The sequence below is a fragment of the Aythya ferina genome, assembly GCF_964211825.1.
Source record: "Aythya ferina genome assembly, chromosome: 3".
Lineage (NCBI taxonomy): Eukaryota > Metazoa > Chordata > Aves > Anseriformes > Anatidae > Aythya > Aythya ferina.
The window spans coordinates 45,239,474-45,311,562 of record NC_140298.1 but is presented as its reverse complement, the minus strand read 5'-3'; the positions used below and the strand labels follow the sequence as shown (position 1 = coordinate 45,311,562).

At 44.2% G+C, this 72,089-nt stretch overlaps 1 long non-coding RNA gene across 1 annotated transcript; it reads left to right on the top strand.

The window, feature by feature from the left end:
• The first annotated feature begins 21,139 nt into the window (after positions 1–21,139).
• LOC311434858 lies at positions 21,140–71,667 on the top strand. Its single transcript, XR_014691779.1, has 4 exons — positions 21,140–21,229; positions 21,502–21,735; positions 69,926–70,101; positions 71,562–71,667. It is a non-coding gene; the product is annotated as an uncharacterized lncRNA (long non-coding RNA).
• Positions 71,668–72,089: the final 422 nt, after the last annotated feature.

The window sequence follows — 72,089 nt, the reverse complement described above, 5'->3', positions numbered from 1 at the left end:
TCCAAAGGGCTCCTTGAAGCATCATGTCTGTTGTGAATGTTCTTCTGAGAAGTGGTTTTAATGTAGAGAAAATGTCTTTTTCAAGCGTATTTCAGGTGGTGGGAAAAAAAAAGGTGTTCTTACACTAGGGGTGTTCAGGTGTAGAAAGGTGAAATCTTAAAAGTGGCCCTTGTCTTGCGGAGAGGCAGAGCTGGTGGGTTGTGGTGGTCGACATCAGATGTGAGCTCCATCAAGGACAGGAGCTGCACCAAAGGAGCTAGTATTGTTCTTCCCCTTCGGCAACCAGAAGGAATCTGTAATATGCAAGTGCTCAGCAAGAGTAGAAATGAAGGGTTGAGTCACAATCTGGGCCCCAGGCACAAGCCCTTCATAGAAGATGTCTTTATGCACCTTGCAACAGCCTCTGATGAACCTTATAAAGGATTTAGCTCCCCTCAAGCAGTGCGGTTTCAGAACAGACCACCTGCACGGTAACTAAGAAAAACAGTTCAAAAACACAGTAGGGATTGGTGAGAGATAACAAAATCATCTGAAAATCCACACTGAAAAAAAAAATAAAAATGTTTAGGAGTGGGAAGAAAAGGTCTTCAGTTGATTCAGTGTTGTGCATCAAGTCGGAAATGCCTATGACATTTTGGAAATGCCGACAGCTTGGGGAAATGAAGAAACTTGCCATGATCTCAGAGTCCTGCTTGTCCCAGCAGGGATGGAAGCAAAGGCCCTGCAACATGGCAGGAATTGTCAATACCTGGGTCCTGCAGGGGGACTGGCCTGTGGAACAAATCTGAGTGGATTTACAGCTATTTAAAACACTTGAGGAGAGCCAAGTGTTTTTAGCTGGAGGCTTGGGTCTGCAGGAAGGACTCCTGGCTCTTCTCTGTGAATCAGCTTGCCTCGGAGCTAGCAGACCGTGCAGGTTCTCGTGGGGCCTGCCTGCAGCACAAGGAGCATGCTGTGAGCCCGCACTCAGGTGGCAGCAGGTCCAGCCAAACTGTGGTGCCACTGGTACAAGGCTTCCAGAAAGCTTTTTGATCTTGATACTCAGCAGGATGAATGATTCAAATCTCCACATTTTTTACAGGTCCACTGAGTTCCTCACCACCCAGGCCTATTCATTCCTATCTGGAGGGTAGACATTCTTAACAGCGTTCCCAAAATACCCATGGTGGGGCTGGAGAGCTGGCTCTGAGGACTCTCTAAAGACAGAGACTTCAGAGGACTTTCTGACATCCTACCACAGCTGTGCCAGCCCAAGCTAGCTCTGCAGCTCCTGCTATCATTAAAAATAAAAGTAAAAAAAATGTTTTTCCTTTGCTTCATCTTTCTGACAGATCTGTGCGTTAGACTGGGGGTGCTCCTGTTGTTGCAAGGAGCCAGAGGCAGAGCCACAGGCGCTGGTGGCACACAGCTGGCATCCAGAGCCAGTGTGTGCACAGGGAAGAGAGCCTGCAGAGCCCCTTGACAGCCTGCTGTGCTCTGGGGGAGGTTTTCTCCGTGTGGAGTCCGAGATGGGCAGTATTTTGAATGATACATAATAATGGCATTGCAGCCATCGGGGTGAATTCTTGCCTTGCTGCAAGAAAATGGTTGTGAAATCCTGCTACTAAATTTAGGGGGAAATTTCTATGTCGGCTGAGCTTCTTGGTAAGTGTGTTAGAAATGATTGCCCAAGTTGTGAGCAGAATGAGCAGTGACATTACAAAAGCCGAGTGACTGCTGTGTGCTATCTGTCCCTACCTGACCTCCTTCACATCTCTCTGAGAAACACAAAAATTTCAGGGGTGCATCTGTGCCTTCAGTGAAATGCCTCACAAATGAAACTAAGCAGAGCCCTCACTTCTGCCCTGGGCCCCTGCAACACCCTGTCACCCCCCCCTCTTTTGGGATAACTCCCAGCTAATGATACAGCTGTGTCCTGGTTCGCTGTGCAGGCAGGATGCTGCTCGACACCATGCATGGCTGGAGAAGTGCCTCCTTCCTTGGAGATCTTCAAAAGCCCCTTGGACATGGTCCTGGGCAGGTGTCCTTGCTTGAGCAGGAGGATTGGACCAGATGATCTCCAGAGGTCCCTTTCAACCTCTGCCCTTCTGTGATCCTGTAAAGTGTCCTGAGCTCCTGCTGCTGGATGCTGAAGAGACCATGGGATGTCTGAGACAGCACCGAGGCTGGGCCAGCAACAGCCTCTGCATTGCCTTATCACAGGGAGAAACCTGCAGGTACCAGTGTGATCCCTGTGAAGCTGCCCAGGGCTGGGAGATGTCCCTCACCAGGGAACAATATCCAGTGACAGACACTGCACAGAGGCCAAGAATCAGTTGGACAAAGTCACGCTTGTTATTTCCATTTGCAGGTGTGATTTGATGCAGCAGTCAAGATGTGATGGATCACACCTGTAGGCCACAGTGGCAGTTTACATTAGGATAGGATAACAGCATATTCAGACTTTTTTCAATGTGATAGTTCTGAAGCTGTTGATTTTTTCCCCCATAATAACATTTATAACACTGCAGTGACAAACAATTTCTACCCTAATTTCTAACACCGTGATTTACCTAGTAGACATTTTCTATAATACATGGATTTATAGCAGTTTTCTATGCTTCCCTTTTGGAGCACTTAGTTTTTTAATATCATTAGCCTAATATTTAGTCAGAATATAAATTTTATGATCCCAATAAAAACTAATTATGATGTGGCACTCACCTCATAAGTCAGTACGTGTCAGTCCTCCGAGGCATTACAGATGCTATCACCAGGCTTGAAGACAGTTAGACACAGTCGGATGCAGTACAGCACCAACAGAAAGATGTACAAAGCTGAACCTCACCCTTAGGTGAGAGCTATTTAATGAATGGCATCTCAGTGTTAAAGCTTTTGTATGTACTGGAAAGAGTATGCTATTCAGTCCATGTTTTTATTGTGCTTAAGAACCAATCTTAAATGGTACTGGGTAGAAATGAGGTTTTCAGTTGTTTTTCCTCTGTTGCCCGCCTCTCCTTTTCCCCTCTGTGCCTCTGTTGCCCTGCTCCCATTCCCTTCCTAGCCCTAGATGCCAGCTTCCTCCTCTGCCCAGCCAGTGACAGCTCCATACCATGCATCACTGCTTCCCAGAGGGAAAGAGACCGCCACACATGCCCATGCGGGGCTTTTCTCCAGGTTTTGTTGTGACTGTGTTATAAGACAAGGGAAGCAGTAATTGCCTTTTGGCCCAGAGGCAGAAGGCCTCAGAATTACCCTGAAAGGCCTTGAATAGGTAAACAGCAATTACAGTAGCTCTCTCCAAGGGAAAGAGTGATGTCATGGTGATTTTGAACAAATAAAAGCACTTGAAAATGATAAGAGCCCAGGCAATTTTACACTGCTGTCTTTTCAGATTTGACTATTTGTATTCTGTGCTTCAGCTCATTAAGGCTGCTTCACAGGCAGCTGACTACAGAGGTTTGTATATTCTGCCTTGCCCCTGTCACTTTGCCCATGCCTGGCTGCCTGCTCACACCCCATGGCCACCCCATTCCAGGGCACGCTGCCCTGCTGCAGATGACTGGCCAACCAACACTTCTCCCTGCTTTCCTAAACACCTTTCCATCTCCACCAGCACTGCCAGTTGTGTGCCTCCTTAATCTGTCTTCTGCTAAAACGGACATGTCAATGTGGGCCTCCTTGGTCATTCATTTCTCCACAACCCTATCGCCAGCCTTTGACCACTGCTGCCAAATTTCTTGATTGCTTATAGATTATAAAGTTGGATATAATTGTTGTGACCATCTGGTCTGATCTCTAATATAATTTAAGCCATGGGTCTATTCTGAATTATTTCCTGATGTCTTTTCTAAAAAAAGACATTCAAAAATGCCAGATCTTAGCTTGTTTTTTTTTCTGATGATGGAGCAGCAAGCAGAAAGAAGTGCTGGCTGTTTGTTGCTCCATTTGCTGCTTACTATTAAAAGTACATTCTTTACTTCTAGTCTGAATTTGTCAGCTTCAACTTCCAGCTGTTAGATCCAGTTGCATCTTTATCTGAAGAGTCCTCCTTCTCATTTCTGTTCCTCAAATAGATGCTATGATTAATTCATCTCTTAAACTTTGTTTTGTTAAAATTAACCATCTGGGCTCCCGAGTTTTTCTGCAGTGTTTTCCAGTCTCTAGCTTTCTCTGAAGTACGCTTAACTGATTCAGATAATTCCTGAACGGAGTGTACCATGGAAGGGTACCACAATGTCAACATCCAGCCCTAATTGTCATTCTCTATATTAAAAAACAATGTTCACTCTTCTGCACCACTTCAGTGGCTTGGGAAAGGTGCTCCCCCTCAGCAGGGAATATATTCTGCAGTATTTAAGAGTGATCCAGCAACACAGTGAAAGAAAACTTTTTATATTTGCCCTTGTAAGATGTAAATCACCTTGAGGACTTGAGATACATATCAATGATATATCCTGCTTCCCTTGTTGTTTCCATGCTATTACCTAAACTATAGATGAAAAGGTTTTTGATGCCTTTTTTTTTTTTTTTTAGGATTACTCAACACTTCCTCATACTGAAATCATTTTTAACTAAACTGTCATTCTGTAAATACAACCTGGGCTTTTTCTCCCTAGATTCAAGATTTTACACTTGGTAATATTTTAGTGGGTATTTTCCCCTTGCATACAGCTTATAAATGATCCAAATCAGTCTCTCATTATCAGATTTCCAGTCTTTTTACTGCCTCATAAATTTAGCAAGGGATTATTCTACATTTTCTTTTAGATCAGTAGCAATTATTTGGCATAGCATATGTACAAAATCTAAGCTTCATGGAACATCTACAAAAACAGACCTATTTATAGATGATTCCCCATTTGCAATTTTACTTCCAGATCTCCAAGTCAGCTAGTTCCTAGACCCTCTAACATCTACTGTGATGATTTTGTATCTGTCGAGTTTCTTATTCAGGATACAAAGTGGTACCAACCCAAATGTCTGTCAGAAGACTCTTTTTTAAGCCTTATTTGTTATCAGTCAATCTTGGAATTTAACTGATTTTTAAAGGATAAAATCACATTCTTTTAATATGATTGTATTTTGTCAAAATCTGTGTGAGTTTGTATTAATTGTATCTTTTTTTTTTTTTCTTTCTTTCTTTATGATAAAAAATTCTTTGTCACCTGTTTGACTATTCTGCAAGATTTCAGTTCAGTTACACAGGGCTAGTACCATGGGATCATCTCATTTAATCTCTTTTTTAATATTGCTACCTTATTGGCTTTCTGCCAGTCCCCTGGAACTTCCCTGGTGTTTCAAGATGCATTGAAAATTAACATTACTGATGCAGAGAGCCATTCATCTGCTCTTCTGAAGCTGTTGATTGCAAGGTTTCCAGGTTTTAGAAGCCTAGAGACAGTAGCTGCTCTTTAACATCATCCTTGGCTTTCTTTTCAGTAGAATATCCATGTGGGCTCTGCCTATTCCCCAGATACAGAGCAGATGCATCTGTTGACCACTTCTGACTTTTTTGCATTCCTTCTAGTGGTGGGCAAGGGCACTGGGAAAGATTTCTTAAAATCTCTGCCTGATTATCACCACTACCCTCTTTCTGAAGAGGCCAATCCACAGAAATAGGAGAATTTATGTGGCTAGAAACCTGGCGTGTACACCCTCACCCATGGTGGGGGTTATATACAGCATTCCAATGACTCTCCCAGGCAGCTTTGCTCTGACATTCAGATCATTCCAGATTGGATCAAGAAACCTCCACGAATTTTAATGCACCAATTATTTTTTTAAAGGAATTCCCAGTGGTAAATCAAAAAGATAGAGCATGAATGACAAACACTTATTTTTCTAAGGGATTTTTTTTTTGAAATTGTCTCTTTTTTGTTGAAAACTACATTGCTGACCTGTCACCGAACCTTCATTCATCTATATTGTATGTTCTGCATGTGCATACAGTACAATGGTGGCAAGTATTAAATATTCATCTCTTCTCCAAAGGAAAGATGTCTGAAAAGACTTTGCTTAAATCTTTGCTCTGTTTAAAGTTTGCACTGACACAAAATGGAAAGTGAAGTTACTATGAATATAGTATTCATCACCACTGTTGCTCTCAAATACTAATGGTGCTAAACTCCTAGAAGGAAAAAAAAATACAACTTTGTCTTTTGAGTTGTTTCTAAATCATTCTGAAGTATTGCAGCATATGTTCCCATTAGGAGCAGCATAAGTCACAGAGCAGTCTTTGCTTATGGAAAGTTCATGTCTGAATTGCTGGGCCATTTGGATTAAATTGCATTTAGCTGCTTGGCAGAGCCAATGGAGGTGCAAAGGGAGTTGCTAAAAATCTTTACTGCAGGAGGGCTTTGCTCCACAGTGTGTTTAAATTACTAGCATCCAAATTCTCACACCACTCATAGAAACAAGTCTGGTTAAAAGGAGCTGTGGATAATGGATTTAATGAACCACTACTTCAAGTGAGAATAGCTATTTGGTTGCCTAATAGCCATCATGCATTTGTTAAACTAGACCTGTGAGCTATAAGGAGTTTCTGCTGTGTGAAGGGTAGTAGGAATCAGCCATATATAGATATTACTTAGGAAAAAAAAAAATCTTTTTTTTTTTTTTTATATATATGGGTGAAGAATTTTTATTCAGCTTTTCAAAAATAATATATTCATGGTAAGACGTGCAACAGAACAGGAAATTTCCTCATCTGAGATGCAGTGGTAAAAGAGCAGATTGTAATGGAAAACCTGTGCAGGCTGACATGTATCTCTAATGACACCCTGAAGACTTGAAAGCATGTCAGGAGCATGTGTCTACACAACTATACTCTATTAATATTTGATTTTTGATTATATTTTTATATTGGAGTTGTGCATAGAAATCCCAGCTGAAACTAGTCTCCCTGCTACATGTTCAGATAGAATTGGGAAAAAATCTAACGAGGCCAGTTGACCCATGCAGATTCCAGAATGGAGGAGAGGAGAGGAGAGGAGAGGAGAGGAGAGGAGAGGAGAGGAGAGGAGAGGAGAGGAGAGGAGAGGAGAGGAGAGGAGAGGAGAGGAGAGGAGAGGAGAGGAGAGGAGAGGAGAGGAGAGGAGAGGAGAGGAGAGGAGAGGAGAGGAGAGGAGAGGAGAGGAGAGGAGAGGAGAGGAGAGGAGAGGAGAGGAGAGGAGAGGAGAGGAGAGGAGAGGAGAGGAGAGGAGAGGAGAAATCTGACCGAAAAGATTTTTTTCCCTTTTATTTAAGGATATGTTTTTTGTGTTGTGTGACAACCTAAATGTTTACCGCTGCTGCTAATCATCATAACTCTAGCCACTGTAGTTTACAGCAAGGGAAAGTGCACACCTGCCAGTCCATGAAATGGTGTGAGCTTTGCAGTGTCTGGAGTGTGCGTGGTGTTTACAGGAATGTGAAATGATGTGCTTTGGTGGCTTTACAAAAGGTCTAGACTGAAGAAAGTTGCTCACCCTGCCCTGACAGGCAGGGGGTTGGGATCAGAAAATAAATCCAAATTCATCAGAAAGGTGTTTTATAGAGAGCAAATGCTTGGGCTAGGAGTCCTCCTGTGTGGTGAGGCACTGTTTGGAGCTTGTGTCATGGAACTGGACTTGGTAGCAGCAGACCTGGCTTACAAAAAGCAGGCAGAATGTGGCAATGGAGAAAATGGAAGCATCAAGCTTGCAGACTTGGACATGGAGCAGGGCATGTGACTGGGCAGACCTCTGCCCCAGAAGTGAAATTAGTGTAGATGTTCCAGAGACAGAGTACTCCTGGTAGCACACATTTTGGGAGTGAGGGCTAGAGGCATAAGATCACTGAGCTATCTAATGATGTAGACATGTAAGATGAGAGATATAAAGATGCATGGTAAAGATGCAGACGCATCATAATGAGCAGTATCTTGGGGGCATGATGATTTCTGTGAATTAAGTTTTCATTTGCTTGCAGTGATGGTGGGGAAGTTTCACAAATAAATCATCTGCCTCAAGGCCAAGTGGTAATTTCTCAGTGTGGGAGAGCTACAGGCCTTCACTCTGTCTTGTGCTCCAACCATCAGGACCATCCTCCTTGGGTTACACTTGTTCGTGGAATGAGAGCTGCTCTCTGAGCACCCTGGTCCTCCTCCTGCACTCAGGCAGTTCCTGCCTGGCTTTCTACTGAGTATTTATGAGGACAGCATTTTCTCATATAGATAACTAATTTCAAGCACTCAATCACCAACTTACGTACTAATCTCTGGATACTCGTGTCAAAAATGTTGGCCGTTGGGCCTCATATTCTCTCTAAGAATGAAATATTATTTAATCTGTCATGCAATTGTGAGTATAAATATCTGCAAATATCCTCAATATTTGAAAATATTCAGTTTGCGACATTGCAGAACTTGCAAGGTCTGCAAATCCCCCTTAGCTTGAAGAGCTGAGATGGTTATATTACCATTTTAAATGCTGGAGCACATAGGGTAGCACAGGATCCCACAGACTGATTCAGAAGCCTCATAGCTCTGTATCTCAGACTAGCTGCAAATTAAATGTGAAGGGCTATGAACGAGAGTGGGTTAAGCCATCACGTAGTGCTGCTGTGGAGATAGCTGTTATTTATCATTGCCTCCCACTGTGAGGTTGGAATAGGCAGCCTGAATGTCACATATACGGTATTTATAATGCTGTTTTAAGGTCATCTCCATGTGCAGATGCTCTAGACAGAGTGGCTGATAAGTACAGATGTGGCTGTTGCAAGGCACTAAATAGATTTGAGATGATTACTTTGTAAAAGGCATATTTCAGCCAGGAATACTGCTGTATTCACTGTCACTGGCAACCTTCCAGCCACCAACAGCTGGCAATTAACACTTACACAAAGATGCCCAAACTTTGTCCAGCCAAAGGCTTCAGTGGCCTTTTGCCAGGAGCTTTGGGGCTGCACCTATTTTACATAAAATGGAGCAGATTGTGGCTGATTTAATCTTTCCTATGGAGCTGTGGCCCACAAAGACTTTTGCTTCTGGCATGCTTTGCTGTACCCTAATCAAACCATTGCCCCATTGTGGAGCTCAATGGGCCACATTTAGCCTCAAGGTTGTATTCTGTGTTTTTTTTCCATGAATTATGTTAACTACTGACAAAGCGCACAAAGCCTTTCAAAACGAGTGTGGAAACGCAGCAGTTAATCACATCTCTTTGTACGTGAAGAGAAGGAAGAGATGTTGCCAAGATATAATACATGTTCTGATGATATAATTTAACAGTAACTACCAACAGACTGCTAGTCATTTGTGCTGAGCATTATGAATGAGGGAAAGTTTCTGACCTGAACATTTGCAGAATCATTATAAGATAAGGAAAGAGATATTAGCCTCACATAAATCCTTCTGAAGAAGCAGCCTGGAGAGAAGATCCCAGACAATGTGAAAGGCAGATGGCAGCTTCAGGCCCCACCGCATAGAGGAAGGGAAGAGCCTCTCTCGGACTGTCCCCACTGCCGTCCCCACAGCTGCTCCAGCTTTCTCCCTGCAGCAAAAGAGCTCTGCAGCCATCAAGCGAAGAAGAGGATGAATCTGTGCAACCTGGTGCAGAAGGACAAAGAGAATATTGGGTGTACATTACCTCAGGTTTTACACTCCTGATTCTAGTGAAGTCAGCAGAGCCCAACTCACCTAGGGACTGTCCTCTCCCTCTTCTGGCATTGCTCTGTGCATGGCCTGGCAGGTGGGTGCCCAGAGTAGCAGGACTCTGTGCCACATGTTACCATCTGAGAAACAAGGGCCAAAACCCAGGGCTTTGTTTTTCTAGGTTAGCCCTTTAACCTTTGTTTCAGGAAGTCATGTTCTGGGGTCTCTGGCTTGATGTGGCTTATGCCTCGTGATCTGCGAGCTGGCTCAGCACCAGCAGGAGAAATGGAGACCGCTCACCTGCTTCCCCATGCCCTGGAGCAGCCAGGAGCTTGGTGATCTGAAGGATGGATTTACCCTCTCACACCGGGGAGAGATTTGAAACCACAGCCCCAGTTAACCGCATGGGCAGTATACTACTCTTATCCTGCATGAAATGAGATGTGGGCACTCTGCTCCTGCCATATTTTTGCAGAAAAATGGCACTCCTCCTCCTTCCCCCAGCTGTCCTGTTGGAAGAGATGCTTAACTATCTAACAAAAACGAGAATTACAGGCTGTGAATCTTGGTCTGGCAGATTGACATGCCTGCAGCCTGAAAATAGATGACTAAGCTCCTCAGAGGGGTACAATTTAAGAAGCAATCTTTTCCTTGGCGTTTCCTGTTGGCTACCCTGGAATCCTCCTGGTCATGATGCAGGCTGATGTGGGATGCCTCTGTCCCCTCTGGCTCTGCACAGGGACCTAATTCCTGAGGTATACAAACTACGCAGGGATAGGAGGTTGAACTTGGCAGCCCCAGCCTGTCTTTACAGAGTTACAAAACCTGGCACTCTGGTGCCAGAGGTATGCCCAGACTCGTAGGTATGACGTCTAGGGCAAGCTCAGTGTTCAGGCACTCTCACCTGGCTTCTGTTTGTTTTGCAGGAAGCACTGGTAGACAGTGCTGTCATCTAGCTGTGCTCCTGCATACAAGCACTGCACCAGCATTTTCTTTCCTTTTTTTTTTTTTTTTTTCTGTGCTGAATGCATATGGACACCACATTCAGCCCTAATAAATGTAAATTGGTCCATAAGGGGCAGCACACAATCTTATTTCTGTGTGCCCAACAATTGACTCCAGCCTAGTTTTACCTTTCAAGAGTGAGATCTCAAGGATAAAAGAGAGTGCTACCGAAATGTCAGCTCAATATTTGGAGAGGTCAAGGAAGCAAATAGAGCATAAGGAACTAGGAGGAAAGGAAAGAGATAAGAAATCGTAATCTCTTTTCACTCCCATGAATACATCCAAGGTTCATTTACATTTTTTAAACTGTATGCAGATCTGGCAGCCCTATCAGCCTCTAAACCCTGGCAGAACAGACAAGAGTGCAGTAAGGGAAGCTGACAAGATCCAGCGTATGAAGATACATGTACGTCTGAAGAGATGTTAAATACAAGAGGACTCTAAGCTTAGAATAAGGAAAGCTGCAGGGGAATATTACGAAAATTTGTAAAATGGTCTGAAGCACAGAAAAGGAAAATGGGCAGTGTCGTTTGTAGCACCTTGCAATACAAGAGCTAGGGGAGTTCAGGTAGAATCACCCAGTGGTAGTTCAGGTCATGTGAATGCATTGCCTGTAGATCTCAGTTCATCACTTTGTGATGTCCTTGACACGCAGAAATTCATGTCAGATCAAAAAACTGGCACAAACTCATGAAAGGTGATTCTATTTTGGATTAACAAACACAAGGATAGCACTTGTCACTCATGAAGTCATGAGGGCATGGGTCATTGGAGATGAGGAAGAAAAATCAAGGCTCTAGTTCTGCATACTTGTCCTGTTCTTGCATTCTTTCTGTAAGCAGTCCTAGGATTTGTGGCACTAGCAGAAACAGACACATAGATGAACCCCATGTATAACTTGTCTCAAATTATCTTTAGCCTTTTCAAGAAAGGCTTCAAAGCAAAAATAATAATAATAATAATAATAATAATAAATTTAAAAGCCCAGACAGCCACTTGCATCTCTTCCTGTATAATGAAAGAGATTATTCTTCAGAAGCATTCACCTTGGCTCAAATGTGTTGGCCTTGTGCATTGTCTTCTAAGAGAAATAATTCATAAAATGCTTCTACATGCAAGCATTTCACTTTGTTTTTGGTTTTGTTTTTGTTGTGTGTGTGTGTGGTTTTTTTCTTACCAGTTTGCATCCTTGCAACACTGAAACATTTACATACATCTTCCAAAGGATCCCCCAGAAACTTACCAAAGCCTCATCCCCACTGACCCCTGAGAGGCAGGGTTTTAGGATAGGGAGATGAACTGTGATATTCAAGTACTTGTTCAAGCTCATGTACAAAGCCTCTAGTAGACCAGGGGCCTCTGGATATCCTAGCAGTTAGGGCTTTGCTCTGAAGGTCAGCCCTGCCTCTTCCCAACAACCTCATGCAATCCACTGATCTTCAGCCCCCCTGTTTAAGAGTAGGTAGCCATTTATTTTATTGGAGGATGTGAACACGTGTAAGCACACTTTACTACTATCAGTTCCTCAGACAATTCCTTGCTGCAGACCAGGTGACACCTGCCTTGCTCTGAAACCAGCACAGCTCCCATAAACATTTGTAGGCCTGGGCCTTCATGCTGACATGAGGAGCACTACCTGGTAGGAGCAGACCTAGGGCCACCCTCCCTCCTTGCAAGGGATGAAGAGCTTATACCCCAGCAATAGCAGCTGCACACATTCGAACCCAACTTCCCTGCTCTCAGCAGGATGCCCCAAATGCCTCTGCAGTAGGAAGAGTCATGGGCTGTCTGTGGCCAAGGCTGATTTGACTTTCTGAGATGAAGAAAGAGCTCACACATTCAAGTAGGAGATTTTTCTCTCTTGCAAATCAGTGTGTTGGTGGAAGGAAAAGAAATATTTTAATGAATTATTCACCACCCCTCTTCCCTCTGGAATGGACTAAGGAGTGGAGATAGTCTTCCTGCTGAACAGGTTGAAAGGCATGCTGTTTTTCAGAAGGACTGAGCCACCTTTCTGCTGAACACAAGTAATTCAACACTGGGACATGCATCAAAAGGGTGGTGGGAAAAGGTGGGAGTGAAAAGCTGTGCAGATGCCTTAAAGAAAAATAACAACCAGATGATGGGAAGGGGAGGGGGGAGGAAAGGTGGGTAGAAATCCCCACAGCTTCACATGCAGTAATTATTTCATAGATAGCTTAATGAAAAAAAAACGCATCGCCTTATCCTGATGGAGGGCAAAATCCTCCTATTGTCCTCCTAGGAAAACTGCTTTGCCCAGTGCATGTCAGAGGTCCCAGGGGACAGCCATGACTGCAGGGGGACAAGCTGAGGGTGGCAGTGCGTGTGCTGTGGGTGGGACAAGAGCCACGGGGGGAACAGCACGGGAAGGAGGAGCTGGCTCAGCCACCAAGCATCCCCGCAGCTGCACGTAGGCAGGGTCCCAGCCGGCAGGCTGGGTGCTGCTTTCCACCGACCACGTAGCAGTACATCACCTTCATAATGAGAAGCAACATCTCCTGCAGGATTTTCCTGTTTGCTCCAAGGGGAAGGCATTAATTAACACGGGACACGTGCTGTCTCGTGGCAGGGCAGCTGCCACCTTCCACACAGCCAGGAGTGAGATGTTATTAGGATTTCTCAGAGTTACAGGCGATAATTTCCACAGCTGTCAGGAAAAGTATTGCAGTCACCATGAGTGTAACCCTTGTCTGGATCTCATGAGGATGGGTAAAGATGAATTAATCACTTGTCTGGGAGCACCGGTTGCCTAGGGATCAGCGGCCATGACCTGATTATTCTCGCTGTGGGCAGACAAAAGATGGTCGCAGTTAGGTTATTCAAAAAGGTCTCGTTTTCCAAAGTCAAAGAAAATTGCCAGTGAAATTAATTGGGAAGAAAGGTGTAAAGAGAGAAACAGGAGTCCTTTAAGAGAACTAATTAGCTGGCCAGAAAGCCACAGTTTCATACACTAGAGATGGGGGAGAGCTGGTTACCAGACCACCTTGGCTCATCTGCAAAGTGAAAGCGATTAGAAATAACAAAGCAATGTATCACACATGGAAAATAGATAACAAGGGTTATAAACAAGTAGGTATTTAAAGCATGTGGCAAAGGACAAAGAACCAGAAATACATTAGAAATAGACACAAGTGTAGGCTAGATTTAGACCACTTGCTATATAGAATAGGCAAAATTGTTAGTAATAATGTAAAAAAGGAAAAATGGGAAATAAACAGTCTGCAGGAAAAAAAAAAAAAAGATAATGGATACATATTACATGAAGCTGAGTCATATAACAGAGTTGTCAGGTGTTGTATCAACATTTTTTGACAGATACAGTATGAAAACTTTAGAAAGCATGAAAAAGGAGCCACAGAAAGTATTTCGAGGCTTAGCTACACGGGCTATTGGATTATAAAATATTTTCTCCTTTCACAGGCATTAAAATGATCTTTATTCTGGCAGGGAACAGTAAAACACAAACCAATGGCTGGAAGCTGAGTCCAAAGTGTGTATTTTTAACAGCAAGGGTAATTAACCACTGAGAGAACCAGAGAAAGTCAGTGCCCTTCTGGAAGGCATGTTTTGGCCACAGCAAAATTTGCCAGATAAGGGCCTGGGCAATAGTCTCAGTTGACTTTGATGCAGCTAAAAAATATTTTGAGGCTGGTGGGCTAAGGAAGCCATGCAGGTTCCTGGACACTGGACACTGAGAAAGAAAATATACCTTTAAGGGAAAAAAAGGCCCAGCTGTGATTTAGTTAAATGTAAAATGGATCAGAAAGCTGGCTTAGGAAAGGTCAGTGCCACAGCTCACGTTGTGCACTCTGTACCTCAGTGTTCCCATCAAAGGCTTGAATGTACTGATACTTTTTTGGGTGTTCCCAGCTGGTTGTATCCAGATCTTAAAAATCTGGGCTTGGTTGATACCCGTCCTTGTTCAGTACAAAATGTATGCATCCTCCCACTGCTAAACCAACTAGTCATTAACAACATTTCCTTCTTCTTGATGAGGAAACAGGGCACAGATGAACTCCAGCCTTTAAATACTTCTTGTCATCTCCAGCAAAGATGTCACAGAATTACAGAATGGTTTGAGTTGGAAGGGGCCTTAAAGATCGAGTTTCAACCCTCTTGCCATAGGCAGAGGTGCCACCCAGTAGATCAGGTTGCCCAGGGCCCCATCCAACTTTGCCTTGAACATCTCCAGGGATGGGGCATCCACAGCCTCTCTAGGCAACTTGTTCCAGTGCCTCACCACCTGCTGAGTAAGGTGTTATTCCTCCCAACATCTAATCTAAATCTCCTCACTTCTAGTTTAAAACCGTTCCCTATTTGTGTCGAATAGTGCATTATATACTTATCATGATTCATTATCAAATGAGGTTTTTATACCATAGGCCTATGACTGCTGATGGTGGTCCAGCTCATGAGCTGGGTGGTGATGTGACCCACCCGCACAGCAGCTTTACAGTGGGCAGCACTGTCAGTAACCTGTTCTACCTGAACAAGGCTTAGGCCATGGTTTTCCAACAGCCACATCAAAATTAGGAAACAATCACACCATCTATTTGCATTTTAGGTGAAGAAGAGGAGAACGAGGCAGATCTAAATGGCATTGATGTTACTGGGAGCTCTTCTAGTCAATTAAGTTGGAAGTGGATAAGGTCCTAGAACAAACAGAGAATGCAAAATAAGAAGTCCTCAGCTGAATGAAAAGGGAAACTTGATAAGGAAAGGCAGAGGGTGAAGCATATTAAGTACTCTGCAGTGTGGAAAAATAGGTTGCTGGCTTGCCAATGGGAGCATGAGATTTTTTGTTTTGTAATGGTGTTTTGTCATTTTATATCAAAGTATATTTTCAAGTGAAAAAAAAAAAATATATATATATATATATAGCAATGTACAAGTATATATAAAATAGACAGTCTGGTGCTGATGTTTATGCTTCTAAAACAGGAACCCAGCCTAGCAAGGTTATCTCACAAATGGCCCAGGAGCAGGGCTGACAAATGCCAGTGTTTGGAGTGGGATCCTGTCTGGCCAGGGTCTTGGCCACAGAACTGTGAAAGCAAGCCATCAGAGAGCATGCAGAATGGTACTATAACCTCTCCTCTCCTACTTTCTGCAATCTTTAGGAAAGGAAGATGAAAATCCATCATCAGTTTTGCATGCTTACAAAGACAGGTTTCTGCTCAGGGTGTTATTTATTACAGCCACTAGCTCTGATTTCTAAAGTAGAAAAGGTTTTAGCGCCCTGACATTGAAAGTGCTGCACAGATGATGGCACAGCAGTGGATCAAAATACGGCATAGCTTCAAAACACAAAATATCAGCATACTTTGTAGATTTTTTCTATGTTGACTTTAATTGACAGTGGTTCTGCAAACCTGTATAGTCCAATAATAACAGTTTATTCATGCCCCTGCTTTACAGATGGGATATTGACTCCCAGGAAAAGGAAGGCCATATGTACAGGAAATAATAAGCTGGTGATAATTTGCAGTCCTGTGTTCTAACTGCTGGATCATGGCTCCTACCTATGGGTGCAGTATGGTGGCTTGATGCAATCAGTGGTCCAGTAATTAGGAAGACAAACAATATACTGGAAAATGGCCACACCTTCTCTGAAGAGCTTTCTCTCAAAGGAGTCACTGAATTTAACTCACATCATCTGAAATCACTAAGCCCAGCCTGATTTCAGGCCCCTGGGTGCCTTCGTCTGCAGAGCTTTGGCAGTTACCCTCATCAGCCCTTGCAGCAGGAGTTATGGCCACGCAAGGATGTCAGCACTTGGCTTGTGATAAGGTGCAGCAAGAAAGTAAAATGAGGTGCATTTATTGGCTGATAATGGGGCTCTTGACAATACATAACTGTGGTGTGGCCAAATGAAATATGTTCTGTGAAAATGGGCTACTGTCCAGCACTTAATGTAAATGTTTTTGAAATGCTAGTAGATCTGCTCTATAAAATAACTAAGGCCTGTGCAAGGAATGCTAATCCATTCTGGCCTCCAGGAGGAAAAAAAAAAAGTAGAGATTTAACACTAGGAACATTTTATGAATGCAAGAAGGAAAAATGTTTATTTTTGCCAATATTTTTCCCTAGATTGAGAGTAGTCCATGCTGCCTCCAAAGTGTTCCTCAGACTTTCAGACTTGACTGCTTCTCAAGACAGAGTCTGTTATCCCAGGTGAATCCAACGTCTACCTTATCAAGCTGCGTCCCATTTGAAAGGGCTCAATTATTGAATAATTTTCTTGCACAGGGCTGTGAGGCCTGCAGTAACCTCAGGGCTGTTCTGTCGGAGTGACCACAGTTTTCCTGCATCCTGACAGACATGAAGAACAGTTCATGTTTAAATGACTTGCAGCAGATCCCTGAAAGAGTGGTAACTACATATTCTTCATTAAGCTAAGCCCATATGGAACCAGAGACCACAGATACAATGAACTGCAGGAAAATGGGCATTTTTGTTCTGCAGGGAGAAGGTTTTTCCCTGAGGACCAACGGTCACATTCAAGAGTGCACACAATTGTATTTCTTCTAGCCCCTTCCAAATTAAATTAGTAAATTTGAAGTCAGGTTAGACAAGGCTGCTAATACACTCAGACAGCTGCTTTCTCAGGGGTGGAACCACGATCAGTAAAAAGAAGTCAAGGGAAGTTTCATGCTTTGAATGCAAGATTTTGTTTCAAAAAGAGGAATGGAGCAATGAAAATGATTTGAAAGATTGCAATTATTCCACAAAACTGGTGTTTATAAAAATGCATGGGATCTGCAGTACTGTCAGTAATATGAGCCTTCTTTCCCCAGCTAGAACAAGCTGAGAGACATGGAGTGCTGGAATCTCTTCTGTATCTGTTACACTGGCATAACTTCATTGACTGCAGCAATTATTCCTGATTGACAACTAAGCAAATTAGAAACACGCATGGCACATCTTAGCTGCACACGAATCATTGCATTGTGCTTCCAACATAGTTGGAAGGCCCTTTTTTTTTTTGCAGCCCATGGACATTTTTGTTGTGTTGTGAATGGCTTTAGGCCATGACCTGAATTTTTGAAATCCCATACTCGTTGTCACATCTGCTGTTGCAGCATGTAATTAGCTCTATTTCATATCTGAGACATCCCATCTTATTTTGCAAGGAAGTGTTGTCTAAGGGGATTGTGGCCATTTTTTAAGCTTGTTTGACTTTCTGGGTGTGTTCTACCCCAGTAAATATCTGCAAATGGGTGCCATGGAAAGGAAGTCACAACCCTACAGATGTGAACATCGTGTACTGCAGATCTGATGAGTTGAGACATACAGCTTTTTTTTGCACTGGAGATGAGCACTTAATCATACATGCCAGGAAAACTGCAGATCCATAAACCATGTGTTCTTGTGTCCATGCAGAGAAGGCAGTGCCCTGGACAGGGATATGGCAATCCTACAAGCAGCAGCCACGGTGCCTCCACAGTGTCTCCAACACCAGCCGGTCTCAGAGGAACCCCACTGTGGAGCTGTGACAAGTGAGGCTGAGCATGAGGTGGCATCTGTCCTACCACAGGTGCAGCACCAGGTGGTGCCAAGTTCCTCTGCCATCCCCACTGCTGCCACTTCTGCCTCAACTGCTCGCTGCAGAAGGACTGGCGAGGGTGGGGAGAATGCTGCGCAGATGTGGGTGTTATGCTGCTCCTCTGAGCACTTCTGGGTGTCCTTGCCAGCCTCTGCCGCCATGCGTCTCTCAGGTTCAATCTGCTGTTGCTTTATTTGTGGAAGACCTGCTCAGACTCTAGGCTCCTTGGCCAAGGTCCGAGTTTTGCCTCTCTATGGGGTATCTTTTGTATTTCTCTTCCTGGTGAAGTCAAAGGTATTTGTTATCTTGCCATTTTCCATCCAACTCATAATTAATGGTAGGCCATAGATAGTTTGGCCAGGTCTTTGGATGTCTAAAACCTATGTTATAAAGAAAATAAATCAAATGTATTAGACTGTTCAGTGAGATCACATAAAATTACCCACACAAATTTGAAGAAATATCTTTAAACAAAAGAAAAAGTAGCTTACACATTCTTTCCTTTCCTTTCCTTTCCTTTCCTTTCCTTTCCTTTCCTTTCCTTTCCTTTCCTTTCCTTTCCTTTCCTTTCCTTTCCTTTCCTTTCCTTTCCTTTCCTTTCCTTTCCTTTCCTTTCCTTTCCTTTCCTTTCCTTTCCTTTCCTTTCCTTTCTTTTCTTTTCTAACCAAAGACATTTTGTAAGTATTGTGAATTTGGGACAAAAAGTTATTTTATTTTTGAATAGAGAATTAGGAAAAAAAAGTTGTTGCATTTCCTTCTGGTATTTTTAAATTAAACATTCTGATGCTCACATATAGTTTTAATTTCACAGCCAATCACATTTTTAAAGGATTAAGTCAAGCAATGATTAAATAGGCCAAGATGAAACTTTTGCTTCAGTTTTTCTGGTACATTCCTGGTATTGATAAAGTAATTTTTTTAATTTTACTTGACATAAAAGCCTGAACATTTTCCATGTGATGTCAGCTGAATTAATTTTCCCCTCTTCCTTTTTGCATTTTCAGTGATGAAACTGAAAAATTAAATTTGCTGATCTGTGCTGAATACGGCAGGGCATATGTTGTGCTTTTTTTAATTATTATTATTTTTTTTTACGTATGTAGTTAGCAAAAATGCAAGGATCCTTTTCTCGATTTGCATCATCCTCACCCATGCACAATCGCTGCTGGTTTCTATAAGATGCTTGTTTGGATTAGGAAAGCGGGAGCGTGCACAGCAGTACCAGTGGTGCAAATGTTGGCAGTGCTCTGGACCAGTTTCAGACTTCCTTCACAGCATGTCTGTGGAGCTACCATCTCACAAAGAGGTTTTTGTATTTTGTACCTAGAGGTGTCACTAGAATCAGTGATGCTGCACAGAAAGAAGCTAAGGTGTTTTTAAAATGACAGAGATATGTATTTTAATATGACCTATTTTTAAAAGAGTGACTAAACAATGAAAGTGGCATGCTGAGAAGTCTGGTTGTAATGGATTTCTCTCTTTTGGGAGAACTGTTTAAGGTATTTACCTCTTTAAGATCTTATGATAGGAAGTTCAGTCCAGAGAAATGTGCCAACCAGCTCCGGTTTCTAAATCAAGTCTCAGTCCGTGTGACTTTAGCTCCACAGATCTTTGTCTGAATAACAGGCCCCAACACACTGCTCTACACAAATTGAAATATATTCAAAGCTGACAGTTCCTGCTAGCTTACAGCCACAGGCTTGTCAGATTGAACTTGAAATCTGACCTGACCATACTCAAAATTCATCCCAAGTTCTCCTAACACTGCCTGATGAATTTTTGCCTGGCAGCAGGTTTTATTACAAGGGGATTTCTTGCAGTATGAGAAGCAGTTCCAAGCCATCTCAATAATAGTAATTATTTCAATGTTTCCTGGTTGCTAGATAGAACCCAGACTCTTGGAACTGTGCAAAAAAAAAAAAAAAAAAAAAAAAAAAAAAAATCAGTAATTTTATGTCAACTCAGCATGAAAATGTTTTGGATCTCTCACAGAAAGGAGCTTTGTGTTAAATATGTGTAAGAATCAATGAAACACTTTGTTCAGCCCAAAACAAAATGTTTTGTTTCATGCGGGGGAGATTTCATTCTTGCTAAACAAATGTGGGTCAGTCCTACTTAGCAAATCTTGTTTCAAACGATGACAGAACAACTGCCCTTCCTTTCTCAAATCTTATCATGGGAGGGGAAGGTGGGAGGTGTGTGTGAAACTTCAGTAAATTTGAATTCATTCGTAAATAGTTTCCTTTCATCTGAAATCATTGTGTGTGTGTGTGTGTCTTTTCTTTTCTTTTTTTTGTTTTGTTTGTTAAATGAGCATTTTTACCAAACAGTTTCAGCCAGTTCTATGTGTAGTCAATACTAGTTACAATCATTTAGCACTCTACCAGCTGCAAAGAAGGCCCGTGACTTGGTGAGCCTACATGTTTAGCCTGGGTTATTGATGGCATGTATGTGATGTGCTAGAGGGCTGCTAATTGCACCACTGATGATGTTTTCCTGCAATTTGGGTTGAAATGAATGTGTAGGTCTGCGAAGTTTGTGGTGTAAGAAGATGAAGTTCTCCTAGAGCTTCCTCATACCCGTCTCACAGGCTGTATTCCTACAGAGGCTGATAGAGGAATGGGTATCTGAGGAATGAAGGACAACTTCAGTCTTTGCTATTTTTGTTTTGCTTACAACGGACAAGACCTAATTTCAGGGGGGAAAAAAAAAATCCAACCATGAGGAGCTCTCTATGTCAAGGTCAGAAGTAAACCACCACATGATATTTTTCTGTCCAGTTTGAAAAGTATTGATGGCAATTGTAGGATGTTATTTAAACAGCTAGCTACCTTGTTAGCAGATTGTTTCAGTAAGGTACCTCCTATGTGGCAGAACTGCAGAAGAAAATATGGTTCTGCCCTCTTTTCAAGTTGAGAGGGCTTCTGAAGCTAATTTAACAGAAGCAGCTGCACCTTGGTGGGGACTCAGGACCACACCTCTTGGGGAGAGGACAAAGGGAGGCAGCTGACCAGGAGAAGGCTCAGAGCTGGTGAGCAAGTTCCCAGCAAAGCCACACACTGTAGGTACGTCCCTGCTCTCAGATACATCAGTGAGGACCTTTAGTCTCACCCCATTGCACTGAGATGGGATGAGCTATGCAGCTGATCTGAAGCAGTGCCTGTTCTTCTTCATTTTCTGATTTTGCCAACCTGTGTCTTAACAAGTTAATTTACATATAAAAATAATACTTATGCTAGGAAAAAGGAGATAAAACTCTCTCAAAGTTCTGTAGTAGACAACAATTCTACCATTTTTTCAAATGATTCATTAAGTATTGTTTTTGTGTCTTTTTAAGTATCCTGAAGGTCCCTGGGGTTGACGAGAGAAAGGGCTGAAACCAACTCCACCAGAATCCATTCTTGTCTTTCTCTAATGGCTTATAGATCGTGCAATTTCCATAAACGCTCTTTGAAGGGAAGCTATGTGGGATTTTAACAGCTTTTTGAGTTCATGTGGGTGTCACTTGCTTTGATGTACGCCAGAAACAAAACAAGAGCATGGCTGAAGGAAACAATCAATGGATTTTAAGGTGAGTGATAAGCACTGGGTTTAGGAATACACCTAGCTGGGGGTTATTGCACCCCGAAGACAGCAGTAGCACTGAGCTACCACTCTTTTGTGTCTAAGGAGAAGTCCCTTTATTGCATTTTAGTGGGCATACTAAAAATGTGTTATGCTTTTATAAGTAAGATATTTTTGCCCATTGGTGACAAGTTACTTATTACCACAAGCTTGAAAGGAGTGCTTGGGGACAGTGATTGTACTCAGATCTAACTTACAGCTGGATTTTCACAAGCCTTTTTATACAAAAGAAGTCTTGTTTGGAGTTATCTGGCTAAGAGACAGGAAAGATGCAGCAAAGTGTTTTACTGTTGCAATATTAGTGATAAAGCTGAGTTGTAACACATGTGGGAGAAGCTCTAAGGCAAAATCATATTAGGAATAATTCTTGAAGAATATTCTGTGAGGAGATAATTGGATTAAGGTTTCTCCTTTGGTCTGCTGTCTCCTAGTGAAGGATTTCAGCTCTCATTTGCAGCCTGTCCTCTTGCAGTATGTCACCAGTGTCCAAAGCCTTCCCCCAGCACCACCACTGCACCATGGTTTGTTTCTGTCTCAGTGCAAGAGATGGGTGCTGGGGACATGTTGGTCACAGCCTGGAGGTGAGCTTGTGTTTCCCACCAGCTCCAGCCTGCTTTCCTGCCCACGATGCTTTACCCACTTCTTTCAGCCCAGGTCTATCTATGTGTGTTCACATCCCTGCACACAGTGCATCTGTTACTTAAAGCTAGGCTTTTTATTTCATTTTTAATATCACACTTGTGGGCCAGGACTTTGAGGACTGTGAAGAGAAGAAAAAAAAAAAAAAAGGCAGTGCAAAACCAGCCAGTGCCTATAGTCTGCAGAGAGCTGGATGCTTCAGCTCCCTGACACAGAAGGTGAAATGTTGGGGAAAACACTATCTTGCTGAAGTTACTATTTTTGTTGAAACATATCCTCCCCTATTAGGTTTCCACGTATCAGGAACATCCAGCCCCTCTGTTTGACAGCCTCAGTACTTTCACAGTGTCCTGCAGCATTTTTGACTCTTTCAGGGGTAGGAGCCGCTGGATCAGGGAAAGTGTGTCCCTAATAGGGCAAACAGAACAAATGGCAGTGAGAGGCAGGTTATGGTTTCTAGCTGAAAGGGCAGACAGGCTAAGCTTTAAAGGTGCATGCAAGTAACCATCAAGAAAGCAATTGCTTTATTCGCAAACAGCACATTGTCAAGTCAATTGCTGTGATTACTTTCTAAATACAATTCCTTTACCAATGTAGTAAATGGAGACACCTATGCAGACTGATAAACAGAAGTGAAAAATGGTAGCTCAGATGAAATCACTGAGCCAAAGGCAGGATTTGCTACTTGTGTTGGGAGGTAAATGTACCTTAATGCTTGAGGATAAGAATCAAGAAGTGTTTTCTACATGAGCCTTCTGACTGTAATGGGTATATTGGGAAAAGCAATGTCTGTAATTGGTTTTGGGCTACTTTCAGAGACAGTCCAGTTCATTTTGACTAGCAAAATATTTGAATATTTAATCTTCATGAAATGTTGCTTTTTAAAAAAAATACTTTTGTACAGAGGAGAAGTATTTTGTCCCAATTTATACAGTTGGCTCAGCTGTTACTGTGTCCAGTGGAGGAGGGGAAAATGCTGTTACTTGGGAGAATTAACTAACTGAATTTGGGCTGTGATTTATGACTTCTGACACAGTCCTAAACAAAGCTGACATGGCATACGACTGAGCTGAACTGATTGATCCATTAGTAACCCAGCACTCTTGACCCAGGCAAGAGTTGATTACATGAGGAAGAAACTGAGGGGTGGCCAGTGGTTACAGCAGCCACTGACACCCCTTCCAGAGGATCCTGAGAAGAGGTGAACGTGGTCATTTACTGGATAGGTTTGTCATGCAGGTAGCACTCAGTATGTCCTGCTCCTGTTTAGCTGTTGCTGCAGATGTTGCGAGGTCCCTGCTGTATCACACACTCTCACTAGGCTCCACACCGCCTGCTTGAATTTCAGTCGCAGAAATGATTACTGCTCTGTGCTCCCTGCTGCAGCTGAGAATTCGGTACTGCCAGGAAAAATCAGCTCTGTATTTCATTTCCATCCCCATATTTCTTTTAACATCCATTGCATGAACCCCATTCACAGTTTAACCACACCACTGTGCTACTGGCTCCAGAGGAGGCAAGGAGCACAGAGCAGCCTTGTCATGAACAGGTGGTAGGCAGGGACCCTTACAGGAGAGAAGTGCCCTGCTTTTGGTCTGTTTTGTGACAACAGTGCGGGCATTGAGGGAGCTGCTGGAGCAGTGCAGGAGAGCTGCAGGGTGAGGCCAGGCACGACGTGGCCTGTTCTCCTGAGGGATGGCACGAAGTCACTGCACAGGCCCAAACCTGCGTGACCCTGACATCCAACTTCTTCCTGAAGACAGCAGAAGCCCTGTGAAGAGGCATGAGAAGTATTCATGTAATATTTGTATAATATAAATATTGGTATAATATTTTGTGAATATTATTATTTACTTTAATATTTGCGAAGCCCCACCTGTATTTGGAAACCTGCCCACTGACCCTTGGGACAAATGGTGCAGACAACCAGCAGGACCCGTAGCCAAGCTGGGAGGTGCTGGTGGAGCTGTCTGGAGGTATCTATCTCTGCCTCCAGCTGTCTCCACAGCAGAACACCCCTGCAGCAGCAAGACCTGCCCGTGGGCTGCCCTTCCTACTCATGCCCACCAGGAGCTCACCCCTGCTTCCCCACACCTCCAGGCATAGCCTGGGCTGCCTGCAGGCAGCAGCAGCACTCCTCTGGCTGGAGCCTTGCCCTTTTTCAGAGCAGTGGTCCCTGGGACACTTTTATTCCAGAAAAGGACCCCCAAAACCATATGTATTTTGTACCAGCAACAAAACATCCATTGGAGCATAACAGCATGTTACTGCTGTTGGTCACTGCAGTGAAGTTTATCTGATGGACTCCATCTTGTGTCTGGCCATCCTGCGCTCCCTGGTGGGCTTAGCCCAGGGCTCGCTGCTCCCTGAGGCTCTCCAACACAAAGCATTAGCAGGGGCTGGAGCTTCAGCAAAGCATTGACTGGGAGATGAATGGGTCTGCGTTAGCTGCTGCGATGGTACTTTACATTTTAACAGCTCTGGAGAAACTCTGACAAACATCCTGCAGATTAACTGCTCCACTGCAGGTGTTTCCTGCTGCCTCCCTACGTGCAGCATCGATCCTGGGTGCCAGTCATCATATGAAAGCACAGATTTGTGAGACAGCGCGGTGGTGGATGGAGTCGGGATGAACTACTGCCATAGCCTGGAAATTGATGTGGAGATGGGTGGCATCTGTTAGAGGCTGTAGAATAGAAACCAAAGCAATTCTCCTGCACAGAAGTCTCCCAGCCCTTCTTCTAGGCAGCCCTTGAGGATTGGGCTTTCACCTTCCTTTGCTCCCCGCTCCACATTCCCTTCCAGGTGGCAACCAGCAGCCCCCAAACCCTGCATCAAGGTCAGGGAGAGGGAGGAGATGGGCCATCACCTACATGGTGACACTGCACTACAACACTGTTTCTGCTTCCTAGCCAGGCAATACTCCAAGCCTGGGCTTGAGGAACAGGAATTCGCATGAGAAAGAAAGAAGAACCCCATTTGTTGTGCTTCCCCCCTCAATAAGAGTGAGGTGTGGAGAAGAAAATACAGCAGTACTGGGGCCTGGGGTGAATGGATTCCCCAGCCACGTGCAGTGTGGGGACACCCATCACCCCTGTACTCTGTCCCTGCTCACATAAGGGAGGGGAGAATGATTTTGGGGTGTCTTGAGATGACACAATTTCAGAAAATGCAGAATGAAGACGCCCTGACACAAAGGTCATCTAAAACTGAGACAGAAGCAGCTTGTTTCAGGCATGGTCCCATGGCCTCTGTGGCAGCGCTTTCCTTCCTTCTCATCACTGAAGGTGGACACCAAGCCCCCCTTGGAAGCTATGAAGGAGCATAATTTGATACAGGTCCCCAAGTGAGCAGCAGTATATTTGGCTGAAAGCTACCTGTGTTAAGGCCAGAGGCAAGCGTCTGGAATTGCTGGTGAATGATCCCATCTCGCGTGGAAATTGCATTGCATGTCAGCCACTGTGCTCTGCTCTGCTATAATGAAAAGTAATTCGACCAAACATTTTTGCACGTTATTCTTCTGTTAGAACGATCATCCCATGTGCCAGCGGCACCTCTCCCTCTGCAGCAGCCAGGACTGGCTGCCCACAGTGGGGCTCCTGCACTGCCAACTGCTGCACTGCTGCAGCAGGCAATAACACACGGATCCAGGGGAGAGAGCGCATCCTCTTCTTCATGGTGCATGTGAGGTAGTTTGTTCTTAAGACAGAATGTATGCACACAGAAGAAACCTGAAAATGGTTCTTCCACCTGTTCCTGTTCACTCTGGGGTATGGAATTCCCTCTGTGTGTTTCTTATTTAAACTCTGGGATGAGTTAAACAAAAGCAAAACAACTAGTAAGATGTAGCTACCTCACCATACTCTTCTCCAATGGATTAATGAGGGGAAGACAAAACTACGTCTCACTTAACAAAAAAAAAAAAACAAACAAACAAAAAAAAAAGTAATCATGCAGATTCATCTTTTTTTTTTTTCTTTTTTTTTTTTTTTTAAATTAATTATACACTATCTTGTGTCCATTTTGCAAAGATGCAGAGTTTGGACTCTCTACTGTACAACATTTTTTGAATTAAGGTTTATCTTTCTGCCAGACCCCTTTCGTCCGTCCACCCAGCAGGAGTGCTCTCCCAAAAAAAAAGGAAGCCTATGGTGCAGAGCGATCAATCCTCACTGCATGCTGATAAGCAAGAAGCACAAAATGTACAGCATCCCTGCTCATGCAGCTGGTCTCTGTGAAACCAAAAGTTCAGGCTGATTATTATTTTGGGGGGGAATTTGCTCTTTTGGCCCAGAGAGAAAATAATTTATGGTCTAACTGGTCTGAGCACTAAATCCAAGGAACAAGGATCCAGCCAGAGATTCCTATTAAAGGGTTAGTATCCATCATAATTGGCTGATGGGGTGTTTTGAAACTTCATTAATCACTGTGCTGGCAGCGAGCAAATTAGAAACTCTGTGTTCTGCCGCTGACTTCCCATTTCACTGAGCGAGTTGAGCACAAAGCATGCGTTACTGGCATCAGCAATTTCAAAAGTGGGTGTTTCTCTGGATGTAAATGGTGCTTAATAATGTTCCACCTTTGACTGAAACTAGGGCACGCCCTGCCATGAGGTTCTCATCATCTAATTAAGCTTACTCAATCCGAACCCGGCGGTATCATGCAACGCAGGCTGGGTCTCGCTGCCAGATTAACTCTTCAGCTTGTCTCTGCAGAAAGGCCGTACTCCAGGAAAGTGGCGACGCCTGGCAGGGCCACCCTCCTGCTGCCCAGTGGGCCACCACGCACCACCCCACGGCTGCCACCTCTCGCCCCTTCCCTCTGCTCCCCCACCCAAACACTCGTTTCGAGGAGGGAGAAGCCCAAAGGGGAACAGTTAGTGCTTTGTGATCATGGACCCCATTTTAACTGATAAGGCTCTCAGCTCATCTTTACAGCTTGTGTTTCAGCTGTTATTTATGACGACAATGAAAACCACGGAGCTTGCAGCATGCAGGCAGCTTCTCCAGAGATTTCCTTCCCTTTTAGTGGCTTTCTGATAGCAAATGCCCTGCCACCCAAAAACTCCCATGTCCTGGCCTGCCAGGTGCAAGGGTGCTCCTGGCCACATATGAAATGAGGCAGCACACAGCAGGCTTCACCCCTACCCTTTGTTCCTATCCCCTAAGGAGAAAAATAATTTGGAAAACAGGTGTAAGGCTGGAGAGCTGTCCCTTTTGTACGCTTGCAGTTTTAGCCACACAATCACCATAATAATGCTTCATAATTATATCTTGCATCTTTCAGCTGTACATTTCAGCCAAAGTTATGAATGTTTAATTAAACAAGCCTCACCACTAGCTTTGGGGGCAGGTCGGCACTCAGATGATATCTGTTCTCATGAGGCATTCAGAGAGCTGCAGGGACGTACAATTGTGGGGAAAGCCTGCCCTGCAGAGCGGTGCAGGAGCAGCTTCTCCTTCTCCTGTACTTCTCTGCTCAAGGTGCTCCGTTCCTTACAGGAGAGGCCACACTCTTCTTCCCTTGTGAAGTACCTCAGCTGCCAGACAGCACCCACCGAATGCTCTCTAGCTTGCTGGGATTCTGAGGCTCCTTGGAGCACGCTGGCGATGTGTAACATTGAAGGTGCCTCCCCCATTTTAAATGCCAAACCATCCATTCGCCTTTCTTTTTTTTTTTTTTCTGTCATGCATTTGTTCATAGCATTTTTCAAGCCCCTTTGGGGACTCAAAAGGTCCCCATAAGGACTGTCTCTGCTGTCACTTTCGTGTGTACTTTGTTTTTAACTTTTGAGTTAAAAGAGAGTTCTTGTTATCCTCATTTCTGCTGCCCAGGAAGGTACCACACCTTTACCCAAAGAAATTCTTTTGCTTGGCATGCTCTGCACTGCCACTGGTGCAGATGGGGCATCAGACAGCGGGCTGATATTAGGACAGCTAAGCAACATAGACTGGCCTAATTTGTATCCTCTGGAGGGAGAAAAATCATGTTTGTTTTTTGGTTGTTTTTTGTTGTTGTTGTTGTTTTGGTTTATTTTTTCCTGCAAGTTCACGTGCATTATGAGAAAGGAGAGTTCATGTCAAATATTTGCTGGCATTTGTAATATGAAAGAACTAATGAGCCCACTTTGCCATCTGCTCTGTAACACGAAGCAAACGAAGAGAGTCAGCTTGCTGATTACATGGATCACCAGGGTGTACAGGGCTCACAGGAGATGGCAGAGCTGCCTTGCCTTCCCGGGCACCAGCAGAACTTCATTGCTGTGTGCTGCGCAAGTGCCCAGGGCTTTATTTACATCAGGAGTGTGCTGCATCCATTTCAGCAGAGGCCCAGCTGTGGCAGGGAAGCACCAGAGCGAAGAAGGCACTTTTATTGCCAGATGATGAAAGCTAAGCTCTGGTGCCTCTTGACCCCTAGCCATGAGCTGGCAACTGTGACACCTAAAGAAACCTGCTGCAGAGAAACTAGGAACTTGCAGAGAAGAATTTTACTTACATGGGTAAACGTGCAATGCAACAGGTTCAGAGCAATGAAACAGAGCAGATGGCCTGCAAAAAGCATGGGTAAAAATGACAATGTCATTAATTGCATGATTATGTGCACAATGAACAACAGAGAGAAAAAAATCTTTATCTTCAAAACTGAAGTTTTATGATAGAGAGTGCGGGCAACTTGTTAGGAAAGGAATCCTACCTAACAAAGCTAAGTGACTAAGCTTCAGGGGAGGTCTTGGGGCACCTGCAGGTGGAAATGTCAGTATGGATGGATGCTCATTGCAACAACCTCAACATGAGCCCTATAATCTTCTTTCTTCCTATCTCACCATTGACAGAAAATTATTTTAATCTGTCTGCGAAGTTCCACAATTTTAATTCCAAATAATCTACAACTATAAAGGTTGCTAATAAAGTATTGCTTATATATATATATAATATATATATATATTGCTATATATATTAAATCATTTTGAACTATACAAAGTTATATTATCCTGTATGAGGCAACAAATTTATCTGCTGGACATTTATGATAAAGCAACCTTGCTAAAGACTGCCTACAGCAAGAACAGAGTTTACTTCATCTTCTCAATTCCGGTGTTTTTTGGTCACTTTATTTCTTATAGTATAACTAAAGCTACAGTGGGAAACTACTGTCTATACATTTATTCCAGTTTTGCTAAACCATGGTTTATATTGGCATAAAGTGTTTAAAGCCATCTTCAATTATTTTCAGTAAACAAGTGTCTTAAGAGGTTTAATCTGCCTTGTGTATTTAATATTGTGTGTTTAATATACTCTACTCTACTGCAATGGTTAACATGGTGTTTTTATGCAGCAGCAGCAAACATTTCCTTGCCAGAGTTGAAACCACAGGGAGGCACGGTGTCAGAGGAGAACTCCTGAGAGCCATGCTGTCTTATGGGGCACCCCAAAAGTACTGGCTGTATTCTGTACTGGGACAAAGCAACCTCAAGCAGCCGTGTCCCACTGCCAACTACCTGATGAGCAACAGGAGGCCTCGCAGAGGGCTGGCTGACTGCCTGGGGCACATGCCCAAGGGTGCATTGCTCTGGTCAGCAGGTGCTTGTGTCCAGGGTCCTCCCAAGGGCCTCCTGCAATGCCCAAGCCAAAATTTTTACCGCTGTACCAGCAGATTTGAGATCTGCTACCACACCCAGTGCTTTGCTCTTTCCAAACCTACCTTTCTACGTGCATTTCTCACATAAAGACACAGGAACAATCAAGCCCAAGAAATATAGTGGGAACCCTTTGTGCTGACATTCTGTTTTGTGCTGTAACAACACGTGAAAAGGGCATTTTCGAGTCTTGCCCTTGTAGTCTGAAAAACGATCATGCTGGGCAAGGGCCAGGATCTCTGCTTTTGAGGGGGATACATGTTCCTTTCTCTTTCAATGTGAGCACATGCATTTTAAGAAGGAAGATAAACCCCATCAACACATTTTGCACTTGGTGTCTTTTCAGATATTCCTGTGCCAGAGCATCTGTCATGCCTATGTTAGGTTGTAGTGTGGGGCAGGGAGTGGATCTGCAGGCCCCAACAGTGGATGCTGAGGATGCAGTGATCACATTAGACATGCTGATACCTTTACGTTAGATTTGCCCTAGCTGAGACCCATAGATATCAGCATTGGGAGTGCATCTTACTGCTTAGCTTCACCTGAAAGAGATCTTTTGTGCCCTGAGACCCCTTTGCATTGAAAACCAAAGAGCAGGCCATGGCCTCGACTGGATATGTTTCACAAGCACATGCCCAACCTAAATTAAGAAATTTAGAAGGAGAAATCTGTAGATTTATGCTAATGCTAACCTGAAAATCAGGTATAAATCAAAACCTGGACTTGCGCTCATGTCTGATTTTAATGTTCAGAGGTCTGAAACAAGGAGGCGGCATCAGAAATGTTCTGAATAGTGTTTTTTGAGTATTTGTGAAATTTACTTATCTGCAAGAAAGGTTCTGAAAAGTTATTGTTAGGACTTTTTTGTTAGGACTTTTTCAACAATTTTAGCAAAAAATATGCAGCATTAGTCTCATCTGTGGACCTACTGGAAAGACTTGCCACCTGGTGTCCCACAAGTATGAATTACTGGGCTATGAGTTTTATTCAACCACTTCATGAAGCTAGCCTAGACCTGCATTTAGTGGGCACAGGGCTTCAGTGCCCTAACAGGACTGTCATGTACACTCTTAAAAACACTTTGGTTTCCACCAGGACATGGGGTAACTTGTCAGATTTTATGGGCCCCCAGCATTTCTGTTATCACACTCTTAATGGATTAAATATTAAGGAAGCATTTGAAATTGAATCTGCCTCATCTTAACTCTACTCTTATACATCTTAAGTATTCTTCAAAGTTTGCTAATGAGCTTCTGTAGCCTTAGTAAGGCCAAGATGTGCCATAATTACAAATGTCTAAATCACTCTGAGTAGTTTGTATCTTTGCATTCAAGTGGAGATACTAAAAGGCATACTGCTGCATGTAGATGAAACCACACACATTCATACTTATTTCTCAGGCTGCTCTCACTATAATGAGGGACAGAATGAACCCTGAGCCATAGAGCTGTTTTACCAGTGCAAACAGAGTGGAAACACAGATGAAATCATCTCTCACCTCCAGGTCGCTGGTGTGATTCCTTCAGAAAACAGCACTGCTGACTGAAAGTTTTTGGTCAGATACTGAGAGCTTAAGAAACCCCATGATCTCAGCACAGCTGCTAATGGAAAGCAAACCTAGCACTAACTCATGTCACTTTTGGCAGCCGCAGCAGAAAGGCCAAACTCTCAAATCAGCATGGGGGCTGCACAGCCCTCTTAGCCCAGAGGTGGCTCCACAGTGAGCAGTGCATTATCCTGGCAGGGTGGAGATTGGAAAAACTTGTAAGGCAACCTTTTCAATTGTCCCCATCACTGGGTTAAGAGAAGGTCACTTTACATCTTAGTCTGTAGGTTCCCATTTATAGAAAAGGAAAGAAAATATACGTATAGAAAATTATTTATTAATAGATAGGAGAAAAAGTTGCCAAAATAGACACTTACAGCTTTTATCACACATTTTAGAACAAACTTTATTCTGAAATAAAAATTTGAACTTCCTGGGGATAGATCTGAAACTTGTTTACTTTATTCAGTCTTTATTCCAGCAGAATTTCCTAGTGACGTGACAAGGAGTTGAGCCTCTGCTAGGCCTAGGGACTCGGAAAAGTCTTCAGAGTTTTGACCTTTTCACAGTAAAGTTTGCCTTCAGAGAAGGTGCCTGAGGCACTTTCTCTTGTTCATTCTGCTGATGTGCAAAAAAATGCTCCTCTTCTTCAGACAAATCCATTCACATTCATTTGCTTGAAAATCAGGGCAAAAATCAAACAACCATCTCTCTGCCTATCAGTGTTGTGTAGAAGGAGAGACTGGATGTTTCTGCTGCTCAAAGAAGTGTAAAGATATAAAACTACTAATTCATAATGACAAGGCAGGAATCAGGAGCATGAATTTGCAATTCCAGCCTTTCTAAAAATCTGCACAAGGTGTAGGTGGCCAGCAGCTTTCTTCAGCCGTCTGAACAGAAAGGTGAAAACGAATGTGACAACCTTTCCCTGCCAAGAGAGGGAAGGCAAGGGTTAGAGACATGCATTATTCAGCAGCAGGTTTATATCCATGCCACAGACAGACACAGGCACCATCTTACTGCAAAGTTACAAAATGGAGGGCATTGGGACAGGGAAGAAAAGAACTTGCAAAGACTAGAAGAGCTAAATCTGCAGTTAGGGAAGGAGGTAGGATGGAAGTGAATGTCTAAGAAATCAAACAAGATGTTTTTGAGGACCAGAATTAAGAAGGACTGATCTTTTACGTGTGTACAGCTCAAGGCCTTTGATGGTGGCTAAAACACAAGCCACAGAATAGCTTTGGGTCTGAAAGATTTTGTTTTAGAACTTACAAGGATCCTTTCTAAAGTATAATCACTGATACCTAATAAGGCTGCAGCTTTGACTTGGTTAGGATTCTTGTCTTTTTCTTAGCAATCTATTTCTATTAAACCTGTGAAAATTTAATATTTTAATCCTCACCATTCTGTTAAATGTGGTTGAAACTGGCCAATCAGTTCAAAAGTCGGTAGTGACACACACGTATACACACAAAACAAGGCTCAACCTAAGTCTTGTTTACAAAGAAAATGAAGCTAAAAAACCTTCAGGATGTGAAAAAGAGAATTCTAAGTTATGAAGGTTTTTGGTTTTCCTGTTGGGACATCGGACTGGAGAAATCTTTGCCGTGCCCTGAGCCACACCAGCTTTGTGGTTGTTTCATTCTTTGGCCCAGCACAGCCTTCACTCCAGCAGCAGTTCCCATCATGTGGCTGAAAACGTGCAGCTGAGTTTATTTAGGTTTCATACCTTAGATGAAGGCCTTTTACATTTTAAGAGGGAGAGACCTCATCTGTATGTGAAGCCAGGAAAGTAAAGGGGTTGCTTAATGGCTAACCTGTTTGATCAATGTGAGCTGTACCATGAGCACATTGTTTGGGGAACTCTTGTGGAGGGAATGCTGCAAACAACTTCTAAAAGACTGTGCTTTAATGTGGGTTAAGTCCTCTGTACGAGGGAGGGGCTGGTATTCATGGGTGAGCCTGTAATGAAATGTGCTGTCTGATGCTGGCCTTGTTGAAGGCCAATTCAGAAGATGAATAACTTTTGTTAAAGTGAATGGCGATATAATTGCTTCCTGAGGAAAAGTGTTTGTGTGGGTGGTGGGGAGGGAGGAGGTGATGATCTCAAATAGGGCAAGTAAATGGTAGCTCTGCTCTGTTGTCCAATCCGACAGGCTTGTGCTGAAATTAAGAAACAGCCTGATTGGGCTGATTCCTGAAGTTTCCCAGCAGTCAGAGGCAATGTGTTACAGTAAGCAAGCAGTCTCCAAGCATAGTGGTTAGTGCCTAGTGCTTCAGCACCCAGAGCCCCTGCAGCTGCATTGGGGCAGGGTGAGGAGCAGGGCATGCCTTCTCGGGGCAGCGGATTAGTAGGGTTTATGCAGCTTTGCCGTTCATCTACATGACAGGTACACGGTGCCCATTGACTCATCTGAGAGAAGCGTTAGCAATAGGTGGCAGGCAGTGCAGCAACACCAAGCCACGCCACGGGTGGGTGCCTTCTCGTCTCTGTAGTGCCCTGGTGACCCCGGGGAGGAGGAACCAGCCACTAGTGGGCTTTCCATGTTGGGTTTCGGTGTTGACTCAGACTGGAGGAGTTAGAGTCATAGTAGCTGCTTCACACTTCAACAGGCCTTTGTTTCTTGTTAGTACGTGGATAAACAGGGCACTTGGTAGAAAGAGGGTATTTACTGGGGTCTTTTCTCAGCTCTAGTTGAAGAAATGGATCTGAACAAGTGATCTTTGTCTAGCAGTTCAGAAGAGGCTGAAAATGATGAATTCAAGGCGCCTGCATGCTCTGCTGGTGGCTCTCATATAAATCACCTGACCAGCCTCTATAAAAGCATTATGCTTGCCTCTGCCTTGTGTAGACATCATGCCTTAGGGCTTCACTGCTGGAAGAGTGTGTGCTTTCCTCATGCAAGCAAAGTTTTGGCCTTAAATCCCACACATATATATAGATACATATTGTGCTTTCTGACAGGGAAACACATTCCTGGCCTCCGGCACCCAGGGGTACCAAGGAGCTGACAGGGTGACTCAGCCCATGAGATACTCAACCAGAAAGCCCAGCTGGGCCTGGCACATTTGATAAAGTGTGCAGGATTCCTGCCTGTCACAGCAGTATTTCTTTTGGACTGCTTTCTTCTCTGCCTGTCTGGGAAAAGTGCTAAAGAAATAGGCCTCAAGCAGAGTCCAGCTCATGTGAACTTTGTCTGGCAGCTCTGATAACCGTGCTCACTCACACGCAGAAAGCCTGTCTCTGCATGTTGCACACTCATTTCCACCACAGCCACGAGAGAGTAAAGCCTCTGCTGCTTTAGACAGCTGATGTTTGACAGGCACCTTGCACTGAACAAAATGTCAGTGTGATGTGCAAGGGCAACAATGAGTGATGGGACAGAGAAAGCTGGAAGGTGTTCTGAGGAAACCCCATGTCAGTGCCCCTCCATGGGTTTGGACTTGCAAGGCAATAGAGCATGGTGGTGTTGCTACAGCTCCTGGCAATGCACTGGAGAGGAAAAATCCTGTCTGGTGCAGGGAGGCGTGCACGGCGGACTGGGCAGGGCAGGGCAGGGCAGGTATGTCTGCACCATGAGCTGCTGCTCCAGAGCCACAAGAAGTAGAGCCACCACGGGTGACGCTGCACCCACACTGCTGAGGTATGTGGAGAAAGAAGCCCTTGCGTGGCTTTACTGCTCCCACCATCCAGGCTGCTGTCTTCCCCTGGCTCTTTGCACTCACATATAGAAGTGCTGTGGAAAAGGTAAAATCAGGAAGGTCAGTCAGCTCTGGTGTCCTAAGAAGCATCAGCTCATCACAATGAAAACAAAACATGGTGCAGTGTTTACCTGTTCACCTGTTCATCCTCTTATCTCCAGTGATAAGAGCTCTTTCAAAATATGCATCGAGTTCTAGGCTGCTGGCTATATCCTCCACTTCTGTCCCTCACGCCTCCCTAGGTTTTAAATATGCCCATGTCTGAGATTACTCTAGGTGAATACCCTGCTTTCTAGCAGCTTGCTAACCAGTGAAAGGCTGCAGTAGCCCGCAGTATAGTGGTGTTTGGAGAGGGGTGGAAGCACGGCTGGCAAAATAAGTCCCTATGTTGTCTCCACCAGTAAGAAATTTTTGTAGTCTGTAGGATGTTCAGAAGAAGCGAGAAGAGGCTCTGCTTCATGTGGTGCCTGGGTAAGGTGCTTAACATTGCCACACATTGTAAACCTGTAGATATCAGTTTGTGAGCCCCAAAAATATAAATAAATAACTTTGGATTCTGGAAATCCCAGAGGCCCAAACTGTTTTTGAGAGAATATGAATAGAAAATATCTCCGCTTGTCTTGTCTGTATCTAGGTATCTGCAGTTGCTGCGTAAGACACTGTCTGAATGGAGGTTTAACTATTATGTTAGGTTTTTATGTAAAAGAGCTGCCTTTGAATAACAAAATCCACAAATAGAGGGTGTCAGCCTAAATACGCTGGTTTGTTTCTGTTTTCCCAAGGTGCTAAGAATCTGAGCCACAGGAGGGAGAAAAGCTGAGCTTTCCTTTGCCCTGCATATGTAATTGCTGGGTATAGTGACATAATGAAAAGGAACAGTTTAGGACTTTAAAAGGATTGGAAACTTCACATGCCATGTACAGTGAACCACGAAATGTTGAAAACTGTGCACGATCTCACCAGAACAGCATGTCTTTGGCTCCCCTGGAGGAAACCTCCTGACCTGTCTGCGAGCAGATCCTGGAAATTCCTCTGTGCTTAATAAACAGGTCTGCTCACAACGTGCCATCCTGCTTGTTCAGAGGGTGTTGGAGATAGGGAGTGGTAGATACTGAAGTCATTAGGGTGAAATAATGCATCTGGCATTCACAGGGGAGTGATGGTGCAGCCACTCTCCTTTGCCCAGGCTCCCAGGAAAGGGACAAGCAACAGGACAGCCCTGTGCACCAGGAGCCTCCTCTGAGGGATTTGCAGATACGCCATGCAATTGGTCTGGCAGCCTGTGCTGGTGGTATTTTCTGTTCCTGATGAGCACATGGCAAGTCTGTCAGGCTCACACCCAGAGCTGGGGAAAGCCACAGCCGCATGGCTGAAACAGTCACGGACCCTTATAAATACTCCCTTTATAAATACTACATCAGTAGCTATTTCTGGTCTCTACAGGATACCAGTGGCCCAGTGCTTTCAAAACCATCTCGTATCTGCTTCACATCTGGTGGGTATCAGCGCAGTGAGATTTGTGGGTGCTTGGGCCCCAAGACATAAGGCTGTGTGTTTCACCTGCCTTCTGCTGCTCCACAGGCTTTTGGCTGAGCTTACTCATGGGGCAGGATCAGCTCTCTTTAGCACTACCCTCATGCAGCTCATGCTGTCTGAAACTCAAACAGAAAGGGAAGGTCCACCTTGTTTGCTGCCTTTGGTGCTTTGTACAGCCAAGCAACCTGTCTGCACTGATGGGCAGTGGGAGGAGAACAACCACTGCAGCAGGGCGTCAGCTGTATGCCCTGGCAGGCCGGGCAGCACAGGCACAAATTACATCCATGAATAAGAAAGATAGAGTAATATATTCATGTGTATGTGTGTTTTAAATATGTGTTTTAAATTTCCCATATGTAGAGATGGGGATTTGCATGGCCTAATCTGCGTACCAGCAGAGCGAACAAGGAGAAGCTTCATATTGGCCTTGGTTTAATGGAAGTCTGAGACATGAGAGGATGGTCAAATGTAACTGCACCAGAAATGTAACTGCACCCGTTTTATCAAAGTTATAACCAGATAATTTCAGAGGGGAGTCGTGCCTGAAGCCACCCAGCTCTCAGGATGGAGGTCTGGTGTTAGGCCGCATATGTTGTGTTAGGCTGACATATCCCTCCAGATTTGTTGTGCTCTCTACTGCCTTAGAAGGGTGGATAAAGAGATTGGCACAAGTCCTCCAGGTTGAAGGAAAGAAGAGTTTAAAGTGTAGGCACAGAGCAAGAAATCACTTTGTACCACATTTGTAATCTCCAGGTAATCCCATCGTTGCCTGCACAAAAGCAGCAGGCTGACGTGCTCTCTTACTACCACAGAGATATGGGAGCTGCCACATCAGCTGTCACAGCAGAATTATTTTGTGGTTTCTCTGAGACCACAGGCTCTTCAGTGCTCCCTCTTTTTATTTCTTGGGTCTGAATAACAAGTCCTAATACAACCTCAGGAGACGTGAGGAGATAGAGGACAGGGAGCAACATGATGAGAAAAGCAAAGATCAAAACTAGCTCTGAAACCTGCCCCCTGCCACTAAGAGAAGATCAATTATCCAAGTGAGCAGGGGCACATCCTTGGGAGACTGGAGAAGAGGTCACAGCAGCTCACAGCTGGAGTCTGAGCCATCTTAGAAGCCAGTCCTTCATCTGTTAGTTGCATTATCTGTAAATGAGGTATCCCACATGAGGCTTGTATGACATGCCTTGATTTGCGGTAATCAGTTTGGGGCATATCTCACGCTGTATTTAAGGACTAATTGTAACAATAACGTGTCTCATTAAAGCAGTTGGCATTTTCGGGTTTCTTGGGAGTTTTGCTGCCATATATTCATAGTATATTTATCAGAAGGAAACATACTGGTTTTGTATCTTCTCTTCTACACTAAAGCATTATTCCTGACATTTAGAGTTTAAACAAATCTTGAATACATCACATTTTTCAGTGATTATTTTCTCTGCAGCCCATCATGGAGCCAGGACGTGAAGCACCAGGTGTAGAGGCTGCTGAAACAGAGCTGCTTCAGAAGAGCTCCCATAGTGAGGTTCCTTCAGGGCTTTTCCTTGGATATCAAACTAGAGGAAGAGGGGCTGAAAGCTCTTCTTGTGGTCTCCAGACAAGGTATTCTAAAGTCTAGTCCAATCTCATAGGTCTGCTTCAAAAGCAGGTTTTTAATCTTTAGAAAAAACTTTATAAAAAATGTAAGGTCTTTTGACTAAAGGCCCTGGAGGTATAAGGTATTATTATGATGCTAGGTAGTCATAGAGATTTAATTGAAGGTATTTAGCTGCAGTGGCTGTAAAACAATTGAAATTATACTTGACCTCCTCTTTAGAGTAATGCTTTTAGACAGATTAATAAGGTAGGTAATACTTAAATTCTTTGAGCCTTTCTTCAGATTTTCTTCAATATACTTAATGGGTTTTTCACAATGCAGCCAGATTGGCAGGTATAAGGAATTCCAGTAATTGTGCTCCCTGAATTCCTTGTATTTCTGTCCAAACGAGTATCTGTAGGATCAAAGTAAACATAATAAAAACTGTCTGTAAATGGCCATCTCTGGAATGATGTGCAAAAAATCTATCCTGGAAGAAAATAAAATATCAAAGAATAAGTGGTTTTCACAGTAAATCAGGGCCAAGATAGAAAGCCTGTAGATTCTTACTGGCAAAACCCTGCGTATGTGTGTTTACAGGTTACTTACTCAGTCACAGTTGTAGAAATTCATGTGGTCTCCCAATTTAAGAATTAATAACAGGCCAACCAAAGAGGCTTGTTAATTCAGCCTAGATGCTAATCTGAACTTTAGTTGAACCTGCTTGTTCAAGTAATCTACCCAACAATCTCCAGGAGAAGAGATTTTTTCTCATGTAGAGCCAGCCTAACAGAAAGGGAAGCTAACCTCTAACTGTGATGGTTATGGAGAAGAAGTTTTCCCTGTGGGCAATTTGTGTGGGCATGTGAGGAGGAGCAAGCAGGCACTTAAGCAGTCTGTCTTTATAACAGGAGCTCCTTGTCTGGTCCCCTGTGTCATGGGACAGGCAGATGGAAGTGTCTGGTCACAAGCATGTCCCACAGCAAGCAGGGGGTACCAAGGTGCCTCCTTCCTCCGGGTCAACTGCTCCTGCCTGTGCTCTTCAGCTTTTCTTGGGTTAGAGCAGGCATTTATACTTAGGCTCTCCGTGCCATGCTCAGCCTAACTGAGGTGCCTTTTAATGGATCAAAGTTCCCCAAAGTTACCTGGGGACAAACCCATGTTGGAGGACAGCCCGGATTATCTCTCCTGGGCACGTTATTCCCTTCCTCTACAAGTAACATGCTGCATCTTTGCAGTGTAGTCCTGCAGGTTACAGGTGAAGCTCCCACTGATGGCAATAAGACTTGCAAGGCAGGGTGAGAATCACCTGCCTGACTTTTGAGAGTTTGTTGCAGACTGTATGACAGGCATCACCCCTCCCTGGAGTTCAGAGTGGTGGAGCGATTTGCTGACACATTCTTGGAATAGTTGTGATGAATTTTGCAAAGACCTGTTTAAATAAAACATTAGACGCACTTTTCCTTAATGTTTGCAGAGGGATTGTGATTATTTTTACTCTGAGTTGTGATTCTAAGAATAATCCCTTATTCTGTCATCCTTTTCAGGAAGGGAAGCAATATACTGACTTCAGAGGCTAGAGAGTTACCTGTTTATTTTGAAATAAATGTTTATATGTGCTATTCCTGACGGAGTATCAGCTTTCCTGTTCCACCCTTGCCATTTAATGTAGGAAGGTCATGCACTTTTGTCCTAGTTAACTCAAGTCCTGCAACCATGTAAGTTTATGACATTTTACTTCGTAGTTTTTTAGGTCAGACCAGCCTCTGTGACTGATTCAGTAAATACGCGGTTGACTAAAAACCACTCATCTTCACTTACAGCAAGCAAGCAAGGCAACGGGAGTTGTTTGCTTGCTTGCCCAGTATTTCTTGCAAAGTTGTCATTGCATTTCTCCAGCTATCCATACCCTGGGCCAAACAACACCTGGCTCCTGACTTGCAGAATGCAATGAAACAGAGGACAGTATGGGCAGAGAGTGAGTCCTTCCTCATTCCTCTGGCACAGAGCCATGACACAAGCTTTCTGATGTACCAGACAGAAGACAGGAATCACCTCTGTCTCTCACCCTGTCACAAGCTTTGGGGACCTGGCTCTTGGCTGCCTGGAAACTTTGGAGTTCGCTGTCACCTCTCTCTAGTGGAGGCAGCAATATTAACATCCTCAGGAGTCATTTCACTGCATGCTCAGTGTGAGTGCTGTTCCCATGAAATAAAGGCACACAGATCTGTGTCTGGCACCTTGTGCTCCCAGTGAGCACTTTGTGGGCAGCACAACTCTTGTCATGGCCCCTTGTGCTCTGCAACTTCTGGATCCACTGGTATTTTCTTGTACCCTCTGCTGGAGAGAACTCTGCTCGTGTCATGAAGCTACAGATGGATCCTGTACAACTACATGTACGTTAAAGGTACATGCTTGAGGAGATAGAAAATGGACAGGGAAGGAGAAACTACTCAGTTAGAGTCAATTCAACGGCTTGTAAATTTTGCTCCCCTTGTAGTGGTTAACAGGAACAATCTAAATGCTTCTTTCTTCCTTTATCTTTTCTGCCTGAGGCTTTTCCTCTGCTCTAGCAACTCACTACTGAAACCCATACACTTACCAAGCAGCCAGTGAGCATTTCCCCATCATGGCACTGTTTCTGCTTCTGCCCTGCTTCCGTGCATACTTCTAGCACCTTAAATTGTAAGCTACACTTGATCTCTCCCATCTTCTGGGAGAGCACTTGTAAGCTTCTCTGTAGGGCTCTGCACAAACGAAGGGCTGTGCCCAGAGTCATTTCACACCTCATGCAAGAACCAGGCAAGAAACACAGCGCTGTTCTGGCAAAAGCACAAGAGTACAGATTTGTTCCCTGTTTCTGGTGGGGGTGAAATTAAAAGCCCTGCAGATATCATAGAATCACAGAATGGCTCAGGTTGGGACCTTGAAGACCATCTAGTTCCGCCCCCACTGCCATTGGCAGGAATGCCACCCACTACATCAGTTTGCCCAGGGCCTCATCCAACTTGGCCTTGAACACCTCCAGGGATGGGGCATCCACGACCTCTCTCAGCAACCCAAATGTTCCCTTGCTGGGATGAGGCAGGAGCATGCTGGCCGGGGCATTAGCTGAGGACACCGGAGATGCATGCACAAGTCATCAGCCTACGTGATTCAGTCTGGAGCTGGAGCTTGGCTTTGCCACATCTAAGGTGAATGGCCTAAATGCTGAATCTCTTCTGCCACGGCCAAATTTTGTTTTAACCTTTCGTCATTGTTGAACAGGGCCCTGTTGGAGATCTCTTCTTTTGACCCCTTCTGTCAAACAGACCGTACTGAATTTCCTGATTGGACTTTGGAGATTGCGTTCTCTCAGCTTTGCACAAAATACGTTTGTCCAGGTGGGCAGTTTCACTCCATCACCAGAGTGCACATTGTTACCTAGGACATCAGTATTTGCTAGGAACTTCACAGCATTTTACTCTGGTCTAGAGTGCCATATCGAGAAGTTTTCATCATCCAATCCTCCCCTCTGCTGGCAATGTCCAAGAACCCTGCTCTGCACATCCATCTTTGCTTTCAACATGATATCACACTGCACAAAACCTATAATATTCAGGTCAAGTTCAACCATTTGAGTTTTATGTCTCTAATCTTTGTGATAGGCTTCCATGCTTGGCCCTGCTGCTTTACACACCAGAGTCTGCTTTTGCCTGGCCTGCAAGTAATGGGAATCAGTGGTCCCACAACAGACCCTGTTCTGTCACCTTCCACATCTTCATTCTTCTTTGCTCTTCAGCTCTATTAAATAAAAGGCAGCAAGAAGTAGCCTCTTTCCCAAAAGTAGTGTATAAAGCAGTGAGAAGGTCCAAACCTGCTCACTTTGGGGAGCACAGTCAAACTTGCACCTCCTTCCTTCCTTCCTTCCTTCCTTCCTTCCTTCCTTCCTTCCTTCCTTCCTTCCTTCCTTCCTTCCTTCCTTCCTTCCTTCCTTCCTTCCTTCCTTCCTTCCTTCCTTCCTTCCTTCCTTTTCTTCTCTTTCTCTCTCTCTTCCTCTCTTTCGTTTTTTCTAAAAAGAACTTAAACAAATCCCTGCTCCATTTGTTACTGAATTTCCAAAATGTGTGGTAGGTCAATGGCTTTTCTAGAAACAATTACCCTTAACAGTTAGTGTCTAACCTAGCTTTAACTGAATTGCCTAGAACAGCCCTCCCACCATCTAAATTTAGACTTTTAAAATATAGCTAAAGAGTGCTTGGTGGCCTAATGAATAGCTAGCCAGTCCTTCTACAGGATCCACTCTTTGAAAAGTAAATTGCATACGAGCACTAATACTGCACCTCAAATAGTCATTCAACTGCAAACTTGGTCAGCTTTAATCTGGCTTAAATTGGCTTTGGCTGTTTTGTTGCCCTGGTCTCTTTGTCTCTGAGGCCTTTTTTTATGCAGTAAAATATAACAATATATTTTGTTGTGAAGTGATTTTTAGTTTAGGCTTAGGTAATGACAGCTATACCTCATGATATATGATAGTATTATGTAAGAATGAGCATATAAATTATTTGGCAAGGAAAAAAATTTTATTTAACCATCTTTCTGTGTCTTCCTTCCCAACTTAAATTCTAATACATGTCCTCCTTATAAATTTCATTACAGCAATAAAGAACCAGCTACAGAAAAGTGAGGCATATGTTAATATATACAGTAAGATTTATTTCTTTTCCTGATGACTGTGGGAATACACTTAACCACAGAGTAGAAATCAGAGGTGTAGATTGGAAGCAATATGACACTTGCCTCTGCAGCAATTCAACAGCCAAAAGCAAAATGAAATGGAATAGACCCACCAGCTGCTTAGATTCAGTTTCTTCATTCCTTACATGCTCTTTAGTAAGTTTCCAAAGAAGTGTGGGCTTGAATTTCTGTGAAATTTATCTTGCTGAGATTATGCAGGAGGTTGGAAGGGAAGGAAGGATGAAAATCAGAGTTTGCCCGCAAAGTAATTCTCCTTTCCCCCACGCACACCACACAGCAACATGAGATATCACCGGCAGAAGGTCATGCAGATAATTGCAATAATGTTATCTGCTGTGCCTCAGGAACTTGGCTCCTCTCAGAGCGAGGCTGATAAATTAGACCTTGTCAAAATTCCATTCATGGAAAACTCTAACATTTCTAAATCTGGACGAAGGGCAGTAAACTCCAGAATTTCCCACAGAAAGTAAGTTCTGGAATTTCAGCTTTTCCAAAATTAAATAAATGCTTCTCCCTGGCCAAATTTTGCATGTTGTATTTTTTAAGGCAATAATCAGCCTGAATAACTACTTGTGCCCAGTTTCTGTATGCCTGGGAACATGAAACTCTGACCCCCATGGCCTGAGCTGACTCTGCAAGTTTACAGGCTCCCTCAAGTGCCACTGTGAATCTGAAAGTCCCAAGTCAGACATTTCTGTGGTGGGGTCACCAAGAAAACAGGGATCTTGGAAGTGTGGCTTCTCCGCCAACCTGCCCCATGAAGTAGTAGGAAGCCTAACTGAGCTGGGTTTTGTGAACTTCCTCAAAACTGAGCAACTACCACAAAATCATCCTAATTTTGGATTGGAAAATTCCTGGCCAGATGTAGTTTTAGTTCTATGGCTTTGTCTCAATCTGTCAGGTTCAGGTTCAATCCACATGAGCAGGACTTACATGTCACGTGGTTTAGTAATGTCATTCTCAGTGGATTTTGCCTCTTTAACAACTTAAGTGCTACTTCATATATTCTACTTCTATGCTTGAAATATGTATGTGTATTTACAGCATGGGCTGCTTCTTTTTGTCAGGTTTTGGTTGCCAATGTCTAGGTGACACTGGCGGAGCTGTCTAGGTGACACTGGCGGAGCTCACAGCGGTGGTTCTTGGTACCTGTGTTCACAGCGCTCTGAGACAAATGGTCTTCTTCATTCTTCTGAATAGTTGCAGCCTGATGTAGTCCAGGTTGCATTGTTCCTGCTGGATCACATTGGAGAGATGAATTTGCAATCTGTGGCACAAATGCTAAGCATCATGAACCCAGGGGTAAAAGTTTATGCCTTGCTTGAGAGTCTCCTTGAAGACGGTTCCCAGTTAGTAACAGCTAGTGGCTCTGACTGCCCCAGTTGGAGGCAGACAGACATAGTGCCAGCAGCCTAGTCCTCTGGGTGCCTCTGGCTATAGAAACTTGTCTGCTTCAGCCAAGCAAAAACGTCAGGCAGGTCCCTCCAGCCTTGGTGGATTAGCAGCTATGGCACAGCTTACAACAAAGTATGTTTGGTTTGAATTAAAGATTGCTATTTAATTAAATATGAGTACTTCCTAGTCTAGGCATATCCAGTGGAACTAGTGATTTGGAGGTCTGCCTATTAGTTTGAGGACAAACTGTATACCTATTTCCCAGCCAAATGAATACTAGTTTTCATTGGTAAAAAGATAGATAAACATTTCTGTCATCAAAACATGAGGTTGGGAACACAAAGAAGTTCCTTTCTGGGAAATAAATTTTCTTGTTGGGCATTACTTGAGAAACTGAGGCTTGGGATATAGGGCAGAGGGATAACATGCCTGTTTCAGTGGGGTGCTGGAGGGGCTTAAAACCCATCACTGCAGTATAAATGTCAGCACCATTGACAATTCCTGCTTGTTCCAGAAAGTCAGCTGTTTCTTCTCCATTCACTCGCAGGATCTATGCTACACAGTGCCCAACATTGTGGCTGCTCCAGAGCACCAGGCTTTGGTTTGCCTTTCTCAAAATGCCAGTAAACTGAAGAATAGTATTTATGCTAATTAACTTTTGTTTTCTAAATCAACTAGCAAGGTACCACTATAGAAGAAAAATGATACAGCACTTCTTGGACTGGAGCCCAGATACTTTCTGTGATGGTAAATCAATCAAAACGCACCAACGTTGAAATTACAGTGGAAAACATCTCTAATTTCTTTGTGCGATGCCAAATTGTAATTCTGTAAATGAGTCCTATTAGCAATCATTTTGCCAATTCAGTTTTAAAGGTCAAAATCAAAAAGGTGCTCTAGATGGTGATATTTGTAAGACAGGATCCACAGAAGCAGGTATTTTAGATGTATTCAGCAAAAAGGTAAGGAAGAGTTTCTAGGTCCACATGAACACAGAGGGGCCTTTTCTCATCAAAAAACTTTACTGTTTAAATGGTGTCATAAAATGCAGTGTTATAGTGGCTGCCCAAGACTGCTTTCTGGTCGGCATTTAATTTCTGTCCATAAGAAATATGACTTTACACTTGTGGCATATCCATAGGCCAGTTAACAGTTTGATCCAAATACCAAGAAATTCAGAAAGAAGTAGGCTGGGTGCTGGAATGACAAAGGAAAGAGGGGGGAAGAAAAATGGTTCTTCAGCTCTGCCAGCTGAGAGACAGCGGCATGAGTAACACAAATTGCATCCTTCCCCTCTGAGCCTGTATGTGTATGCAAGCGCCAGGAGCAAGGACGTTGGCGTGCCCAGCCTCACGGCTGAGAGGGCTGGTGCTGGGCCTTGCGGCACCGTGGGTGGCTGGGACATAGCTGTTGCCACCCTTACCTCGACAGATGAGGGAGAGCTCACGCGTTGCCTCTATACATAAGGTACAAGCGGTTGAGCTCTGGGCAGGTCTCTCCTGGGATCTGCTTGCATCTGCCCTGCCAAGAAGAAATCCCCAGGAGCGCTCACGCTCTCCTCCTGGTCACTGCAGCTTTGCAGCCCGGCCCTCACCCTCCCTCAGCAACAAAAGGCAGTATTTACCCCTACCGCTCCCATCTGGCCCTCAGCAATTAATCTCCGCGCCTTGAGCAGCAGCGCATTGTGTGATAACTCCTTATGCTAATCCCGTGTGTCAGTGAGCCACTTAAAGGCTTCCTTGGATGCAATTCCCTGCTTCTCTTCTGGAGTAAAATCTAAGTTTTCCAGTGATACATAGTAAGAAGCCACTAAATTCTCTAGCTTTCATATACACAAGATTAAAGCCTGGTTGTTCCTGTGCCTGTAGCACAGTGTTCTCACCTAATTTCATATTTGGAATAATAAAATCAGGGGGACCTGACTACGCGTTTGAATCCGCAGGCTCCCCTTCCTCTTTTAAATGCAAATCCCTAGGGCAGAAGCACTAAGGAATTAAACATATTTACAATATTACAAGCCATTCTGTGAGCAGCAGAACTAATGAAGCTTAGTTTTGTCCTATCTCTTACCAGCTGCTGATCCTGCTGAATCTTTTAGGAACACCTTTGAGACCATTCCTGCTTTCAGTGGTGTTTAAAATCATCCAGTAGGCTAAAATGTTGTTGGGGGGTGGGACAGAGAGACAGACAAAAGGGGAGGCAGTGAAATCAATTATGCATCCTTCTCTCTGGAAACCAAGCTGTAAGCCCTCTCACTAGGTGCAAATGCAGTCCGTTTGCAATAACCGACCTGGGTTCAGCTTCCCTTCCACTTTCCTCTCCCACTTAATGGGATTGTAGCAAGGCTAAAGGCAGTTGGTGAGGCAGTGCGTTCTGGTTTTGGGGCTCAGAGAGATTCAGGAAGCATCAACCGGTAGGGTCTGAAATGTGGCTGTGTTCTTCTGGCACTGATGGAAAGAGCTTGAAGGGCTTGTTGCTGCTCTTGGCATGCTGCCCAAGCAGGCAAGGCCTCAGTCTCCTGCTGAGTCACAGCAGAGGAAGAGAGCATGGGAGGCACCAACCCACCTCATGAGCACACATGGATTTAAAGAAGGAGGGGAGGGAAGGGGTCCTGGGTGTAGAAAATAGCCTGTACTCCAACTCAGGAGTCAGTCCCTCCAGGCTAGAGACACATGGCCTGAGAGGGAAGTAGCTTGAGGTGCTGCTGTCCTACAGCCACCGGGGCCTACCACTGATCCTTGGGCAATTTCCCTAAGCACTCAGCCCCTTGGAAGTGCTCATAGGCATCAGCAGCCCTAATGTGACTGAGAATCACTAAGGATCTAAAGTAAGATACACACAGTGCCTCTCCTAGCCTTAAAACATGCTCTCCAGAGGCCTGCACAAATGCATGGATGTCATTTTGTCGTGTCATGGTGGCTGCAGGTCATAACTAACAGTGATTTCCTTTGGTTCTCAGGGTAGCTGCATCTCATACCCCTCAGGTCCCTGACTGAATGAAAACAACGGAGTAACATGATGAAGCTAATCCAGACAATTTAATTTTTTTTTTCCTTCAAAAAAGTTTTCAAAAATTCAGCTTAGTTACAATTCAGCTTAAAACAAACAGGGAACATTTGAACACTGAAATGATGGCTCAATTTTTCTCCTCTTCTTTCCACTAGATTAGTTGGGACATATTCTGCCTGAGCTGGCAAATGTTTTCAGGTGCCCCAAACTTGCTCTTTTTCTTCTTTTGAACTGAAGGTAATATTTCTCTGGCATAGTGTTATCTGACTGTAGCTAACGAATACAGCACTGCATATCACTTGTTTCAGCTAGCCACTGGCATAACGACACAGTTAGAGATCTCTGTGAAACTGTCTCTGTGTTTTTTGTTTTTAAATTAAGGCTTTATCCTTAGGGCTATTGTAGCATTGATATTCCACAGACTGAGAATTACATGTAAGACTAACAAAAAAAAAAAAAAAAGAAAAGAAAAGAAATTGCAGGAAAAGCCGTGGGCTGAATAATATGCTCCAAATATGCTCTGTAATATCATGAGGCTAGCATATTTTCAACACAAAATGAGGAATGGTTTTTCCAAAAGCACTAAGCTCAGGTCCAAAAGCTGAACCCCAGACAAAATTAAAATAATGAGGCTCCGAGCAATACTGCAATCAGCCAGCAGCTTCAACTCTTGCTGCTTTTAGCTTAATGTCAGGCTTCCCCACCACCTGTTTACATGTGACTGTGCTAATCAGAAAAGCACAGAGCCTGAAGATGAAAGAGCAGCATCCCTGCTATCATTGTCTAGCACAACAGATCTGGTCTGTCCACTTCCCATGGCTCTAGGTCTGCTTTTCCAGCCTTCTTCCTTGCCTCCCCTGCCCTGCTTCTCAACCTTAATGCAAAAGCAATAACGGCCTATTACTTAAGGCATGCTTCCTTAGCATATCATCCCTCCCAACCAAAACACTGCTTCCCCAGCCTTGTTTTTAAACCAGCAATAGCTGAGGGAACACAAGGGATTGTTAACCCCAGGGAGAGGCTTCATGCCCAGCAGGGATACAGAGTGAGCTCAGTGAGCTCCCCAGCCAGCCTCGCTGGGAGGCATCAAAGATCAAGAGTCCACCGACACAAGCTGGGGGCCTTTTGCTCCCTAGGGTCAGAAGGAGACATTGCTTCAAGGTCTTGACAGCTCACAGGGCTCAGCTGCTTTCGACTGGCAGACCAGGGAAGGAGTTGAAAGGGAAGCTTGCTTGGGGCCACTGAAGCACAAGGTGCAAGAAGGCTTCATGAACCACTACATTTCCTCTGAACTCTTTCATGTTAAATGAAGAAGATCTGATAAAACAGAGGTAGAAGACAAGGGGAACTCAGAGCACACATCAGTGTTTCCCTGAGCATGTCGAACTGCTTGGGTAAGCACAGGTTTTAGTACCATCCTGGCTGAGATGTTTCCCAGCACTTTATGGGGTAGCACCAAGGCTAACACTAGTGCCAGCACCATGCCTTTCTGCAGGAACCAGCAGGGATGAGGCTCAGCCTACTGCTTCCTAGACCCTGAGCACACAAGTCTGTCTTAAGCCAAGTTTTGTAATGCTGCTCTGAACAGCTACGGAGGCATGCACCTTGTTGGGAGAGCAGTGCTCACTTCTGTGCAGGGGGCAGCAGTGCCTAAAGGGTGGATGGAGATCGCTGGTGCTCTGCTCCACTGCGTTCAGATCTGGGCTTGTCCATGTGGGCGATCACCAACCGCATGAAGTTCAATAAGAGCAAGTGCCGGGTCCTGCACCTGGGACGGGGAAACCCTGGCTGCATGTACAGACTGGGCGATGAGACGCTGGAGAGCAGCCTAGAAGAGAGGGATCTGGGGGTCGTGGTAGACAGCAAGTTGAATATGAGCCAGCAGTGTGCCCTGGCAGCCAGGAGGGCCAACCGTGTCCTGGGGTGCATCAAGCACGGCATCGCTAGTAGGTCAAGGGAGGTGATTGTCCCGCTCTACTCTGCGCTGATGCGGCCTCACCTCGAGTACTGTGTGCAGTTCTGGGCACCACAGTATAAAAAGGACATGAAACTGTTGGAAAGTGTCCAGAGGAGGGCTACGAAGATGGTGAAAGGCCTGGAGGGGAAGACGTACGAGGAACGGCTGAGGTCACTGGGCCTGTTCAGCCTGGAGAAGAGGAGGCTGAGGGGAGACCTCATCACAGTCTACAACTTCCTCGTAAGGGGGTGTCGAGAGGCAGGAGACCTTTTCTCCATTAACACTAGTGACAGGACCCGCGGGAACGGGGTTAAGCTGAGGCAGGGGAAATTTAGGCTGGACGTCAGGAGGGGGTTCTTCACAGAGAGGGTGGTTGCACACTGGAACAGGCTCCCCAGGGAAGTGGTCACTGCACCGAGCCTGTCTGAATTTAAGAAGAGATTGGACTGTGCACTTAGGCACATGGTCTGAACTTTTGGGTAGACCTGTGCGGTGTCAAGAGTTGGACTTGATGATCCTTAAGGGTCCCTTCCAACTCAGGATATTCTATGATTCTATGATTCTATGTGACAGGGATGGGCAGGCAGATTGCTTAGTAAGGTCTGAAAATCATTAATGAAAGCCATGGATGCAATGATGGAAAAGAGAGTTTTCTTATGTTTCTTGCAAGAAACAGACATCACCAAAACATTTCAGCACATGCTTTTAGAAGACCTACACAAGCCCTTTGTGGGTTTCTTGGTGTCCAGCACTTGTAAATATTGCTGACCATCCATCCATCATCTGATTTATGAAGAAAGCCAAGATAGATGTTTTGGCATTCTGAATGATATCTAGAGTTTTCTGGCTTTCATGCATGAGAAATTGAAGTCTTGGATCAAAATTCCAAGAGGTCAGCAAAAAGCCATAAACCTACATGTATCAATAGCTGGGAATTAAGTCGTAATTTGTAGTAATGCTGAGTATTGTGAGATCTTTCAGTCAACAGCTAAAAATGTGTGCTGGGAGGAAGGGATGTTATGGAGAAGAATCCTGTGATGGGAACACAGATGGAAACCTCACTTCCAGAAGAATGAAAATGTTTTTCTGCTGGGAACTTAGTCCTGACCACCCTTTCTGGTTTGCCTTTTTCCCCATATCATGATTTCATTGCTTTTATGGAACAGATTTCTGAGTCTGTCACTCTCTCATTGAGAAAGCAGGAAGATTTATGCTGAGATTATTGCAGGCAGCCGTTATGATTTCATTACAGAACACTAAGATCGTAATTTAGTGTGCTTATACAGAATGTTTAATGCACACATTAAGCTAGATGTGCTTTATTTCAGTTTGTATAGCAGCCTAAATGGCATAACAGTATGATACGCTTGTTTATTTGGCATTAAACTTGGATTCAGTGCTTAAGCATCTTGCTCAACTGGGGGTCCATGCTGTGCTTTAATGATTCATATAAGAGTCTAGTTAGTGATCAAAACTCCTGGATCTGTGAGCTCAGAAGATTTTCAAACTAGTAAGAAATAATGTAGTGCCAACACAATAACCATGCTGGCCTTTCCTATCAAACAGAAGGTAATTTTAATAAGGCCTGTAGGAAATATCACACCCTTCACATGTCGGGTCACTCTGAGGACTGGCAATGTGAAGGTTTTAGGGTGAACTATACAATTTTTACGGTGGAGTTTACTGTTGCAAACATAAACTGATTCAGAAAACTTATATTTCTCCTACTAATCAACTGGTTTGTTAACTTTTTTTTCCCCTTCATATTACTTAAAGATGTATTCCTCCCCTTTTAAAACTGATTGAATACAAAAAGTAGATATTCAACCTGTGTTACTTCATTCCAAAGCTTACTAAGATATCCGAGCTGATGTGGGCTTGGAAATGGTACGACTGTATTGTTCTACTTATTAATGACACAACTACGATTTGAGCTCAGGAAATATAACTGTTTAAGCACACACACAAAAAAACATTGAGCTTTTGGTGGCTTCTAATTCTGTAACCTACTAAGGTAAGATGTGATGTGGTATCTTTCATAATGTTGAGTTTTTGTCTAAAAAAAGATCCTTGCGCTGGAAAGAGCTCACTTTTAAGAAAACAAGTTCGTTTAGTGTTATGGGAAAAGCACATAATAGGCAGAGCAGATTCTTGCTGTGCATTGGCTGTGTGTTTAAACACCAAGGTTACTGAAATCCCCCAGCTGAAAGCTCAGCTCTCTTCCCTTCCCCCTAGCCATGCAGTGGTAAAGGACAGTACTGACTGTCATAAATTCAAATTAAAAAAGGTTGGACAAGGCACCCTTCTACCCTTTCTGCTTTAGACTGGCTGTCCTGAAGGATCAGTAGAAAATTCAGCAACCAAGGACCACAGAACTTTAACTATGTAAGGGACAGCGCTGTTTCAATCCAGTGACTCCAGCAGGGTCAAACTGATTTAGCTGAAAGAAAATATTAGGAGTTTTGGCATCAGCCAAGTTTCTTTTTTCCCTGTCAGTAGTATTACAAACAATTGTTGACATCTCCTTCTCCCTGAAGAATGCACTTCAGAACATAATGGAAGTCCCTCTTTTAACTTTGAGACCTACGGTTTAAGTAAAGCTTCACTATTCTTCCAGCTGCTTCAGATAGGTGTGCTTCCTTTTATAAACAACAAGGTTGGTGTTACTTTAATATCTTGCACGTATATTTTCCCCTTGCTTACCTTTTAGGCTGATTTTGCCATCGCTGAAAACCTTTCTGTGACTGATGCTCAACAGCCACCTGCAAGATGCAGAGAATTACCAACTTAAAAAAGATTTTCTGATTTGTTTTAAAACCTAGGCACTGCTTATTTAGGCTGTGAGACACTTTCAGATCTGTACAACATTATGTGATAGCTCCCTGTAGACTGCTGACTCTTCTTGTCCAGGCTATGCTTGCTTTGTACAACAGCTCTGAGTCTGTGAAGGGCCATTGTCAGGACAGCTGCTTCTGCCTTGTTGTGCTTCTGACCCTCGAAACTCCCATCCAGCCCTATTTTTTTGTGTCAGTGGGTCTGAAACTTGAAGGAGTGGTTGCCTATTGCCTTGAGCAGCAGTGGGGGTGCTGGGAAAATACTTGGGATGCCCAGAAAGTTCTCCACTCGACCCTGCTGTGTATGGGAAGGGAGAAGTGCAACTTGTTTTACAGGACCTTCCTACTCTGCTGTCAGGAGATGCCTGCAGGCTTTTCCCCTCTGGATGAGATGAGGATAGAATGATTTAGGTGACACTACTGAATTGATGATGAGTTTTCTAACTTCCCCACCACCCCCTTTCCATTTTGAGTGGAGAGTGGCATTCAGCAGCCTGGTTCCCAGGACAAACAGCTCTACTTATTAGGGCACAGGCTGGTTACTTCAGGACAGACTTCCAGCCTTGTGCCCCCACTGCTTCACCTGCCCCCTACCCCTCAGCTGTCCAGCTTAGGAAAAGGAGGTTACACAGATACAGAGGTCAGATGGTACCCAAGGCATGCACTCCGAGCAATTTAAGGAGGATGTCAGGGTGTTGTCTATGCCCAGAGCTCAGCTCCCCCAAATGCTATGGAGCCTGGACCACCACAGCAGCACGGGTTTTCTCCTGTGATTCAGACTGTGACTTATGACTTCTCAGTGGTTCCAGCTCCCTCAGCTGCCCTTATGTCATGCGGCGTGTATGTCTCTTACCTTAATGCAGTGGAGTTACTAGGTAACTATTTATTTTTGTGATTAGCTTTTACACTCATTCACAAGCTTTTAATTAGTGAATTCCCCACATAGTTCTTTAATTCAATTTGTTTTGACCTGTTAATCTGTTTTTCAATTATTAGGGAAATAAAAGAAAGGTGAAATCTGTGTTACACCACTGTGTTCTGGCATTTACAGCTGGGAGAGAGGCCTTGGGGCAGTGAGGAGGGGCACATGGGTTGAGCTGGGAGAGCAGAGGAAATGAGGAAGAGTATTTTAGGAGCATTTTATCTGCCCTGTGCATGCAAAGGAAAAGGCTTTGTCACATCTGCTGCCCGTCCTATGAAAGGTTGGTACATTTGCCCGATTGACCTTTTGTTTGCACTTTTTCCCCAGAAAGCAGAGGATTGATGCTGAAATTTTCCCCTCTTCCCCTCATTGTCAATCCAGGCAGCTCTGTCTGTGCTCTCTCTGCTAGCACTTGCCACATGAGCATGGCCCCGTGCAAACCTGCCCCACCAGCCCGAGACATGGGACAAGGGGCCACAAGCAGAAGAGGCCCCTGAGGCATGGAGAGCCCGGCAAGGTCACCGATGTTATTCAGTAACCATCCCCAGCTGTTTGGGGAGCTGATATGTGGCTTTCCCCTGAGGACAGTCTATGTGCCAGTCCAGCAGTGCCTGCGCAGGTGGATGTTTGGGATTCCACAAGGGATATTTGATCCTTGTCCAGCCAACCCTGATGGCTACGCATTGGCTTGGAGTATTTGCATTGCAAGGTGCCAGATGAATGAATGATCAGAGAGATTAAAATCTGCAGGTGCAGCCGGGGTTGTCCCAGAAAATTCTCCACCTGGCTCTGCAAGGGTACCTGGATATGAGCCCAAAAGACCCCACCTAAGGGTCCAGCGGTCCTGCAGGTTGTTCAGTGCCTGGTTTTTCCATGGAGATTACCAACAGGATAATTCTTGGCATTTGTCATATGGAAGTCCTTGGGCTCTGTCTTAGTTATGGTCTGGTTATGCCAACTTAACTTTCATAGACTCTTGATGCCAGAAAAACTTAGGGTGGGGTGGGAGGAGAGTTTGGCTTTTTGTGCAAGTCCTTCGTGTGAAAACAAAAACCGCCAAACAGCCTTAATTTTATTACATGATTTTTCTTTCCCAGCTTTAGCAAAGAACTGACAAGAACAGGACAGGCCAAGGGCAATTGACCCCTGAGGGTGAGCTAGAAGACACGACTTGACCATTGTCCCAACCTCTGGGGACAGCCACGGGGAACTGGACGTGTGGTCAGTCACAGCTGCTCTGTGAGGTGATGATCGCTTTCTGGCTGGTTCTGCTGGGATCTTGTTTGCCTTGCATTGGTGATTCACCAGAATGCAATTGCAATGAGCCTGATAATGAGTCCAACAGGCACTGATAGAAGCAGAGGAGCTATTATGTTGATTCCTAGGGAGATTTTCTGAAATTAGTTGTGTAAACAGGAATGGTCAACATTCACATGGGTACATCTCATTTGAGGTCAATAGGGATTGACATGAATTCCTCCCTTGCCATACAAGGACCACCTATTATTAACAGGCTTTTGCATGTATTTCTTTCCTAAGAAATTCAAACCCAGCAAGTTACTTTAAGTGGCTTTGAGACAGGTGACGTCAGATCCATTTTAAATGAATGGGTGTAAACCATAAAGTTTCAGTCTAAAGCTGGCTTTAAACACAAACCATTCTGTTTTCCAGATAGCACCATTGGAGTCCAAATTTGGTTCAGTTATTTCTTGTTATTCTTATGAATTCTGAATATCTGAAATAATTTCAATATGTACTATAACTCAATTCTGGTTTTATACAGGCATACAATGTATGAATAATGAATTGAAACAATTGGAAAGAAAGATTCTTAAAATTGTTATTAACTCTGGTTTCTCAAATATTGTCCTAAGTCTTCCCCTAAGGAACAGAGAAAAGATTCCAACTCCGCATGATGGAAAAGCTTTAATGCAGAGAGCTCTCCACAGGACTGTTTTCATTTTGCAGTGTATTTTAAACATATGGACAGGGCAGACTCTTAATTATTTCTTCTCCTTTTGGCTCAGTTCCATATACAACTCAGCGAATGTGGAGCTCTACAGACTATTCAATGGACAATAAATGGCTCTGCATTTGCTGAGTGCTAAATAAAAACGATGAAAGGGTGTTGTGACTATCTCGCAAGGCACTTGTTGGCCCACAAAAAACCATCCTTGCCCTTTCTTCCTCCAGCTGCTGTGTCTTTACGTGACTAGAAGGGCATCCATGATTTCTGAGGGACATGTGCAGGAGGATCTAGTCTCAAGTGCCGCGATGCAATGCAGTCAGCAGGCACAAACCCAGAGGCTGCAGAAGTAGCTAACATCCCTGCCTGCTGCCTCACTTAGGCTACACAGCACCATGCCTGCAGTGAATGCTGGTGATGTCAAACAGCAATGATATCTGTAGTGGAAGGGGTGATAGGTGAGCTCCTCTGGCTCTGAGGGTGCCCTTGCCCATGGGTCAGTGGCCTCTCACAAAGGAGCAGAGCTTGTGCTGGTCTTTCACAGCTTTCCTCCCCACAGCATCTTTCTGGCTATTGCTGTTACCCCCTCTGCTCCCCAGCAGTGCATGCTGTGTGGTGCAGAAGGCTAGTGCTTATCTTCATCTCTGGGGACCAGCTAATGCATCTACACTTACCAGTGGGTCCTAAAATTCAATGAATACTTAATTACCGCAACGTTTGTTCTGTAAGAACTCTTTTATTCTGTTGCAAAAGAACATTTCTCAAGTATAATGGGATGAGGTCCCTGCCTGATATCATTGGTAGTCTGAGCATGTAGCAATAACCTGGAGAAAAAAGAATGAACAGAAATAAACTGTTAGAGCAGTGGCTTTAGATGACATAAAGGAATGCTTGTGTTTTTTTGTGCTCGTTACTAGGATAACACATGGGGAAGGAGGGGAGACCCACGGATTAAGGAGGCATTATTCATTATTAATTGTCTATTTTACATCATTACAACTGCTCTGAGATCTAGTTGTAGCTTGTATCGAGTAACAAATTAAGCTGCACAACAGCCCTTTGAAGTTAATTATGGAAGACCGAGGGTTATACACCCCTGGCGAGGATAGTAGGCTTTGTTTTGCATTCAAAGAAATGTGGGGAAGGTTTACACCAAGTCTAAATTTATTGTCCAAATTAGATGCATTCTCAGGATGGTGATAAGCATGAGTCACAACACTTAGATCTGCATCTCTGATACCCTCCTTTCTCTCGACTGTTTCAGGACAGAGAGAAGTGGTGGCCATATCAGCTCCAAATCTTTAGGAGTAGCTAGGGCTCTGAAAAATGTTCGTATTCGCTGTGGGTTTCCTTGCCAAGAAACTGAATGCAACCTTAAACTAAGCAGATGGAGGCCCTTCCCTGTCCTCCTTTCAGCTACTCTAGTCATTTTTTTCTAGAAAGAGCCCCTGCTGATGTGCCTATACCCGGTGCTGCTGCCTGCTGGACACCCTGGCACTGCCAGCAGGTTTCCAAGGACGTGCCCAGCAGGACAGGATCATGTCCAAGAGATGTTATCTCGCTAGGTCTCCTGTGCCACCCCACATTGCATTGCACGTGGTCAGTGGGCACCGTGACCCTCTGGGAGCAAAGGGCTGAGCCCCGGGACAACCCCAAGCCTGCTGAGAGGGAAAGAGCTGCTTTGCTGGGGCCCTTTCCTGATGCAGCTTACTGGCTGCTGACAAGATGGCATGAGAAAGACAGTGAAAAAAGTATCTGAAGTGCAAAGGCCTCAGTCCTGCAGCCATATCCAGGAGTCACCACACATCAAGGGCAGTCTGTCCACCTCAGTGGGGCGATGGACATGTATCTCACACACGTGTGTAAATGCCCATTATTTGCATGCCTAACTAGCTTTTCCAAAGCTTTCCAGGCTTCAGGAAAGGTTCATGTGTTTGTTCTGCTTTGCGTCTGAGTCAGACATAACTCCTGAGCACTCAGAAGGGTGGCTCCATTCAGTCCCTTGGGATGTGCTCTCTGGGATGTGCTGGCTGGGATGCTCTCCTGCCACCGGGCAGAATGAGCAGGTTGTTTCCAGCCGTGGTGATTCACCAGCTTTTGCTTTAGAAATGTATACCCTACTTTGCCCAGGGATCTTGGAAAGCACACGGGGTATTTCCCAACTGGGATTGTGTCAATGCCAATGGGATTTACCAAACCTGTCCATCTTGCCTTCCCTTCCTTTTGCTGCAGGATTTCAATGTGAAACACCAAGTGAGCAGGAATTAGGACTGAGTCTCCCTTCCCCTCCATGTCAGGGCGTGGTTACAAGGCAGGCTGTGCCCTCCATGTACCAGGAGCAGCCCAACCACCCCACAGCATGGCTCAGCACAGCACAGCACAGCTGTGGAGCCTGCTGGAGGTGAATGCAGATGGGGAAGCACTTGCAGCATCATGCCCTCCATTATTACAGCCAGGCAGGCTGGTGATTTGCAGGCCTTTTTTTTTTTTTTTTTTTTTTTCACTGCGCTTTAGCTTCTCACCCCTCATGAGATTTCAAAAGGAAATGAAAACGTAAAGCCGGAGTGCTGGCAAGTCAAGCTGGCAGCAGTGAGCAGCTGCCCGCAGTCTGCAGTGCCATCCCTGCCCCCAGCCTCCACCAGCCCACGTGCCAGGCTTATTTTGATATAGCCTGTGTTCTGATTGTGCTGTTATTTTCCCCCAATTTTCTACCCACAGGCAAAATCAAGCTCTCATGCCCATGTGGCACTTTGCTTTCCCCCAGCCCAGAGCTCCCACTGATGGGGTGCAGCATCCAGCCCCAGGATGGCTGTCACCATCCTTGCTGAGGGACAAGCAGAGTGGCTTCCAGAAATGCAGAACAAGATATTTGGAACAGATACAAAAATGTAGAAATGCAAGACGGCGTGCATATTAGTTTGGAATACTGATTAGATCCAGAAATAAAGGGGTAGAGGAGCCAAATGTGCTGGGAAGCCAGTGTTTTGTCATTTATTATTCTTCAGCTAGCTTGACTTGGAAGATGATCTGACTGAATGCTTAAGCATCGTGTTGTCACATACTGGTGCTGCTTGTGTCAGAGGTTTTGGCTGAGGACCTACACAGGCGGAGTCAGTGGGGAGCAGGCGTGCCTGACGCAGACCTGTGGGAGCAGGGCAGGGGACCAAGGACGGCAGTAATAGCCCACGTGCTGGAGGCACCCTGAGGCATCTGCCAGGAAGGACCCTCACCCCTGTAGGTCCTTAAACTCTGGCTGTATAGCACAGGGTCAGGAAAAGCAGTCACAATCTATGGAGAAAGCTCTCCATGGGAATATTATTCTGCTAGGAAAGTGGAATATGGAAAGGTAACACCTGAAAAGTCCTGGTCTTGATAAAAGGTTGCTCAGGGGTGATCTTGCCCTGGGCTTTGCCTTTCTCTCCCTCCCTGCCCAGTTACCCGTGCACACTTGGCCGCTCACCAGGTGTTTCTCAGGGCTATCGTTTAATCCACCTCTTCACCAGCTTCTGCAGTGTCCACCCAGAGCAAGGCTGGCATGTTAGCTGTTATCGCCCACTGGAAGCAAGGGGCCCAGGGGGGCTTTGCTATTTATATCCAGAGTTTCTCACTCTGCAGACAGATTTCTCACCTCTCTTGAAGTGTCACTGGATGAGCACCAGTGTCACCGTGACATGGGGCATTCTCAGTGTGTCAGCCCTAAACTCACAGGAAGTCCTGCCTAGAAAAATTGGTAACTGCACAGAGCAGGGCCGGGTTTGCAGTACTGCAGTGTATGTCACTGGAGAAAAAAACTACCCCTAGTTTCCTTTCTAATTTGTTTCCTCTGAAAAAAAAAAAAAAAAAAAAAAAAAAGAAAGATGCAGCAAATTGAAGGAGACACCTGAGTAGAAGGGAATAGTGGCAGAGAAAGCAAGCAGCAGAGCTCCTTGCTATGTGTGAAGGCAAAAAAATATATTGTGCAACCTCTTCATCAGTGCTTTAAGTATTCTTTTAAAAACATACGTATTTCATTTGCTGTGCTTAGAATAGTTTGACATTTTATTCTGGTCCAGTTTCTCCTAACAATATAGTACTGGTGCATAAGACAGGGCAAAATAGTGTAGTCAGAAGGAAAAGGAATACTTTTCCTGGCATCCTTGGCAAATAGTGAGCTTGCAGAAAAGGCAGAATACTGTGGAGGGAATTCTAGTGCAGTTATGTACCTAAAGTCTTTGAGCAGCACATGGGAGTCATTTCACTGATCCTTCAGTTATGCCAATGTAGTAGCAATATTTGTCATCAGAGATGATGAAGTCTGCTCTATTTAGAAGAGTCACTTTTGACAATATACATTAGGTAAAAGGGTGTAAAATCAGTCTTAGGAGAAGATTTTTATCAATATATAATTAACGATACAGACTCATGATCACCTGGGGACTGGGTGCTTAAAGCACCGTGTGCATGCAGCTCACATTACAAAACTCTGCAAGAGGGATTGAGGTGAGTGGGATGGACGGATATATATCCTCTTTGCCTGGCAGCAGGACTGGTCTAGGAATGAGTTTCAAACTCTGTAATCATATCTACATCTTTCATTCCTACAGAAGGCTGACAGATTAAGGGATGTGATATAGACTCTTCTGTCATAATAGAAAAGGGCTTATATGAGTTTTGCAATGAAGATATGATAAAGCTCTAAGAGGGCTGTACAATTTTATGCTAATCCTTGGGAAACAGATCAATATCAAGGTAAAAGGCATAATGTTTTTGCAAAGGAGGGATCAACGCAGATGTACTCAGATGAAAGGCAAGGCTACAATCAAGTTGCCAGGTGATGCTTGTAGTACAAATCAAATAAGAAACGATTTCCTTTTGCATGCATGGTAAGTTTGTTTCTGTTCTTCAAAAAACATAAATGTTAAAAGCTGGAACAGTCACATTTGATTGTCTGACCTATCTGAACTGTTTAGTACATCTGGTCTTTGAATTGCTTATTGCTCAGTATTGGTGCATGGAAATATCTATTGCCTGGAGACCACTCATATACACTTATGGACATCATTAAAAAATTAAATAACTTTTAATTATGCATCTCATGCAGAATTCATCAATGAAAGTGGATATTTCAAACAAGAGTAGGTCTTCCCCTGCTGTAAATCCATACACAGCAGTAGAATAAAAAATGATAAGATGAAAAAGTATGAGTATCTAATTTGGAGTGAGCACAGTAATTGAAAATGATGGTTCCTTGACTGAAAACAATTGGATTTCGCAGACATGCCCAGAATCTCATATATTTGTGTCCTTGAAAAACATATTTACTGAGTTACTGACTAGTAACAGCTTGTAAATTAAGAATATTTCTGATCCATTTTACAGGGAAAAAGAGGGAGCAGAAGGGGGGCCTACAGGGAGGACCTGGTTTGGTGGAGGCACTCCAAGTGTTGTGTGATTGCGTATCCTCATTTGGCGAACACAATGACAAGAAGAATAGGGGTAGAGATTAATATTGGCTTTGACACAACAGATTAATTCCATAGACACAACAGATTATTTTCTTATAGCCCTGGGCTACTCCTCTCCTTCCCTCCAAGTCCTCCTGCCAGGGCCGGCTGCCCTCATTGGCCCACACGCATCCCGTTCTCCTCAGGCTTGGGGATGGCAACCAGAGGAGCACGGGGAGGAGAAATATCTGGCACCCCCGGCACCCCAACTGAGCAGAGCCAAGGGGAAATGCCGAGAAGCAGTGGGCAAGGAGGAGGAGGAGGCCGGAGAGCAGGTTGGGTGGGCAGGGTGAGGAGAGGACCTGGGAGCTGGGCCTTGAGCGGAGGGAAGGGAGCTGTGGCAATCTTTGCCCCGGGGGCACAGCAGGGCTGTGTGCTCACTGTCTGTCAGGGATTCCCACATCAGATATGCTCGCTTGACAAGTCAAAAGGCATCTCTGAAAATCTCCCCCAACAGCCACAGCCCTGCAAACACTACAAGGTCGCTAAATATGCAGCAGGTAATGCAGCTATCTCCATCACTATCAAGTCTGAGACAGGTCTGAAGTGCTGTTTTCCCAAGCTCGCCCTGCGGAGCCAAGTCAGCTGAAGGGGAGTGGGCTGGGTGCTGCTCCTTTTGTTCCCAAACAAATGCTTCTAAGATCCTGTCAGATACACATCTGCACACACAATTACACATCCATCACCAACAACTTAATTTGAGGAGAGCAGCACAGGTGTGAGTGGAGCACCTGTAGCCTGCACATTATTTTTTACAAGCTTCAGCAAATAAAGCACTCCATATTCCATGGGAGCAGCTAGGTCGAGTACTACAATGTCCCCCGCCTCACCATACAAGCACTTTCAAGAGGGTTAAATACTTTGAATTTAGGGACCCATAATTCTGGGTTTAAGTGAGCATATCCTCCTTTTCAGCCTACAAATTTTGTACAAGCAGGGAAAAAAAACACACATGGGAATTTGGACTTCTTCCAGGATTTGCAGATGTCAAATAAATTTTCTCTCATCAGGCAGCTTCACACTGGGTAAAGTCATTATACACCCCCCCACACGCACACACACACAGTCCTACAGAAACCATGCTCATGGCAGACCCTCTGTGTCAGTGCTGCCCAGTTGGCCTGCAGTTCCTCAGCAAGTCCCGCATGTTGCTGACACCCCTGATTTATGGCACTTAGCTGTACAGCACACATGTTATAAGCTCAGTTTGTCCCAAATTCCACAGAGTTATTACATATTGGTGTGGGATAAGTGCTATAGGTCTGGGACATCTAATTGACCCTGCACGTGTATTTCATACCCCTATTTCCACCCAGGATTCCCTACCTGAAGAAATAGGAGCCATTGATGAATAGCCTGACAATATTAGAGGCACCACTGGCATTCCACACATCCTGTCCAATGCAACCCTAATTTAGCTGGGGGCAGGTGGAGATGGCAATGCAGTCCTGAAGCCTCCACTGGCTCATGCAGGGATGCACTGCAGGGGATTGCTGGTAAATCAGCAATTGATGTTGCCGGTTATCGGAGAGCGCTCATTTCCTGAGATCTGTGAAGTGAAGACTGCTAATAAACAGAATGTTTACTTAATTTCATCCACCCTTTTAGTTAAAAAGGAAAGGCAAGAGCAAAACAAACAGTGCTAAATGTATTATGATGGGGTTAGCTAATTGAACTCTTTGGCAATTTCAGACGTACGTAACTGCACAGCCTTGCTGGTGGCATATAATTGCATGTTTGCGCAACTGCGTGAGGCAGCAGAAAACTGCATGGACTGGAGTTTAGTCAAGGGTTTCATTCTGTGAGTGAGAAACATGTCTGGTAACCCCTCATAACTTCAGGACTTTAAATAACTTATTCCAAACTTATTCTTCATTTCTGGGAGGCCTTCTTCTTGTGCCACCAATGTGTTTTTCAGTGAGGTTTTGCCCCCCAAAATCCTTGAACAGTTGCTGCATTCACAAGCAAAAAATGGGGATGCATTGTGCCTACTGCTCAGTAATGACTATACTAAATTAGACCCTGCTTTGGTAACTGCCCCAGCATAGCTGGGTCTCTAAGGCTCCAGAAGGACCAGAGCATATATTTTGCCCTGCTAAATCATTGGCATGACTGGGACTTCCAAATCCAACAACACACCAACCTACCTTATAAACAAAACAAAACAAAACAAAACAAAAAAAAATCCCTCCCCAGATAAAACTAAAATGTGCTTTGCATACTTTTTTTGTCCTAGTAAGTCAGAAAGCATGAAGTTCTTGCAATGTTAACCCCAAGACCTTCTCTGCTGGCTGCAAATTTCCATACTCATCTTTTAGGAGGAGGATATATTTTGTGCCTAGAGTGTGACAGGTGAGCAAAAACAAGATACTTCTGAGGAAGTGTACATTGCCATTTTAAATATAAGGGCTACTGTGGTGAAAGCTATAAATTAGATTTACAACAGAAACAAAACTTGTACTGGCAGGAGATGGCAAATTCCAGTACTTGACAATGAAAAATTCTCTCACTATGGGAAATCCAGCATTTCTCCCTAGTGAAGCTGTGTTCAAAATCTGAGCCATCCCTTGATTTAATCTCTGAAAGAAGCCACTATTTGCATCACCAGCTGTAAAAAGAATGTGGATCTGAACAGCACTGAACATCCAAATGTCAGGGTTAACCTCAAGATTTCTGTTAGTCTGAAGTCTCAACTGGACTTCATTTTCCTCAGAGAAAAGATATTTTGGCCCAATGTATTTCTGCTCTTGATAAACTCGGTCATATCTCCTATGAACTAAACACAGTTCCCCTCTGGCCAGATGATAAAGTTGCAGAGAACAAAACTCCTTCGGATGTCTTCAGGGAATTAATCTATATAAGGCTGAGCTCAAGGGTTCGGGTGAGCCTTCCAGATCTTGCCATTCCCTGAAACAAATGGGAAGCATGAAGCCAACCTTGTTCCCATCTACCTGGGGGCCACAGAGGTGGCTGGTGGTTGGACATTTGCCACTGCTTTGCTGCAGGTGCCCAGAGGCACTGAGGGGTTTCAGGCGTGGGACAGGGCTGCACTGTGCACCTTGAGCACCTGACACAAACCGGGACCAGGCTTTGAGTCACTAAGGAGCAGTTTTGTTCAGATCTCAGCTTAGTGTGTCACCATTCTCAAGCTCCTTGACCAGCCTGAGAATTACCATGGCCTTGTTGATCTTCCTCTGTAGACTCTGTTTTGGAAAAACAAGAGTAATAGCCAGGTTTCAGAACCACTGTTTCCCTAAGCATTCAATCTGCTTTTGCCCTTCAACAGGGTGTATAGGTCACAAGTTGTATTATTATTGTTATTTCTAAATTAGCTCTTCTAGGTGTGTCTCCTGCCTTTTATAAATGGGAGTGTTATGTCTCGCAACTGAGCAGCTATCTAGATTTTAGGATTTTTTTCTGGTTGCTCATGCCTATGGCATCTCCGCCTGCACACAAGGCTCAGGCAGAGAGAATGAGCCCACTGCTCACTTCTCACTCCCTCTGCAAAGCCTCCTGTGGGCTTGAAACTAGTCTGAAAATGGTAAATGAAGGATGAAAATTGAGGGAATGGATAAAACTGGAATCAAGGAGCAGAAGCTTAGCTTATAATACAGAATATAGATGAGAGGCGGCTCAGCTCTCTTTCGAGGCTGTAAGGCATTGGATTTTTTAGTCTGTCTCCAGCCTCTGAGAGATAAAGGGCTTCTCATCAGCGTGGGCAGGATCCCCCACCAGAAGAGCCCTTCCTGCTGCCTTCTGGGCAGGCTGTGGCTCTCCTGGCGGGGAAGGCAGAGGCAGCTCCCAGCGTACCCGGTGACTCTGCCTGTTGTCATCCGCCCCAGTGCCCAGGGACTGGCTGGGCGAGTTCATCAGCTCCTGCTGCTGGCCAGAAGATACCGGTTAATTGCTGCTGAATTGTTGTGTGATGAGCAAGCTAGATAAGAGAACTATTAAGCACTGTTTCATCACCACCCCCAAACCAGTACACCAGATACATCCTCTAAAAGTACTGTTTCATCCCAAATCTCATAGATGTATCTATTTTAAACCCCATCTGCTGTTATAGCCTTCCCTTTAATCAATGGGAATGAATGGTCAGTGCTAGATTTGATAGCTCACATATAAATTATAGTGTGGTAGTATCTGGTAATTACCCAGAAAAAAAGAAAGAGGTAAGCACTTTTTTTATATACTCAGTGCGATCAGATACAATAATGATTATTCTAAGCCTTCAAGCCAATTTCCTTAATGTTTTCCCCATAATGCATTAAGACTTCCATTCAGCAAGAAATATAAACACATGCATAATCCCAGCATAACAATTGGCAGCTGCCTGTGTTAACCATAAGATTAATGCCTTGCTGAAAAAAGGCCTCAGAGACCCAGGAGCAGTGATGCTCAGTAGACTCAGTAGCAGCACACAGTTTCAGACAGCAGGTAAAATCCCACCCACCAAAGACAGTGGGCAGCTTCAGCTTATGTCGTGTGGTAACTATAGGCTTAAATTTTAGTTGGCTAAAATGGATAATGTCCTCAATGGGTAAGAAAGCTGTTCCTGCCCTACAAACAATGTGTGTGTCCTTCCCATTCCCAGACTTGCAGATTCATGGGGCTGACTCCTAGGAACACATGATGTTGCTCATGCATCCCTGCTGTCCGTATAGCACTGAGAATAACAGGCATTGATTTGCACCATTTCAAAGCCCATTTTCAGGTACAGTCCCCAGCATCCTTCTGTGTATTCTGGAAGATCAGACAGAGGAAAAAAAAGGGAGATATGGGGAGATCACTTCAGCAGTAGCCAGAGAGGTCATTATCAGCATCCCCTGGTTTCTTGCCCAGTGCCAAGGCCATCAGATCCACGTCTCCCTTTGCTCTGCCACCCTGCAGCACCCAGAGCAGGACTTTCCAGCAGTGATCAATGTGGCGTGGTAGGTGCCGCCTCCATGGGTGGGGGCCATGTTTTGCAGGGCAGAAGAGGCTGCCCTGCTGCACGGTACCCACCCTGCCACGGTGGTTGCACCCATGCCCAAATGCTGGGCAGGAGGAGCATTTGGGCAGCAGACTCTGTCACTACCTGTTATCTGCACAATTGCTGACAAGGTGATGAAGGGATTATTATGGGATTGGATAAAATACATAGGCCACCAAGATCATCATGATTAGGCCATACTCTCTGCCAAGTGCATCCTCACAGCACAGCTAGCCAAAAGACTGGAAAGTCATTGTTTCACTTGGGAAAATAGTAGAAATATCTGGGACCTGCTCTATCTCTAAGTTTTGTTGGCATTGTGGGAAGTCCACAGTGATAGCTGCTACAACTCTGTTACCTGGTGCCCCATGGCACTTTGCTGAGGGAGAAGTACTTCTGTTGTTGTGGTTCATTTCACTGGGGCCTTGCAAGAGAATTTTGCTACATGTCCCTCTGTTAGGCTGTACAAAAAAAAACAGCGTCCACCTTTCAAGGGCAAAAATGACTCCACGAGACATTTTAATCTCAGTGTAGGTCTGCCAGATTATTATCACTTATAATTAGTTCTCTAAATGCTGTGACATGCCCCACTTTTTCATCTGTAAAAATACTGGAGAGTTGTAAGAACAAGGAGGGTTTGCCAAGACATCTGTATCAAGATTTGCAGTGTAGACAAGGAATAGGTATCCCACTTGGGAGGTTTGCTGTGTTTAAGCCAAGCCCATTCTATCTGCACTGTATCCTCTATAGCTATAGCAGAGTTGTTTCAGCACTACCTTTAACTCTTCATTATTTTTTTTTAAGTATAATAACATACATTTTGAACTCTAATGTCTTTTCACTTTGAGTTGGTGACAAATTAACTAACAGAGAAAAAGGACTTACCTTTCAGCATTTTTCCTGTTTAATGGTTTGCCCCACTTCTCTTTATACTAATCTAAACACCTTGGAGTCTGGACAAGCTTGTTGCTTCCTGTGTCTCAACACCCAGAGCATTAGTTGTACTGAGCTTTTTGTACCAGCTGAGCCTAAGAGCCAGCATATGCCTGATACTGAACCAGCTGAATGTAACTGTTGTGATAAACAAGCTGACATATAAATGCCATTGCTTGCCAAATACCCCACTAGCCTAGAGAAAAGCTCTCTGGGCTGCAGAAGGGGAGAGCAGAGTCTGAGAGCTGCTTAAATTCCTGTGCAGTTCCTCACTCTCACCACGGGCTTACAGCACACACCCCACCCAGACAACAGCTTCAGAAGAGCTGTGCTCCTTGCTTTAACAGCTGCCTTGGTGGAATTGTTTGTTTTGCTGCCTAAAATAGAAATTAAACTAAAGTAATGTTGGCTACCTTTTTGTGTTAGTTTAAATAGCAGCCTACCTCCTTATAATGCAGATGCTTTTGTCCCTCTCTGCTGCTCCCTAAAGGCAGTGGTGATGTTCTACCTACATGGTTCTGCTGTTAGCAGGATGAGCCTGGACCTGCTGAGGTATCTTTGCAGGTTTCTAATGGCATATGCATGAAACTTGGCACTTTTTAATCAGACTTATGCAGAAAAGCAAAGTCTTCACTTTTTAAGGGCAGAGCAAATTCTCCAAGGCATTTTAATGTCAAGGCAGGTCATTCAGAATAGTATTAGCTCTAATTACCGCTCTGCCTGTTCTTATCTTCCTTACCTGCAGCCCCTTTCTTGACTGAGATGGTATGAATAATAAAGTGTTTCCTATCTCATCACGTCAGTTTGTTGAGTAGCATAATCAGGGACACAGTAATACACGGGCTTGGAGTGCGGAGTTTGACCCAGGTATTGTTCACTGGATCTGTGATTCAGCATTCGTTAATACCAGCTCTGTATCTACCACACCATCTGGCAGCAGAGGTTTAATCCAGATCAGAAGCAAGCCCTCAACTACGTTTCTCTCAGGTTAGTAATTGCATACTTTAGGGAGCCTGTGCCAGTTTGCACCATGATCATGACCTGGACACCCTGGTGTGGAGTTGCAGTTGCCCTCTCTTTCTGCTTTCTGGTTGCCTTTGTGTGATTGAAGAACATTGTCCCAGCTACATTGAAAGGATCTTTGGAGGCGGCACCTCCAGGGACCAGCCTCCCGGTTTTAAGGCCAGCTCATGTGTTTCTATTTGTTACCTGCAAAAGGTCTATAGGAGAAGCTGAGCACTATGTCCAGCAAGATATTTCCAAAGCATGTCAAGTAACAGGATAAATCTACACCTCACTGCATCCCTACACCTGTCAGAGATGATTCACACAGCTCCTGTTGATTAAGCTAAATTTCCTGATGCCTGTAGAGGAATAGCGCCAGTCTAAGTATTAAGGGACAAGTTCTCCACCACACACTGCTACTCTGCTTTAGTGTGGAAACTGGACAGCCAGCAAGACAACTTCAGAGCTGCTTTATGCCATCCAGAAGATTCTCCACTCATTCTTCAGGGGATGAGCAAGTGGACAATGTGGCAGGCCTTGCTCATATGGGTGTCTCTAGGGTTGGGACTGTTGAGAAGAGGCAGATGCCTATCCTTTTCCTCTCTCTGTTCTCCTCTGTTCTGTGCCAGGACCTGGTGAATCACCATGGATGACAATTGCTAGTTTGTTCTGCTGGTTTGGCAGGCTACACAACAGTTGGGTTTTCACATCTCTTGCTTGGTCAAAGCTTCACAGCAAGTGTGCTCCTGTGATGGAGAGCAGTGAGGTAAATGGAGACAGTGTACCGCTGGTGGTCCTTTATGTTCCTATCTCTCCTTCATTTTCAGAGGAGATCTACTGCCTCCAAACAAAGGGGTTAAAAGATGCTCCCACAAAGATTCAGTGATTCATTCAAGGGCTATACTCACGTCCCAGCTTGTAATGCAGTCCCATTGCTTTGCCCCAAGAGGACCAAAATACTTCGTAGCACTCATTATTGTTGTGTGTTTTTTGTTTTGTTTTGTTTTGTTTTTGTAGTGCCACCTGAGTAGGTTAGTCTGAAAGACTCTACAACAAGTGTTTAAGTTATCCCTGTGGGACAGTATGGCAAGTGGTATTTTTCCACAGGTTTTGCAGTGGCAGCCAGGTGCGTGGACATGTCTGGTGGCTCCATTGAGGCCAGTAGCTGTATTTGGGTCCACTGGGATGCAGGTAGGACATGTGGAAGGTGATTTCTGCCTGCAAATACAGAGAGAACAGTGGAGCCACGCTCCCCATACTATGCATCCATGAGCCCAGGCACAGACACAACTGGAAACTGAGGCCTGTTGGCAACAGACAGGGTGTAGGCAGCAAGAAAAGGCCATGAGATATCCAGTCAACGGCCTACAGACAATAAGTCCTGCAGATCTGCTGGGAAAATGTTATCAGCCATTAACACATCTGAATCAGCAGAGTCTATTCAGACTGATAAACGTCCTGTGGCTGTCAGGTTTTTGATACAGTGGCAGGTGCCAAAAATTCTATTTCTCTACTCATGGAGCCATGGCCCAGGGGAAATCCAAAGTAACTGATTTTGGCCCTTTCCATGTAAGTAAACTTCTGTTTTATAGGAAGTGACCAGGAAAAAAAAAAAAAAGGAGAGAAAAAAAAGAAAGAGAGAATGGAAGGAAGGAAGGAAGGAAGGAAGGAAGGAAGGAAGGAAGGAAGGAAGGAAGGAAGGAAGGAAGGAAGGAAGGAAGGAAGGAAGGAAGGAAGGAAGGAAAGCAATAATATAAATGTTAACGGTGAAACAGATGATTAATCTAAATGCTAAGAGTAGGGGATTCAATATTAATAGGGAATCTAGGAGATAAAAAGTTGCTACAGCTGATTAGTAGGAAGAAACAAGTGTCTTCTCACCATCCTTTTTATTTTGGGTATGGTTCAGAAATAACTCACAAGCTCATGTATTTAAATGTCAGGAGAAGGCTTCACATCATTCCTCCCACCTCATAACAAGGAAGATGGACAAGGAGGAGAGGTGCTGGTAGGATTTTCAGGTTCAGCCCTGCACTGCCCCTGTATAGTGTCACCATTGTGCTGATTGTTGAAGGCTGAATCACCAATAAATACGTGGCTCTTGCCAAGAACTGTAAATGTTTAGCTGCTGCAGGAACAAAAGTATGCAACAAAAGTTCACTTCCAACATTTTGGATAATGACATGTCTTGAAAGGAGAGCAGGGGGCTTAAGAAGTGATTTTTCTTCCATGGATTTTCCACTGAGGGCTATTAAATATTAATGCACCTCCTTTTTCTCATAGAAACCCTGAGCCAAGAATCACTGGAAGCTGGGAAAATATTCCAGGAAAATACCACTGCATGCAAGCCCTGCTTTTGCACTTCACCGGGGCACCTGCCACTGACTCCGGTTCAAGGCAATGTGCTGGGCTACAGGACCCTTGATCTGATCCATTGTGGCTTCTCTAATCTTCCTGAAGTAAGGAAATCCAATTAATTTCAATTTGAGGCTTTTTTTCTTGACCTTTATCCTATTAGGGGGTGTGGGTCTCATTTATTGTCTCTGAAACAAGCGAGACACTTCACTTTGGCCTAGCAAGTAGCCCAAAACCTGACAGAAATCAAGAACATTTGGGCTAGCCAGCAACATGTGGTTTTCAAATGCAGCACAAAATAAATCAGCATTTGCTGGATTTCACATTGACATTCACCTACACATTTCTGGGTATTCTTTGCTGGCCCGATTATCCTCAGAACTTGTATCCTCATAAATGTGCACAAAAGATGAGGCCAGCTTGCTACCACACGGTTGCCATCCTACCAGATGCAGAAAGTATCAGGAGCCGAAAAACAACGGCCATACTCTTTAAACTTGCCAGGAACTTCTGTGGTTTTAAATAAAACAGAAGGACTAGATGTGCACCCTTAATAAACAAACAAACAACACAAATATTAAAAAAAAAAAAAAAAAAAAAGGAAAATTGAAAAGCTGGTATTGAATAATAAACAAAATCATCCTCCAGAAAAACAAGTGTTCAGAAATCTACATGTATAAATCTACATTTGGGGAACAATGACATTTGAATTGAAGAAAGTGGTTAACTTTCAAGCTAGTAAAACAGAGGTAGAAAAGAATTTAAAAATAAAAAACAGAAAGGGAGGACAGGGACAGCCTGCCAGAATCCAGTTAGGCTAGTCTGTCTTGCTAGCTATTTGAAAAAATTCAGCAGGGCATCCAGAATCTGAGGTAAAAATCTGGTATTTGCCTTTTTGATGCACAGGGTGTTGGCAGTCTTAGCCTACATACTTCAAACGAGATTTGTTGGACATATTTTTATATATATACAGTTCTCCTCAAAGCTTTCTCTAAAGTAGCTTCATTGTACCTTCACTATCACTGCTCTAATCGACATGTAATTAATTCTTGTCCTGCCTACCTTAGTACATATAAAATAGAAATGTGTTAGCACGCAAGGTCTTTGTAATCATCTCCATTTACCTTGGCCACTGTAAAAGATATATCTCAGCCAAGACAACAGAAAATGGCATCCTGTAGATCAAACAGTGAGCAAGATATAATATGCCAAGAACTTTAGGGTTTTAACAGCTAGAGAAGGGACATTTCAGAGCTGACTACCTCTCTGCCACATGAGGGTCACTTCCTGGCATTCTTTAATGGTCATACCTTGGGATGGGATGTGCCAGCTGGGATTTTTACTGGGAACAACTTTATTTTTGGAGAAGAATTTAGAGAGAAAATAAACGTAAAAACTGACATAAATTATGGAGCAGCTTCTGCCACTCTATAACATTTTGTCCATGCACCCTAGAGCAAGCAATAAAGCAGCTGCTGGAAGAAAACACAAAAGCAAGCCAATGAAACTAGTTATAGCCACTTTCTTTTGCAAATTGTTTCTTCCTCTTTTCTTCCATATCCAGCTGTCTGAGAATGAATTCTGATATCCCTGAATTTGTTTGGAGAAGATTCCTACAACTACCTAAGAAATACTTGTTTCAGAAGATGTCTTAGTGACCACCTCAACCACACCATAGTGACCCCTGCGATGTCTTTCATGATTCCATTCAAAGCTTGGTTATGAAGTCACTTTGTGTGTGTGTGTGTACATATTCAAAAACTATTTTCTATTTTGGCATTTTCTGGATTGCCTAAATAATTTAATCACTGGCACATTTCATAGAGTGGTCCTGCCCGTTGGTCCTGCAAAGCTTGTGCCTATTCAGAGAGGACAGGGGCTAATAGTTAAAAAATGCAGAATGTCCTCAGGGGCTAGCTGCCAGCCATAATTCATCCAGTTTACTGCAAGCAGAAATATGCGTATCATTTCCCATCTTTTCTCCACCCCAGAGAGCAATGACTTTGTCTTCATTCTGCATTTTGGACACTGGGAAGGTTTCATTTAACAAGCTCCCTGTTCATGTGATGGTTTTGGAAAACAGTCCCTTCAC